The 72,089-nt window shown below is 32.7% G+C and overlaps 6 protein-coding genes across 7 annotated transcripts; 2 read left to right on the forward strand and 4 right to left on the reverse strand.

Annotated features, from left to right (window-relative positions):
- The first annotated feature begins 5,956 nt into the window (after positions 1-5,956).
- Positions 5,957-8,444, forward strand: LOC132030766 (transmembrane 9 superfamily member 11-like). The gene has a single exon (XM_059420507.1). The coding sequence runs from the start codon at positions 6,211-6,213 to the stop codon at positions 8,182-8,184; it is 1,974 nt and encodes a 657-aa protein (XP_059276490.1). The 5' UTR covers positions 5,957-6,210; the 3' UTR covers positions 8,185-8,444.
- Positions 8,445-11,605: 3,161 nt separating this feature from the next.
- On the forward strand, positions 11,606-19,908 carry LOC132030767 (adenylate kinase 5, chloroplastic). Of its 2 annotated transcripts, none has more exons than XM_059420509.1 (15): positions 11,606-11,888; positions 12,617-12,709; positions 13,541-13,669; positions 13,749-13,883; positions 14,250-14,396; positions 14,837-14,911; positions 14,994-15,087; positions 15,629-15,678; positions 15,808-15,933; positions 16,999-17,034; positions 17,102-17,182; positions 17,455-17,557; positions 18,237-18,316; positions 18,405-18,470; positions 19,812-19,908. In XM_059420509.1, the coding sequence occupies exons 1-15, from the start codon at positions 11,640-11,642 to the stop codon at positions 19,872-19,874; spliced, it is 1,527 nt and encodes a 508-aa protein (XP_059276492.1). In that variant the 5' UTR covers positions 11,606-11,639; the 3' UTR covers positions 19,875-19,908. The 2 variants fall into 2 exon arrangements, with proteins under 2 accessions (XP_059276492.1, XP_059276491.1); XM_059420508.1 differs by having other exon boundaries at positions 11,607-11,888; positions 17,455-17,593.
- A 4,546-nt stretch (positions 19,909-24,454) lies between these two features.
- Positions 24,455-27,930, reverse strand: LOC132030768 (protein NAR1; the record flags this gene model as incomplete). Its single annotated transcript, XM_059420510.1, has 8 exons — positions 24,455-24,865; positions 24,968-25,094; positions 25,998-26,169; positions 26,254-26,303; positions 26,488-26,644; positions 27,206-27,332; positions 27,421-27,607; positions 27,751-27,930. Coding segments are annotated over 8 exons (1,134 nt in total), but the record flags the coding sequence as incomplete, so codon positions are not given.
- A 12,329-nt stretch (positions 27,931-40,259) lies between these two features.
- On the reverse strand, positions 40,260-47,801 carry LOC132030769 (ATPase 9, plasma membrane-type-like). The gene is made up of 14 exons (XM_059420511.1): positions 47,476-47,801; positions 46,681-46,800; positions 46,491-46,589; positions 45,901-46,038; positions 45,049-45,363; positions 44,321-44,647; positions 44,118-44,237; positions 43,712-43,834; positions 43,527-43,631; positions 43,141-43,450; positions 42,036-42,550; positions 41,417-41,590; positions 41,138-41,320; positions 40,260-40,863 (listed from the first exon to the last, which is right to left on the reverse strand). Exons 1-14 carry the CDS (start codon positions 47,524-47,526, stop codon positions 40,666-40,668), a joined length of 2,778 nt encoding a protein of 925 aa, XP_059276494.1. The 5' UTR covers positions 47,527-47,801; the 3' UTR covers positions 40,260-40,665.
- Positions 47,802-52,613: 4,812 nt separating this feature from the next.
- Positions 52,614-54,832, reverse strand: LOC132069512 (large ribosomal subunit protein eL39x). The gene is made up of 3 exons (XM_059462848.1): positions 54,686-54,832; positions 54,494-54,597; positions 52,614-52,814 (listed from the first exon to the last, which is right to left on the reverse strand). Exons 1-3 carry the CDS (start codon positions 54,686-54,688, stop codon positions 52,766-52,768), a joined length of 156 nt encoding a protein of 51 aa, XP_059318831.1. The 5' UTR covers positions 54,689-54,832; the 3' UTR covers positions 52,614-52,765.
- Positions 54,833-56,074: 1,242 nt separating this feature from the next.
- Positions 56,075-58,870, reverse strand: LOC132030770 (PHD finger-like domain-containing protein 5A). Its single transcript, XM_059420512.1, has 2 exons — positions 58,766-58,870; positions 56,075-56,713 (listed from the first exon to the last, which is right to left on the reverse strand). Exon 2 carries the CDS (start codon positions 56,688-56,690, stop codon positions 56,358-56,360), a length of 333 nt encoding a protein of 110 aa, XP_059276495.1. The 5' UTR covers positions 56,691-56,713; positions 58,766-58,870; the 3' UTR covers positions 56,075-56,357.
- Positions 58,871-72,089: the final 13,219 nt, after the last annotated feature.

Below are 72,089 nucleotides of genomic sequence, written 5' to 3' on the forward strand. Positions count from 1 at the left end.
TTTATTTGGATTCAAATTTTTAAAGAGAAAATGTATAGCATGACACATAGGCAAACCTCACATAGAAAATGAAGAACAAGTTAAGCGATATGTAAGATAAGACATAAGAAAAAAAAATATTGTTTATATGTAGTTAAAATTATTTTTTATGAATATATAGCATATACTGAACCAACTTCCTTTGACTTCTTCGTGTGTTTACTTTTTAATATTTTGATAAGCTGGTTATGAGGCGGGCAATGAATAAATTCATGAGATCTACTGGATCAAAGCGCACAATGCATGCATATTGTTATAAACTTGGATCGTGATAAATGATAATTTAGCAACTAAGAGAATATGATAAGTAACATAAAGATGATGCCCCTATCACCGACCAAAGTATAAGGAAATGGAATTAATGGGAGATAGATAGTACAGTGTACTTAAAATTCATGACCCACACAATGCATCCCATAAGAGAAACACGCATTGGACTTGTCCATTAATGCAAGTAACATCATTTTCTGGGCAAAGATTCAAGTCATTTACTTAATAGGCATTTGGATATAGATCGGGTGATACTTGGGAAAAAACAAGTATTAAAGTTGACGTTGAAAAATGGCATTTGAAAATTGAAGATGTGTCTGAACATGCATTTAGAAAAATTAAAGTTTATGAGCTGGAAAAATTTCACTTGAAAAAACTGATTTAATTTGAAAAATGCATCTTCAAGAACTAACCTAAAGGCTATTTCTAATGTACAAACAAACAATGTTTTGAAAATACAGAAAAAAAGTTATGTCCAAACGAGCCTAATAAGCACTAGAGAAAAAGAAAATCTAAGAAAAATTGGTACCATTTACTACTAATTTAGCTTTCCCTCAAGTTGGAATTAGTCCCCATATTATCGCACCTAATGGACCTAAATATCATTGACCTTGTTATGAGAAAGATGTAAAAAAAATTAAACCTCGTCGTCTTTGTGTTTCATTTATCTTGCAAGTTTCAATCTTTTAGGTGCCAAAAGAGATATTACTATTTAAAAAGTTATCGTGAGAAATAGATTGAATTCACACGCACATTTAGTCTTTTGGACTTCTTTTTCAGTCTTGCTCCACTCAAAAAAATTATAGTATATGCTTTCACGTCACTAGTGTTGGATGTTGCAATTTTCTAGAGTACTAAATAGTTGTTTAGTTGTATGTGAAGTCTAATATTTGATTTACTAGAGGGTTCAGTTTCGTAGTTGTAGTAAAAAAATAATCCTTTAATTGTAGTAGGAGTGTGATTACCTGTTTCCTTTCTTTTCTTACAAACGAATGTAAGGTTTCATATTACTTCGAAAATCAAATTTAATAACTTTGTAAGGTTTATAAAAAATTATCTTAAAGTATCTTAACCCGAAAATTGGCATACCGTCGTATTACTGGACTAATAAAATTGTACGGCAAGTCCGCAGTGAATAAAATCTCGTTAAAAAATACTAGAAAAATTTGATTGCCATTGAATTGCTCTGATGCATCTGTTCTAATACACAACTTAAATATAGTCTTTTGGCCCAAAAGACTTCACTATTTTTGGGATTTGCTTGTCAAGAATTGTAACTCAAGTAATGACATTAACATAGTTTTTGCAAATAATAAACTTAGATTTCTGTTGGAACAACTAAGCTAAAACAAAGCTACCGGGAGTAAAATAGGGTCGTTGATTTGCTAGCGAAGGAGGGAGCCATGAAGAAGCTTTTTGGAAGAGTGAAGATTATATTGCGCCATTCATCGATGTTTATTCTTTGAAGTGTTTTGGACCGGTAATGACGTCTTAGGAATCTACTAACATGAGCGTTTGTGCCTTTTTGAAACAACAACATTAATGGGGTTAACCCAAAAACAATTTGGGACTCGTTCCCTCCTTAGTCTGTAATAGCTTGTTTAAACTATGTTAAGCATCTTGATTTACCAAAAAAAAAAAAAAAAAAAAGAACTTAGCATTTGAAGTATACTTGTAAAATATTTTTAAAAAACTTGTTTGAGAAATATTTAAGTGAAAATAATAATAATAATAATAATAATCGCATTTTAGAATTGATATTCACATTTAACAACTCGGACTGATAAATGGCACAACTGTGACTCATAAATCACATTTGACAATTGCGTCTTATAAATTGCATTTGGCAACTAACTTATAATGCGCTTTTGAAAGCTGTTACTTATGAATCACATTTGATAACTACGACTTATATTCTTGTAATTAATTGTGATTTTCAATCGCAAATCTTTTAACGTTTTTTCCATGTAAAATTCATTCGAAAAAACTTGCTGAAAGTTATCGTGATACGTTAGTGGTTTAATTAGAGATGGACGACCCCCTGCCAATAGTGATCGAAATACACCTTCTTTTGAGTTTTAAAAATACTTTTAAAGCAAATTTTAGTCAACAACACAAGACGCAAATTATTCCATCATTTTTCCAAATAAGAAGATGATTTTCTCCTTGATTCATTTGAATTTCATGTTAACTCGAACATAATCTTATTGTTGGTAAAAGTGTTGGCGAATGACTTGTCATGCTTTTTGGTTGATTCTTGTGTTATATGTTCAACCGCCTACAACTCTTTTTGTGGGTCAAATAACTAAACATTCTCTATTTGTCTATGTGTAGATTGATCACATTCTCTATTTGTCTATGTGTAGATTGATCACATTCTCTATTTGTCTATGTGTAGATTGATAGAAACCTTCTTTAGTAATTGTATTTGTGAGAAGTAGTTGACGTCCGACGCACAGGATGGTTCGGACACTACCGTGATAAAAACGAAAAAAAATAAAAAAAAATGATTTGTCAAGTTTTTTTTTTTTTTTGTCAAGTATACTTCTTACTAAACTAGTTTATTTATCGCTAATGCATCTAATTTGGTAAACTGTGAACTGCTTTTTTTTTTACCGGGGACAATGATACTTGGGAACTGTGTTATTATCAAGTTGCCCATGTTATGAAAGTTTGAGCCCGTTTGGATTGGCTTATAAACAAAAACATTTACAGAACTATAAGTTTAAAAAAAAATAAGTTGGGGTAGTCCAACATTTTTTTTTTTATGTTTTAATTTGCTTTAGATAAACTAAGTTAAATGGGTCAATTATTTTTTTGAGCTTATTTTAAGCACAAAATGACTTTAAAATTTATTGTGAAATTAAACACTCAAAAAAGTGAAAACAGCTTATAAGCCAACTTATAAGCCAATCCAAACGGGCTCTTTATGTTGCGCACGGCGTTAGGAGTTGACTTTCTTGAAATTATGAATAAGGAAAACCCTTGGACCCCCAAAAAAAAAACAAAAGAATTAAGAGAACCTTAATGTAAAAGTTAATCATCCACGAATTTATAGATTTTAAATTATAATTCAATCTTTTATTTATTAGATTTTGAATATATATATATATATATATATATATATATATATATATATATATATACTTTTTTCTATAAATACAAAATTTGAGTTAAAATTACTAAATTCTGCCGAATTTGTAATTTCTATTATAGTTATGCCCCTACCTACACTCCTTCCAAATACACATTTAAAATGTTATAAGGTATTTGAGAAAGAGTGTACTTATGTTATCTTACAAGTTAAAGACTTTTAGGTTCTAAAATTTAATTGTTACGTTGGATATCAAAATGTTAATCCATCCATTTAAATTTGTGTTTTATTTTTTTCACTTTATTCAAAAAACACTTCATCTTTATATATCTAGTTAGCTTTTAATTTTTAATATTCTTAGTTTACCTTTATCAACGCTTCCTTTAAAATCACAATATTCAAAAAGAATATTAAATCACAATATTCAAAGTTCTCTTTTTTACACTCTTAAAATGAAACGGGGCGAGTATATGTCTATGTTAATAGAGGAGAGCAACTTAGAAACTAATTAAAGAAAATAACATTCAGTTTAATTTGCATTTTAACCATCTAAGTTAGTTTTTATTAACGTTAAATGCCAAATAACTATGAAAAAATCTGCTCATTACTTTTTTTTTTCTTTTTGTTATGTTGGAAATTAAACCACATGGGCTAGATTGCTAGATATCAAAGATAAATTGCATTTGTAGTAAAGCAAATTCTTACTCTTTAAGCAAATTATATTTCTTTACTGATTTTGGTAAGATTTCTTCATCCAAGCTTTCTATACTGTATCGTGCTTCTTAAGTTTTAAAAAGCTCTTTTCTTGAACAAAAAAAAAAGGTTTATTCATCCTAATTCTAAAAGATATAAAGTTCATTCTCATTAGACATTTTTATTTTTCATATCTCCAATCGCAGGCCTCCTACAATTTCTTGGTTAAGTTTAAATCAAGAAGTTATGACTTATATAGAACTATGCCTTTTTATAATGGTGCAATTTGTCAGAATATTTTTTTTGTTATTACCATGAAATGTTGTTATAGAGAATATATAATATATTATAATTTGAAAATCGATTGCAAAGAAAACATGATTGTTATGATAAAATGTTGTTAGAAAGAATTACTGTTGTAGAGAAATTTGGTTGTAGTTCATCTAGAACTTATTTTGGATTGATGCGTCATTATAGTATATCTCCAATCGCAGGCCTCTTTCATACTAAAAAAATATATACATCAATTATTATACTGTATAAACAATTCATGGTAGGACATTCACGTCCTACGTGTCAATAAAAAAGCTTTCTTTATCTATTCTTATAATATAATATAATAATTCTCACAATCATTGGTAACTTAGATGATTATTTGGCAATTAATTATATTTAGGCTTTATATATATAGATCCAATTAGTTGCAGGCCATTTACGTGACAAGCATGAAAAAGCAAAGGGGCATTTTGCAAGCTGTAAAATATACCCTTTTAGATTTTAGGCAACTCTACCTATATATAAAAACATAGATCTAGGTGATGGGTGATGTATGGCAATAACTTTGATTTTAAATTAGGTACGGAATATGCAACTAGAGTATGGCCAGAAAAAAATATAGTTTTTCTCTCGCATGGCAATGAATCTTTAAAGATAAAGAAATGTCTTATAATACGTTGTACAAATAAATTTTCTAATTGCATCTTGTAGTTAAAGTTCTGAACATTGACATTTGACAGACAATAACAACTTTTAAGAGTTATAGACTAATAAAAATGAAAGCAATTCATGCAAAAAATGAAACTATATGTTTCTTTTTGGCCAAAAAAAAATAAAATAAAAATCGCATAGACATCTTTTCCAAAAATAAAAATGAGAGTACACCAACAAAAATTTAATTTTGAATGGGTTAAAATCGGGAAGAGCTTTAATTTTTATCATACGGAATAGTACAATAATATCAAAAGAAAATTCCGCCTGCAAGGAAGGAGTTTGAGTTTGATTATACCTAGTCTTTGCCAAAATCAGACAAATAAATTAGAGGACGAGCTTCTTTTATCGTCAAAAATGCTAATACATCGAAGGGGGTGGAAAAGGATTTATGAATAGTGAAGAAGAGGAAATATCATCCAAAATAGTGAGATACCATATTAGAAATGTAAAGTCACATTCAATATATGCGATTTGTAAGTAGTAATTGCAATTTGCAAGTGACATCTCGTACATGTAAGTCGTATTCAAAAAGTGAATTGCAAGTCGTATTAATTCTCGAATGTGATTTATACACCACATTCACTAGGTGATTTATAAGTGGCAAAACGCTTACATGTAAATCACATTCTGTAAAATACCTTTTGCAATTCACATCAGTAACTACGATTTGTGAGTAGCGTTCACGAAATACAGTTTATTCCTTGTATATACATGTATTTTTTGGAGAGAAAAAAATCCCAAAAAGAAACAATTTAAATACCACAATTGGTGAGGGACATATAAGTCAATTTAATGAAGGTCCTAAATGCTAGTCAAGATCTCCCACCGACGAAGTAAAGCAACATAATTATGTATATATAAATTCCCTAAGTCATATAGACTGTATAATATTTCCACCACCTTTGTTTTAGATCTTCCTCAGTTCAAATGTTACTCTCATCTCCATTTTAACGCCTATTATTCCATCAGAGGTGAGCAAGATCTTATATATTTCATTATTCTTGTTTCAAATATTAATCAGATCTGATATAACTTTCATTTCATACATAGATCTTGATATTTATTGAAACCCCATTGAAAAAAATTTGATCTTTCATATAGATCTGAGCAAAGAAGTGGTAAAAATGGGATCTTTTGATAAATTCAAGATTTGGGTATTGTTTATCTGTTTGATATCTGAATTGTGTCATGGATTTTATTTGCCTGGTAGTTATCCACATAAATATGGGGTTGGTGATTTCTTGAATGTTAAGGTAAATTCATTGACTTCAATTGATACTGAATTGCCTTATAGTTATTATAGTTTGCCTTTTTGTAAGCCTAATGAGGGTGTTAAGGACAGTGCTGAAAATCTAGGTGAACTCCTTATGGGTGATAGGATTGAGAATTCACCTTATAGGTTTAAGATGTATACAAATGAGACTGAAGTTTTCTTGTGTCAAACAAAACCTTTGTCTGGTGAGGAATTTAAGCTTTTAAAAGAGAGGATTGATGAGATGTATCAGGTTAATTTGATTCTTGATAATCTGCCCGCGATTCGTTATACCAAGAAGGAGAATTACTTCTTGCGATGGACGGGTTATCCGGTTGGGATTAAAGTCCAAGATGCATACTATGTGTTTAATCATTTGAAGTTTACGGTTCTTGTTCATAAATTTGAAGAGACCAATGTGGCTCGTGTGATGGGTACTGGGGATGGATCGGAAGTGATCTCAACCGTTGGAAGTACTGGATCTGAGACACCTGGATATATGGTTGTTGGATTTGAGGTCGTACCTTGTAGTATCCAGCATACCCCTGATTCGTTAAAGAACCTTAAAATGTACAATAAGCTCCCGTCTCCAATTAAGTGTGACCCCACAACCGTGTCCATGGCTATTAAAGAAAATGAGCCCCTGGCTTTTAGTTATGAGGTGAACTTTGTGGAGAGTGACATCAAGTGGCCATCGAGATGGGATGCTTATTTGAAAATGGAAGGTGCAAAAGTTCATTGGTTTTCGATCCTCAATTCCCTTATGGTGATTACTTTCTTGGCTGGTATTGTCCTCGTGATCTTTTTGAGAACAGTCCGGAGGGATCTGGCGAGGTATGATGAGCTCGACAAAGAAGCTCAGGCTCAGATGAACGAGGAGTTATCCGGGTGGAAACTTGTCGTTGGTGATGTTTTCCGTGCCCCTAGTAACCCTGGCCTTCTGTGCGCGATGGTTGGGGACGGAGTTCAAATCTTGGGGATGGGTGTAGTGACTATTATGTTTGCTGCCCTTGGATTTATGTCCCCAGCATCTCGAGGAACGTTGATAACAGGTATGCTATTCTTTTACATGATTCTTGGTGTTGCAGCTGGCTATGTTTCCGTTCGTCTCTGGAGGACGATCTTCTGTGGGGACCACAAAGGCTGGGTTTCCGTCGCGTGGAAGGCTGCTTGTTTCTTCCCTGGAATTGCTTTTACTATTCTGACCATATTGAACTTCTTGTTATGGGGTAGTCACAGCACTGGAGCTATTCCGTTTTCTCTATTTGTCGTGCTCATTTTACTTTGGTTCTGTATCTCCGTCCCCCTAACCCTAATTGGTGGCTATCTCGGGGCAAAGGCACCTCATATTGAATATCCAGTCCGAACCAACCAAATCCCACGTGAAATTCCAGCACAAAAATACCCATCTTGGCTTTTGGTTCTAGGTGCAGGCACTTTACCTTTCGGTACTCTTTTCATTGAGCTCTTTTTTATCATGTCGAGTCTATGGATGGGTCGTGTGTACTACGTCTTCGGGTTCCTCCTCATTGTTATGATTCTCCTTGTCGTCGTTTGTGCTGAGGTGTCTCTTGTTTTGACATACATGCATCTGTGTGTGGAGGACTGGAAATGGTGGTGGAAGTCTTTCTTTGCTTCAGGTTCTGTCGCGATATACATTTTCATGTACTCTATCAACTATCTAATATTCGACCTCAAGAGTTTAAGCGGTCCTGTTTCCGCCACCCTTTACCTCGGATATTCCCTCTTCATGGTCTTGGCGATTATGTTTGCAACAGGCACAGTCGGGTTCCTTTCCTCTTTCTGGTTTGTACATTATTTGTTCTCATCAGTGAAGCTGGATTGAAGAAGTCAAGAAGCAAACCAACCAACCATTGAAGATCAGAGTGGCAGATGTCAAAAGCATTCTATTTTACTTTTATTGTCATTTTGTAGGGTATTTGGAAGAGAGAGAACAATAAACTCCTAAAGTTTTGTTAAATTCTTTATAGAAGAAGTCATTGCATGCTAGTGAAGTAAAGTTTCATCAGTTGGTAGGATGAACATCATATGTCTTTATCATTTCTCTAGATTTCTATTAATAGTGATGGATCTGTTTATCTTTGACAGGCTCTTCTCATAATATTAATGATTCTTGTACCTATGTTTAATTTTGTTGTTTGTTTTGTTCACCCTTTGTTGTGTTGCATTTTGTGATCTTCCCCTTCAGTATGTGTTTCTCGCATAGCCAGGATCCGATTTCGAGTTGCGATGTTTAATTTTGTTATTCGTTTGGTTTAGTCCTTGTTATGTTGCATTTTGTGATCTTCTGGTTCAGTCTGCATTTTTCAGATAGTCGGGACCCGATTCCGAGTTGTATCTATGGGTTGTAAATATTGCTAGAAATCAACTATTAACTGGTGGAGAGATGTTGCCATTTTATGTGGATGGAACAAGGGATTGAACCTCTTGCCAATTTCTTGTAGTTACTGCTCTCCCCTCCTTTAATAATGCACTTTATACGATGCGAATTCGGATTAATTGTGCTAGTGAATATTATATTTGGAATTGTTAAAACCAAAATAAAAAAAGATATTGTCCCTAGTTTTCTTTATATGAAAGAGCTTATTTTGATGAATTATTCAATGATTAAAAAAGAATTAGCATCATATCGAACGAACAATTTGGTACATTGTGATTGAGAATATAAACTTATTTTACCCAATCTGTAGCCTTAGTTATAAAATCTTAGAGCCATGGTTTCTCTATCAGCATGTTGCACTTCAGGATTGCCTTGCCTTGGCATCATTTAGGCTGATAAAAGGGGGGCGGGTTTAGATTGAATTTAAGCGGATTAAAATGGGTCAGTTGCACGATTACCCTTCAAAGGCACTGGTTTTTTATTTTTACCCTTTGCCTAACATTCGAGGTTCTGGGTTCGAAACCGGCTCAATCAAATCTATCTTAAGGTAGAGTTTGAACCTTATGAGACATGGTTTGGGCAAAAGTCTGTCTTAAGGCAGGGGTTTGTAGCAAAATTAAGCTTATTCTAGTAAAAGTTAGGCTTTAAGACAGAGATTTGTCTTAAGGCATACTTTTGCCCAAATTATGCCTTATAAGGCTCTGGCTTGCGAATTTGTTTTTTAATTTTTGACCGAACGGAGGTTCGAACCCAGAATCCATGGATTTTTAGGTGAAGGGCAAAAATTAAAGACCAATAATTTGAGGGACAAAAATTAAAGATCAGTGCCTTTGAAGGACATTCCGCGCAAAAAAATTAATTAAAATTTAAAATAGGCTGAGTTAATAAATGGATGAGCCAATAATTTGTTCAAAAGTTATTTGAGATTTGGAGCTAGTGGGCTAATCAATGGGGTCATAGCCCCATTCGTTTAATGTTTATTTAACTTTTACTTTTTGTTGTTTTCTTATAATTTGTTCAAGTATCTGATAAATTTTTAAAAGTATTTGACGAGGATTCTCATGCGTCAATTTGATTTATATATTCGCTCAAACTTTTAGATTGGCTTGAATTAGGGGGTTAAAATTAACTAAGTTAATAAATGGGCGGGTAAATGATCCTCCCAAATTTAAACGGATTGTATGCATCATCTTTTCATTCTTCATTAGTGAGTTATTGATCCATTTGCGAACAATCCATCTTCAAATTAAGGTAAGCAAGCAATTTTTTTTATTTAAAGAGTATTTATATGTAATCTAGGGGATAGGTAGGTCTCAGATTTGAGTCCTCGAAATGAAAACTTCATTATTTCCTTGTATTCATCATTTAACCTTTTCAATTAATGAAAATATTCATTATATTTGTATGGTTGTAACAATTTTAGTATTGTAAATCTCCTCTCCAAATTTTCAAGTTATTTTATTAAATGTTCAATAATAGAACTTTATCTAATATTTTTATAACTTTGAATTAAACTACTAATTTAATTATATTAGTCAATAAAGTTTTTGACAAGAAGAACCAGATGACTAACATTTTGTTAACTTGAAAGAACTATTACCTATATAAATAAATATTGCTAATAGATGTATGTTGTAAAGCTTACATCAAACTAGCTTGCGTTAGTAGAACTGTTTTATAATATAATGTTGATTAGTTATCATTTTAATTAATAATATGGAGAGGGAAAAGAGAACGTTAACATCAAGGCCTAGGTCTCACACAACCTCCGACAAATGCAACTCTAGCGAGTAATGGAACCACCTGAGAACTATGGAGAATGTGTTTTTCATAAATTATGTTGATTTTAAAGGTATTTTCCAAACTGCTTTAAAATTAACATAATGTTGAACAAGAATTAAATTGAGTAACAAAAAAAAACAACAACCAGCGCACAGATCTCCACTACAAATATAAACCCTTTAAGGTCTTTTTGTTGCGTCCATGGAACTCATCCAACATTCATCCTGAACACTGTCATAAACCCTACAAAGAAATTGTCAGATGTTTCTTAATCAAAGCAAGACAATAACAAGTTAAAACACGAGTTTTGAAATTAAGAAAGTTTTATCTCCAACTATTAATGTCAAGGGCATAGATACCATGGAATAGATATAAATCCGATAAAGTGTTCTATTAATTTGCTCAGTCGGCAAAAAATCAAGTCCAACTTGAATCGTTGCAACACGGCTTTCTACAAAGCCAACACTCTCCTTTAGTCTTCTCAATTGAACAAACTTGTACAAATATCTGCTCCCCATGTACAACCACCTGCATCAATAATGAACGAGCGTATCCCAATAATTTTTTTTTTTTTTTTTTTGGTAAGAAGCTTTCAAGAACAAGTTCAAGAATTGAAACTATCATATTTGCTAGTACTAGATATCTTTTTCGAAATGCTTAATCGTATTGCTCAGATTTATGCTATTATCTACTCTTTTTTTTTTTTTTTTTCTAAACAGCTTTATCATGCTTTTAATAGTACTTTTGATTGTTTATATTGACTTGAATTACTTGTTCTTGTGAGGTTCTACCGGAGACCTCTCCAACTTATTGTTAAGACACGTTTTGCGCAGTATCAATTAAGAAATCCTTACAACTCACTAGAATTTTGCTTCCAATTCTAACAAAAAAAAAATGTTATTACTGCATCTTTTTTTCTTTAACGTGGCCAAAACTTAAACGGTGGCACCCGAAAATCCTATTTGCGCAAATCACACCTAACTTATTATTCTTAAGGCCCATTTTAAAAGCGGGGCAAGCCCAAATGGATTTTTGTGGTTGGCAGTTAATCTCGTTAATATCTACCATTGTCAGGTTACTCTTCTTTCCCTCTTTTTTTCTTTTTTTCTTCCATTGCAATGATAGCTTCAGTCACTATGAATTTTCCTTTCATTTCTACTCATAATAATTATCACAATCTTTCTTCAAACCCAAAATTTTCTCCTATTTGTACAAATAATTCTTTTTCTTCATCATCAGTACGTTTAATATGGCCAATTTCTTCGAATTCACTCCATTTATCATCATCAAGTGTTTACTCGAAGCAACTAACCGCGTCTCGCAATGTCAATCGAGGGATCCATTTGAGGAAAAAACATAAAATCAAGGTTAGCATGTATAAATAGTGATGAGTTTAAGTTATATACACCCCCAGTGTAAAAATGATTTACGCGATTGGTAATTTGTCTTATTTTTAAGTTTACAAATCCGACATTTTAAGGAGGTTTAGTTGTAGATATTTTTTCAGTGATAGTATATAACTTAAACTCAATTGTTGTTATATCTCCCTTCATCTCAATTTACGTGGCACCTTTCGGATTTCGAGGTCCAAACAAATCTTTATTTTGATCGTCCTTTTTTCGTATCTCGTTTAAATATTTTGAATTGTCAGTTATTGTGACTTGTAAGTACTTTTTATGTAGTTTCTTAAATTTTATTTCAAAAAACTTACAGATTTCATGCCTGAATTCACAGACAAAATTAACCAGTTTGACTCTCGAAATTTGAATAAATTGGGACAGAGGGAGTACATACATTTCTGAAGGGTTTCTAGGGTGAAATTTCTGGAAGTAAATTTTGTGAAATTTAATATGTTTTGGTTTACTTTACTATAGAATTAAATTTATGGAAGTATTTTTTTTGTGTGTGTGTTGTTTCGAATTAATTTTTTTCCATTTACTCCTACTAGCTAATGAAAACTAAAATTAAGATTTTTAGGAAGTTTGAAAGTTAACCCATGTTGGTTTATTTTACTATGGACTTACTTGATTTCCATTCATTTACTGGTTAAAAATTTACAAAAATAAATAAATTAAGTTTTTGTTTCTATTTCCAGGTGATATGTGGTAGAAGTGAGCCTTTAAAGGTGATGATATCAGGTGCCCCTGCATCTGGTAAAGGGACTCAATGTGAATTGATTGTACAAAAGGTCCGTCTTTTTTCTACCTGTTTGATGGTCAGAATTATCTATTAGCAGCTTATTTTCCCGACCCGAACTAGTTCAGGATTGAGGCATAGTTGATTGATTGTTCATGGCGTTGTGTTACATATCAATGGCCGTGCCCCATTGGTGGATATACTTAACCAATTAAGTTGTCCAACTTTTTCAGTTATGCCGATAATTTTATGCATGCATTTCCATTGTATTTTTCAAACCTGTTTTGATAACACATTTCTTTAGCCGAGTGTCTTATCGGAAACAACCTCTCTACCTCCACAAGGTAGGGGTAAGGTCTGCGTACACTCTACCCTTCCCTGACCCCTCTTGTGGGACCACACTGGGTATGTTGGTGTATTAATGTATTTCCATTACATGCCAAATGTATGTTATTTGTTCTCCATGACCAGCGAGGGACATAGTGGGATGGATGAGATCCCTCTTTCCTTAACTAGAGGTCTCGGGAGAAATCTCTAGTAGGGAGCACTTCTCCCTTCATTGGCCTTGCGCGATCAACAACAACAACAACAACATACCCAGTGAAATCCCACAACTTGGGGTCTAGGGAGGGTAGGGTGTACCCAAACCTTGGGAGGTAGAGGGGTTGTTTCCGGAAGACCCTTGGCTCAAGAGAAAGCATGACAAAAAAGGCCAGATAAGGACCTTCATTGACCTGGCGCAATGTGAATTGGAAGTAGTCAGGCCATTGGGTTCCGAATCGTGTGTGTCTATACTTGTTGATCTAAACAAAATTTGTGAATGTGAATGTTGGCTAATTTAAAATCTCACCTCGAATGATATTTTTATCATGGTCTCTTTCAGTTTGGGCTGGTGCATATATCAACTGGTGATCTTCTACGAGCTGAATTATCAGCTGGCACAGATATTGGAAATAAAGCCAAGGAGTACATGAACTCTGGTCGCCTGGTTCCTGATGAGATTGTAACAGCTGTATGAGATCATTCAAATGTCTTAGTATTGTAATGAATAACTCTCTTTTTATGATATTTAAAGTTGAATTCTGTTGCAGATGGTGACAGCACGATTATCAAGGGAAGATGCAAAAGAAAAAGGGTGGCTTCTGGACGGGTATCCACGAACGCTGGCCCAAGCAGAAACTCTGGAAAAGTTGAATATTAGACCGGATATCTATATCGTGCTTGATGTACGTCCACCCCACCACTACATAAGCTGCATTTTCTTTCCCATTTTCAATGATATGCTCTTTTGGTCAATTTCTTTTTTTTTGTCACTTGTACTTTAATGTTTAACCATAACAGAATTTGAAATATCTTCGGAGAATCCCTATAAGAGGACAAGTTCGACATACAAGTGCATAGATGATGAAACTAAATATACAGCTCATTAAAACAAAGTATGCAAATGCATTCTCCTAATTGAAATTTCAAACGTTTTGTGTCTCTTTTTGCAATTCTAACAAATATATTTAAGGTCCAGTTGATGACCTCTTGCAACATCGATCTGTTGATTTATATTCGATGTTTTACAGAAAAAGGCCTTTATTTTACAGGTTCCTGATGGGATTCTTATTGACAGATGTGTTGGTCGAAGGCTAGATCCTCTCACAGGAAAGATATACCATGTTACTAATTTCCCTCCAGAGACCAAGGACATCAAAGCGAGGCTCATAACTCGTCCTGATGACACAGAGGAAAAGGTAATTTTAATCCCATAACCCCCACCCCATTGTTTGTCTTTCTTTAGTTTACTAGTGGTCAATGAAGTGGGAGGAGAACCATGAGGTCTTAGGTTTAAATCCCAGCGGAAGAGACAAAAAATACTAGTGATTTCTTCTCATCCGTCTAAGCTTTGGTGGACAAAGTAAGCAGGTATCGCGTGAAATTAGTTGAGGTGCGCGCAAGCAAGCTGGCTCGGACACCACTATTATAAAAAATAAATAAATATATATTTACTAGATGAATACTTGATACTAAGACATGCTTATAAAAATCATTATTGTGTTTATCATATTCAAGACACCATAATATAGACTAATCCTATTGTCCATCTTGGAGATACCTAGAAACGTTGAAGCATCTAATATATCCGAAACTCTACAGTTTAAGTGTTTAAACAGGTGTGCTAAATGTGTTTCAGGTGAAATCACGTCTACAAATATACAAGCAAAATGCTGAAGCAATATTACCAGTGTACTCAAATATAATGAATAAGGTAGATTTGACATTTACTCCTTATAAATTTTAAATTCTAGACCTTTTTCGAGTAATTTGTATTTATGAGCTGTGACATACAGGTTGATGGGAACCGCGGTAAAGATGCAGTATTTGCAGAAATTGACTCATTATTGTCACGAGTGCCGAAAGAGGAACAAGATGCCGGAAAATTAGGTGTGGATTTTTTGTTTCTTTATAAATATCTCTGTTTAGGTTCTTTATATTCTCTGGAGAACTATATATATTAACTATTCCTGTTGACTTCGTCAGCATATAAATCTATAAGAGAGGCAAAGATAGAGCCTTTGCAGCTTTTATGTTTGCACTTTATAGTATGTGGGTATATTTTAAAGCATTTCGCGGGTGCAATCAGAGAAGAAACTAAAGCATCCATATGTTAAACCTAGTGTATAATTCCAATTTTTCCTTTTTCTTCGTTTACAATACGCTTAATATACTTCTTTTTTGAGGAAATATTGCATCTCGAATTTCCCGACCGTTCTGTATATTTAGGTATTTCCTTCAAGTTCATTCATTTTCTTTTTTTCCCCAAAAGCAAATACGAAATAGATGTTCCATTCAACAACAAAAAAGACCTTTTGCAGGACATCTTTTTTGTTTTTCTTATTAACTACTGACCAACCAAATTAGCAGTCATCACTTAGCTCAAAGATAATTTGGACCCTTGAAACTTTAATCTAATTTTTGTTTGCAGAAAAAACAGCAATTATCAGCAAGCAAGCTGATATAGCATCTTTGAACAAGGTAATCATCTGCTATTGTAAATTACAGACGTAAATTCCCCCTTTTTTTTTTTTTTTTTTTTAAGGAGAGTTGCACAGAAAGAAACATGATTGGTTTTTAGCTTTGACCATTTTGCTTAAATCTTTATAGGACTGGAGAGGAATACCAACTAGACTGAATAATATTCCTCACTCAAGAGAAATTAGGGAATATTTCTATACTGATGTGCTTCAGGCTACTCAAAGAGCTGTCAATGACGGGAAAACTCGATTAAAGGTATACGCTCCGATCCCCACATGGTGGGATTATACTGGGCTTGTTGTTGTTGTTGTTGTTGTTGCTCCGATTCTAAAGTAATTCAGATAAGGTTGGACAGAGTAGTTTAAGCTATTTCATAATATAATCTTGATTAAACATCGTCGTAATTAAGACATTTCCTTTTGCTACCATTTTTATAAATGGCAAACTTTGCCGCCATTTTGATTGAGAAGTCACCTTTTCGTGGTGGAAATAGATACAAGATATTATTTGCTATTGTGTGTGAAATACCATTGTCCTATTGAGCCACGATATGAATACTTGAGTGAATTACTGATGAGTATCTATGAAGAAAACTTACTTGTAATGATACTTTAAATTTGTTGACAGGGAGAGATTCACTAGATTATTTTCTCCTTGAAGTTCATATGTGCTGGGATGTCACTGAAGATATCTTTTATATTGTGTTTCTAAAAATTTATGCTTTTGCGAGAAGGGATAGCTAAATATTGTAAACACTTATCAATAGATGCGATAAATATTAGTTGAAAGAGTTCCAATGAACAACTCTACCTATTTGTAGGAAATATGCCATATTCTGGTGTCCACTTAACTCAAACCATGGAAAGGAGACCTTTTCTTAATTTTGAGAAAAGAAAAAGAGAAACCTTCCAGCCCACTGGAGTATTTTTTAGGTATAAAAAGCATGAAAATAGCTAGCTCAAAAGATGAATCTTGTCAAGTTCTATTTAATAATATCCTGTAAATTTATAATATGGATTACTCACAATATATGCTATTCAATATCTTGAGAAATTGTACTTAATCGCATATGTAAAGCGTGTTTCTGCAGCTGTGCCATGGTCAGAATTTGGAACTTAATTTGCTTTTTAGTTTTTTGGAAAGAAAGATGGGAATTATGTGGCGAAACGTTGAAGAACAAAAGAAACTAAGCCATGCATTTATTTATGCCGGAGAAATAGCTTTATTCTTCATTAGAACCTACAAGTAGTCCAGGCCTTTTTCTCATCTAAATTAGCTTAAATCCATGTTAAATTAATACCTTTATATTTAAATTGACAGATAGAAATCAGTATCCCGGAGCTGAATCCTTCAACGGTGAGAAAACATTTTTTAACTATATGCCCATAGTTTATTTAGGTTTGACAGTATCTTAATTCCACAGGATGTTTATCGAATAGGTACTCTAATGGAACTCATCCGGGTACTTGCTCTTTCATTTGCTGACGATGGAAAGCGTGTCAAGGTATGTCTCTGATGGTTATTCTTTCCTTTCATGATTAATCCACTACAAAAAAAAAAAAAAAAAAAAAAAATGGAATTAGCTAGAACTTTGTTGCTAAATTTCGTAGCTAACATAATTTTTATGATAATCCGTCTCTAAATAGAATTAGTGATGGATTTTTCTGGTTGGATATGGATTTTTCACTCGCTAATTCCTGTTTTTTTTAGTGGTGATCTATTATCTTTAAAGTACGGCAAATTATACATATTTATTTCTTCAGATCTCATTCGTAGGTTTGTATCCAAGGGTCTATGGGGGATGGTGCACTTGCAGGGATGCCATTGCAGCTTAAAGGAAGTCGACAAATATTAGAGTACATGGATTGGGGTGATTATGGTGCTTTGGGTACCTTTGTCAATATTGGTTCTATAGGTATTAAAGACAAAAATTGCATTCGATGAGTTTCTCTTCCCATCCAATATCATGTTTTTAGAAGCATAGTTCAACTATAAATGGTCCTTTAAGACATAATATGTAGACAAATCTATCCATGCACGCGCAACATTTCTCTTTGTGGTGAGAGATTTATTTCAGAATGTTGTTGGAGTATTGCTGATTGTAGAAACTTCTTAGCTTTATAAGGGCCTGTTTGGACATTAATCTTTTCTATTTTTTCCAAAAATAAGAGTTCAAAACAGCATTGGTTAATGCGTAGGATTATTTTTTGTTGAGTTTCAAGTTTGCAAAAGTAGTTTTGACCATTTTTTCAAGTGATTCTTTTTCATACATAAAATTTCTTATCTTTTTCAATTTAAATGTATGTCCAAACACAAATTCAACTTCCAAATACCCTTTTTCAACCTTTTCAAATACAATTTTTTTTTTTTCAAATGTCACATTTTTTATGTCCAGATACCTACTAAATGTTTCTGTAGAGTGATTACTCTTTTCTTTGTTGTGTAAGTCTACACATGCTCAAACGAATGCTTAACCTTCAAATTTTTCAATTCAAATTGGTTCTTTCATTATTTCTTGGTCAACTCCATATTTACTAAAAAAAATTGTCTGTTTTCAGGTGGTAAGGAGGTTGACAAACAAGATGACTTGTTCATTCTAGTGGCTCCCCAGAATGCCGTCGGAAATTGCATCATAGATGTGATTCACTATGAGCCAGCTGCTGTATATTCCTCATATTACTCTTATTCAGATTATTATATTCCTTTTCTCCCACTGAATAATGCAGGATATGAGAGCTATGACTGATGCAGCCGGTAACCGACCAGTTATTCTTGTCAATCCAAAACTAAAGGTTAGGATCTTAATACCTTGTTAACGAATGTGACTTGTTTTTAAATAAAATACAGCTCGTGACCTCATGAATCTCAATCACAGTAGCAAAAGTTGCTTGAACAATAAATTACTAATGTCCCTTCCAGTGCTTAGTATCTCTTACCAAGGTGAAGCTTGTGGTTGAAGATACATATTGAACGGTACTAGTAATTCTTAATTTCTGTATGTAGTTTATCATGAAACATGTTCTGATTCTGGATATTCATTCCTTTCGAGGAACTCATACTTTTGTTAGCTAGTATTCCTAAGATTATGAAACTGGTGAACAAGTATACAACACGAACGGGGTGAGCACCTAATAATTTAGTTGCACCAGATGCTGTTAAAGTTCATTGAAACATCTATCTTGGTCAATTTTTCACAGTTCTTTATTTTAAATTAAGAACTGATTCTTGCTCATTACTATACGTACTTTAATTATTCTTTTATTTATCCGACAAGATTTTAATTTAAAAAGAAAATGAAGAAATCATACAACTCTTTGTTTATGCCTTAGGAGACAGATGTGAGCAATGTTTTCTAATTCTGAGCAATGTTTTCTAATTCTTACATTCAAACCCGTGAATCAAATATGTGATTCGATGATTCTGGACTGTTCATTTTCCACCGTGCAAATGGAAAGGTCATCATTTTTGGAAAGGGGTAACCCCTTTTAATCTCTAAAAATACACAGTACTGTATAGCAGTGTCAAAAACTTATATGCAACATCTCATACCCAAGCTCATCTGTGATCTGTCCATGTAACATAGATAGTGTTCCACATGCATATATGCAAATGCGCATCAGACAAGCTTGGACATATTATACAAATGCATCCATTAGAAAAGTGAATATTCATTTTCTCCTATATTCTCTATTTCATTAAAACTCATGCATCAAGGATATCAGATTTTTTGATGAGTACTGATAGTTTCAGATAGTTCAGTATTGTTGATGCTGGAAATTTCTAAAATTTGACACCTATGCAAATCAAGCCTTGACATTTGTGTTGAAGCCTCTAATGTTTACCATTATCTACTAAGATGCTGAATACCAACTCAAATTATCTAAGTATTATCCATTTATTCGTCTTACTATTTATAATGATTTTTCTCTTTCATAGAAAACTAAGAGTAAATAGAGGCACTAGAAAATGCAGTTAAATAAATTTTGTTTGGTCTTCCATTGTATATAGCTTAGACTCCACTTTTCCTTTCACTGATTTAGTTTCAGAATTATACTGAAAATTCATAATCTTGTTTTGATTCCTCGATGAAGAAATGATCACAAATGGCTTGACACTGATCACAAATTGTGCAGGATTTACCAGGTTCGAGTGGTATCATGCAAGTAAGTAGTAACCATCGAGTCATATATTGGTGAAAGTTATAGGAAACTCCGTCCTACTTTTTGATTAGGCTTAAGTAACTAAAACGCCCCCGAACTTGGCACGAATTGCAACTTTCGTCCCCAAACTATTACTGCACTTTAAGACACCCCTGACTCTGGCAAAATGGGTTTTAATTAATCCCCGAGCTGCCACATGGCATAGTGAGTGTAGTCACACGCCAAGAGGCGCGTGACAAGTGCCACATCGCATTAAAACGGTAAAATTTCAATTTTGACATTTCCCTTTACATTTCCTTCAATTCCAACGGCTAAACATCAGACCTTCTTCTTATTTAACCCTCCCCCATTAAAATACACCATAACTTGAATTTCAAGCTTTTTGTTCTCCTTTTTTATGATTGAAGTCCCATCGTATTACATCACGAACTTCACCGTTTCTTAGTGTCAAACAAGAAATTGATTAGGTTGAAGCCTTCATACACACAATTTCATTAGGATATCGAGGTACATTAATCGTTCTTTAAAATGCCATAAAAAATGTTAATAGAACGAAATACGACTATCCTTGTGGTGTAAGCACGTTTCATTGTACGACTTCCATTACATTTGTTCTTTAGGAAGTATAGAGGAGTAGATTCATTTCTCCTCCTTTGACCAACGCTAATCTAATAAATAATTAACTTTCAGTAGGGAAGGAGCCCAAACAATAAGCATTCAAGGATATACGGCTAACTCACGCATTTTCATATTTTCTTTTGTTATTTCCTCTATCGGTGATGCTTTCCTTTCCATAACGGAATATAGAGTACTAGATTTTTTTCGAATGCTGAGCTATTAAATTCAAGTAACCATAAAACTTTGCGTCCGCAACGGTGAAATGTTTGTAGTAATTAAGTTATATCCCAAAATAAATTAACAAATCAATATTAGCGTTAAATTGTGGATCCTCGTATATATACTTCAAAACCTAACAATAAATTGTTCGAATTAAGCGAATAGTAGTTAGTATCTCACGTTAATGACAATGGGTTCGTGCTTCCGTGGTGTTTAACAATTAACATCTTTATACAATGCAACCCATAATTAGTTTGGAATGACAAATACATATATATGCTTATAGCAAAGTCTGCCCATAAGGCATAAGTATACCCCGTACGTAAAGTTTGATAATTCGTTAACAAATTTATCTTAATGCATACTTTTAATGTAGCAAACTTGTATCTTTCTTACACTTGGCACAATAACGTGAAGGAATTATCAAAGTTATCTTGGGACGCATAACTAAACATAACTAAAAATGCTTTCCCGTGACTTTTAGTTAAACACAACTAAAAGTCTCCGCGGATCCCGCATAACTAAATATAACTAAAAGTCCGCCTCCAAAGATATTCAAATTTTGCATTTCTAAGAAAGTATGCCTCGATCGAGCTTGCATTTTAATCTTCTTACGTATATTGTTCCAACTCACATGCTTAATCTCGGTTTACAAATTAACAACAATTAACATAAGTATGAATTCACAGACAAGCAACCCAAGCGATATGTCCAACTTAACGGAATATAGTACTAGATTTTTCGAATCGAGCTATTAAATTTAAAGTAACCATAAAACTTTGCGTCCATGACGAGAGTTTGTGGTAATTAAGTTATATCCCAAAGAAATTAACAAATCAATATTCGCATTCGTGTGGATCCTCGTATATATACTTCAAAACCTAACAATAAATTGTTCGAATTAAGCGAATAGTAGTTAGTATCTCACGTTAATGACAATGGGTTCGTGCCTCTCGTGGTGTTTAACAATTAACATCTCGCTATACAATGCAACCCATAATTAGTTTGGAATGACAAATACATATATATGCTTCAAGACAAAGTCCGCATAAGGTATAAGTATGCCCCCATCGGCATAAGTTTGATAATTCGTTAACAAATTTATGCCGACGGGGGCATACTTTTAATGGGCAAACTTGTATGCCGGACCCGGCATAACTTTGTGAAGGAATTATCAAAGTTATGCGGACTCCGCATAACTAAACATAACTAAAAGTCCGCCCTCCGTGACTTTTAGTTAAACACAACTAAAAGTTCTGCGGATCCGGATAAAACTTGCGTCCATGACAAACAGTTTGTGGTAATTAAGTTATATCCCAAAGAGTTGGAGTGGTCAAAAACATTGAAGATTTGTCTATGTATTAGTGTTCTATGTAATTTTATGTTTTTTTCTTGGTTCTCGTAGTAGTACTAATTAGGTTGAAGTGAAGTTGTACTTAGATGATTAACAATGGTTGTAGTACTAATTAGGTTGAAGTGAAGTTCTATTTAGATGATTCACAATGTAATCTAATTTTGGTTAGCATATTGAATATGATTATGATGACTTTGTGAAGCAATACGTTATACCATCTGGTTAGTAATGGTTAGCCTATTCAACATGTTAACACTAACAAACATTCAATGGAAAATCGGAGAGTTTTTGAAATAGCAACTACCAAATGCAAATCTAGACAATAAGCATTTAATTTGAATGCAAACGGGTCGGGTTACACACTTCTAATTTATTATGTGTTATTTTAATATATTACACGTTAAAAACTTAAAATAACTTAAAATAACCATTTTCCTTTAATATATTCCTTCCCAAAAAAAAAGCAAAATTTGGCATTAATTAAAACCCATTTTGCCAAGTCTATTTGGGTCTTAAAAAAAGTGCATGCCATAGTTTGGTGTACGAAAGTTAAAAGAAGCCATTTCGGCTTTAGTTACTTAAGCATTTTGATTATTATATTTTTAGGAACAAAATGAAGATTTTTCTCTTTGATCTGGTCAAGACAATGGGGTAGCAAGTAAGAGTACCGGCAATTTATCTCCATAGTTTGAAATGACAACTTACCAATTCCGACTACTTTTCTATTAGTTATACTAATATTATTTTGTATTGATTGTTTGGTTTGTTGTATTAAAATTAACATGTTTTTTAAATTTTTTAAGAAAAAGTGGTTTATTTACAAAAATATGCTCCACCTTATTTAGTAGAAAAAGATTTTTGAGGATCCGACTATTTTTGTCATTTTCATTATTTTAAGATACAAAGCATACATAGTTCATTTTATTCCACTCATGATCAAGAAGAAGAAGTGATAATTTGTCAAGAGACAGAAATTTTTATCTCATCCTAGAATTAGTGACCAACAAGGGATATGATCACATACTAAATGTTTTTTGGTTTAGAATCTCTTATCCATCATAAATTAAGTTAAAAAATGTATCTTATCACTTTCATTTTCATAGGACATGACCCGAAAAATAAATATTAATATATATCTAATTGTTTTATCCTTGGAAAACAAATCTAGCAAGGAAGCACTGAGGTCAAAGTTTTGGAATCCAAAAATGCATTCTATTATTGAAGTAAAAAATGGACAGGTATTCTGGATCTTCTCACAAAATACACTTTTCAGTAGTTCAGTGAATCAAAACAATTCTTTCCTGAACATGTACTCATTATTATACCTACCAACGATCACCACTTTACCCTTCAGTTTCTTCAGATATGATAATCCCAGAAAATGTACAGTGATTGAAGAAACCTAAGGTTCTTTCAAGTTTCAACTTTCAAATGCAATTTTGTGTGAGATTTATCTCAATCCCTAAGCTCTATATTTACTCTTTTGTACGTTAAGAAGATATTGGTCGGTACTAATATTTGATATGAGAGCTTCAGCTCGTCTGCAAACATCAAAATGAAAAGTTTATTGCCTAGCTTAATATTACCAAAAGGCTATATACCTTCTCAAAGAAAAATATTACAAAAGGCCAACAAGACTCTTTAACATGTATGTGCTTGTTGCGCCATAATGGAAAGCAGAACTAAGAAAGGCAGCCTATGAAAACAAATACGATTACACTAAGACTGGTGATATTATTTACCATCGGCATAAAAAAAACCTGCTATCTTTTTAAAAAGTACAACATTTTAATTATATAATAAATAAGATTGACTTTGGGATTGACATCAATACCAAATATCCAACATATGAAATAATGTTAGCATTATGATTTTGTGTAAACTCAACACAAGTACAAACACAATATATTTACAGTATGGGGTGAAAGTGTGAAACACGTCCCCTGCCATGAATAAATTGTGGTGCATGGCCTCTAGACCAAAAAAAGCATGGCTGAATATCCATGATCAAGATTCACCGTCTTATTAATGGTCTTGCAGAAAAACACCAGAGTTATACAAGAGGAACCTAGCCAACCGGTTAAAAGCTGATATTTTGCATTTTTCACCAGTTCTGCAACTGTGAAGTGATACTTTTCACTACAGGATGATATTCAGTATAAATCAAGAACCTGAACTTTGCATTCTGAACCAGCAATTTTTTCAAGTCTCAGAATATAGGCTCTTTATGATGGATTAAAGGATGCTTAATGATAATAACTTGAATCATTAACAAAGAGAAAAAAGCAGAGGCATTTTTCATAAGATGAAAGTCTAAGTTTTATCAAATAGTTCTCACGCTAATCATGCTTTGTAAATTAATTCATGCATTTTCTTTCATTTGGGGCTTCTTGAGATGAATGTTCATAAACTTCATCTTGTAAAGAAGGAGAAAATATATAAGCCAAAACAAGCACGTCTGTCTAACAGGAAGAAAAAAGGCACAGTCGGGGAAACACTCAAATAAATCAGCACAAAAGAGAACTTCCATTTCATGTTTGACTACTAGGGAGTAGTCAGAGATGAATCTCCCAAGCTCTGCAATTCAAGTTACACATAGTATAGTTCCTTGACTTGGCACAAATACAAGCAAAGCCTTCAAGCTGGAGAGGATATTTCTAGAGTCTAAGATGGTTGTAATATGACACTGCGCCAATCATCAACTAGCTATACAAGCCAAAGAATCCAATTATGACATGACTTACATTTTCTACATAAGCCGTCTCCAACAGCTGAATCAACTCTTTACCAGACTGCCCAGGTTGTGGCTTTATTTGTCCGCCACCATTTAAGCATCCTATAATCAAGAGGGAGGCAATTAAAGCCAAACAAACCGTTAAAATTGATGCAAGAAGGTTCAGAGTTATTATTCACAAAATAGAAAGATCTCGAATATGACCTGAAGGGCATGCCATGATCTCCAAGAAATGGTAGTCACACTTCCCCATTTTCAATTTCCTAACAACATTCTGCAGGTTGCGGAAACCGTAACATAATGCAAATTTCAGGACAGATTTATCATTCACCTGGGTCATAGACATCTTGTCAGTGGCTGTCAATGGAGAACTACTCTTGTGGCAATTGCTAAAAACTTTCAACTACATACATATAGTTAAAGCCCTAATTATCTTAGTTCTGTCTTGGGAAGCTGGGAGTAAGATTAGATAACAATCAATTAGCAAGGAATTGGGTTTAATAAGGGATTATATAACTCAATTGATAGAATCAAGCTAGGAATAGCTAGATTCTTACTTGGGTGTTCATTCATTAGAACTTAAAAGCATTCTATTAGGTTTGGGAGGGACTTAACTGGGGTACGCCCATTACTTTTAGGAGAAATTATTGGGTAAATTATAACTAAACCATAATCAACAAACCGAGCGATTAAACAAGATAAGAGATCCCCATTAGCTAAAGCAAATAAACTAGGGGCTACAACCGGAGTGCCTTTTATCACTTTGATTTAAACTCTTGTTAGTTATTTGGATGATTTCAATTCCATTGCTATTTTTAGTTAAATTCAAAACCAAACAAATATTGCAGTTGGACTTCAACTGAAGATCTTTTCTCACTAACAAGTAATCAGCCAGACACTTCATATTAAAATACTTATATACTAAAATAAGATAGAATCCGATTATATTTGCAATCGACTGCTTAGCCTTTGACGACTTGAGTTGAGCTATAACACCCGCCACCAAGAACAATAAAGCTTGACACGAGCCATCAAATTAGCGGCTCCACAAAAATGACAAAAACCAAATCATATCCTTTTTAACAGATAGAAACTCTTAAACAATGGATGCAATTGTCTACTCAAAAGAAGATATCATGCCAGCCTACAGGCACTTAATTCAATAAAGATTATAGGGGCATGTTCAAACATTCTATAAAATCATGCTAGCAGGACAAAACTGAAGCGAACTTACTTCTAGGCTCACTTCTTGGAAATCAGAGTTCCTTATGGTCTTGAATGCTATAGGGCCTTTAACTTCCTGATCTAAAAGCACTTTAGCAACATGACGGTAAATGGTCTCTGCATATCCTCCAGAGCTTCCGTGAACCCCATAAAGATGGCCTTCCTCATCGATATTTGCAAACCTATAGAGAACATATAAGCACTCAATTGTAAAGATTTGAATCAAGAAATGGAAGTATCACGGTAAGGTGTATAAAAGTGCTTACAGTTTATCTAGGGGTGACTCTTCCATGGATTTAAAATCAACTGCTTTTAACTACATCAAAGAGGAGAGAGTTTGACTATGAGTAAACAACAATGCACCCTTTTTAAAGAACAAATCCTTAAAAGGGTGAAACAAAAGATCGAAAAGGAGAACAATTGCAAGTATCCAAATGCAAGCTCTCTCACATTATTGCTCTGTGCATAAGGGATACTGAGAAGCAGAAAACTTTAGTTACCTGTATCAAATCCAAAACCTCTCCTGTTGTTAGAACTGAATCAACCTCCGTAATTTTTTCACTATCTGTGTCTACTTGAAACACAAAGTCCTCACGAGCAGCCTCGAGCTTCTTGTCATAACATGGCATTACAGTCACATGGTATACATCCTCTGGTCTGTTCACAGAACAAAAGAAAGATCTATCGGTCAACCAGTGACTCTGATCAGATCCAAAAACTAACAGCTCGATTTTAGGAACAATATAAAACCTTTTAACTTTTTACCAACATACATCAAAATCATACATGCTGAAATATCAATCTGCCAGCAATTGATTTGCTTCGTAAATGAATAAAGGAAAGGTTTTTCTAAAAATTGTATGTAGGATGCATAAAATGGATGGGAAGAACAGCAGGCAGAAAAAGGTGATTGCTTAGCACATATTTGCAATACAGCAACATTTTTTTTGAAATGGTAAGTTTGTATTTATAACAGCACTAAGAATGTGCAGGAAATTTTGCAATACAGCAACTTATGACTGAATGTGCAGGAAATTTTGCAATACAGCAATTTATGACTGAATGTGCAGGAAATTTTGCAATACAGCAACTTATGACTGATTCTTCTAAAAGGTAGACATGTAAAGTCCAAGCATTACAACCAACAACACCAGAAATGAAAGATTACAGTTTACAGCTGATGCGTAGTGCTTAAAAGACGAGATGACAACAAACTACCTTACACTTAGCATTTGGCATATATAATTCTTGACAACTGTTCCAATAGTTTGTTGGGGGCTCTTGACTGAAGAAATGTATGGAAGAATGTAAGAACCAAGGGTCTTTTCAGCATAGCATATCCAACCTGTAATTTCAACGCCAGTAGAGTTAGAACATATCGTAGAACATCAAGTAAGATATTATTAAGATAAACAAGTAAATGAAGCCATTACCTGGACATGCGGAAGAAATCATAGGCAAAGGTGGCTTCGACTCCCCACTACTTGTACCTTGGGATTGTTTATATCTCACCATAAACTCGTTACAAGATTCTATTAGGGTCAAGTCTCTACTGCAGCTGGTATCAAATATAGCTTTCACACCCAGAGACTTAAATAGTGTTGTGAGCTTCCTGAAGACCTGACATAAGAAGTACAGGCTCATATTATTTTCAAACAAATGCAAATGCAAAAAGATGGAAGAGTTACAGCGGTCATATCAGGTGAGAAGATATGCTGCAAAAAGTGAAACTATAAAATGAAAATACCAACATCAAAACCAACCTGAAGTGAAGAAAGTCCATAATGAACAGCGAGAGAGGCCCTGGACTGGGGAGAGATAGAGACAATAACTGTCCTTCCCTTTTCCAAATTGGAAAGGAACTCATCCAAACTCTGCTTCTCAAGCATGACTGTTTCTGCTGACGTAATGCACCCACTGCAATTAGGATCAAGCTTAGTTGCTCACCGATGTTAAATCTTATATAGAGAGATAGGTATTTTTGCTTTTAATAGACCAAGCAAGAAAATTCAAATACAAAATAACGATTAAATAAAAGTAGTGATTATCAAGTAATAATTTTCTGAGTTACTTTATTTTATTTTATTTTTAAATATAACGAAACATTTTTCTGAGTAACTTATAGACTGGACTAACAGCAACAAGGAGCAGCGTCTGAGCCTTAATTTAGAAATGTAGCCCAAAATTCCTTATTACCAAAATAATGGAAAGGTTGGAGTTATTTGAATCATCATAGTTGATTTATAGTTAGGTACTTGGGGCCATTGTTGTTAATATATATATATATATTAAGCCTCTGAGGCTTGGTGAAGGACAAGTTGTACACTTCGTCTCACTTAGCCGGCTCTTAGTGTAGGCATCAAAGTGCTAAGACGTGTGTGTTTTCGCTGATGGACTGTTTTTAAAAAGCACAATACTAGCAATAAATATAGTTGACAAAATGATACCTTGATTGTTAAGAAACCGTGGTTGAACTTTGGCGATTAAGAACAAGAAACTAGAAATTTAGTATAAGAAAACTGGACATTAAAATATAATTCAATATTTTATTCTAAATCAGATATAAAAATTGCTTTAGATAGCAAGTTTTTTTTGTTTTTTTTTTTGTTTTAATTAAATCACAAGTGTGTCATTTTTAACTGCATATATATAGCTTAATTATTGCTTACATTCTTCTGTCCAAATAATTATTCTTTGTGTTTATAGTTAAATTTTCTTAAGAATAACAGTTATTTTTATATTTTTCGATTAGCTCTTTTACAACTTTATCCCCCAACTTAACAGTTGCGATAAATGTGCATAAAGAAACTATGTTTGTTAGTCTTAATGAAATTTGCTTTTATACTATTCTGGTTAGTTAAATTTGCTTGAATGAAAGAAAAAGAAAATACAGTGACTGTGTGACAATCCCAAATGATTAATTGGGATTTAATTATTTACAATTGCACATATTATTTTAATCCTACTCAAAAGTTTTCAAATTTATTAGGAACACACTGTGTAATTGGATTAAAGAATACATTAATTTTAAAAATGGTTTAACTATTACATTGTTTTGTTAATCATCTCCTACTTATTATATCTCATTTGTTTCTAATGTTATTAAAATTGATTGCCTCCTCCATCACCCGCAAGAACATTTTCATGTTTAAAAGTCTCTTGCCTACATTTTTTCTTAATTACAGTTTTTTTGATTGTTTTATGCTACATTTTTTTACCCTGGATGACAAATTTGTTCATTATAAATAAAAAAACGTTAATTATTACTCTATAAAGGACTCCTAGTTGTTTTTACTGACGTGTGATGATTAACAAATATCGACATTGGAGAACATGATATACACTACCTATCTAGATTTAATACAAAGAACCAAACATCAGTTAAATAAATACAATAGTCCTATTTTATTCACCAAATTAAACATAGGGAGATGCTTTTGATTTTTCCTATTTGTTGCCATAGGTTTCATTATGCTTGTATTAGGCCATGGCTAGAAGAAAATAGGACGTGTCCCTTGTGTCGGACTCGTGTTTGTGTCGTGCCATCGTCATATTCTCGGACTGATGATTTAAGGCACTGAATAATCATCGAGACTTACAGTCTACTGATACTGATTGAAATTTTCAGTATCCAATAGGATAACGAGTTTTTTTTTTTTTTTTTTTGGGCACGAGATATTGTTGTTCTGGCCAAATCTCAGTACGTAGAATTCAACTTTCCTTTCCTTTTTATGTAATATTGAGAGAAAAGTGTTATATAAAAATTTGGATACTGAGAAGTCATAATATATTTATGGTGTTGTCTATTTGTGGGTTTTGATGTGAAGCGTGGGTGTTTGAAGTTTAATACTGTATCAAAAATTATTTAAAACTCATTCAACTAATAACATTAGGGACGTAAGATCAATCATCTCTTGGTTTTTGGATCCATTGAAATTAAAGCTAAATCAAGTGATCAAGATTTTAGTCTCATTGGCATATCCTAAAGAGTATATATATTTCCTGTTATTGTAGTTAAAGAGAGATTATATGCTCAAAGCTCCAGCTTTTTTTTTCTGTTGATCCTTTAGAAAAACATTAACTACATCAGTTATAGCAACAGTATAATACTAAGTAGGAGCATCTATTCTTCAATATCATCAAAACTAATTGCAGCCCTAAGAAATACAAGTCAAATTTAGGCAAAATACATGTTTTTTTAACCATAAAGGTTTGACTTTTCCCCAAATCCTGCAAGTCTAAATTCAAATAAGCATGAACAAAATTCCAAAGCCTTTTTTCTCAATTATTTGATAATTATTGATATCAATTTTAGTATTTGGATTAGTGTTGGTATGGATCCTTTTTGTCTGAGAGAAAAATGGATAATTTTCCAATCAAAATACTTTCTATCTTAATTTTTCCGCATGAAATCTCTATTAAATCAAAAGAATTACATTACATAGAGAATTTCCACTAGAAAATTTTTCAGTGGAAAAATAATGATTTTTTAGTAGTAGTTTCATGGCGCGGTATCTCATTTGTCTCTATTATAGAAGTTGAAGCAACTCATTAATCTTTTAAATGCTACTTTTCTCACAAGAACTCAGTTGAGAAGGCTTGTAGCTTTTGAGTTTTGATGCAAATGCAATAAGTGTTCATGTTTTTTTTTTTTTTTTTCTCTTCCTTTGCATACTTCGGGAGTTATTCATGCTGGCAGAGGCGGATTGAGCTTATGTCCCCAGTGTATTTTTACACGACAGAAATATATATACATATATATAATATATGTGTGTGAGAGAGAAAACTATTACAGTTATTGTTACTTCTAGAATAACGATAACCTAATAAAATTCAGATTTTTTTTTTCACGTTAGAAAAGAAGTATATATAGAAAGTCGTTCAACTGTGTGATTGCGTGCACGCGTGTGTAATTTGGGAATGAATTTTGACTTGGTGGCTCTACACAACCTAGACACGTGAGAAAAAAATGACCAGAAATAAAGAAAAAGCAGACAAGACATAAAGAAAAAACAGACAAGAAATAAAGAAATAAATATTGGATATAAAGACTAGATGTAAAGTGAATCACAATAAACAGACGAAAATGAAGGACTCTATCCCGACAAGTATACGGTCCAAGCACCCGACAAAAAAATTTCGAAAATGTTTCTAAGTATATATGTGTGCAGATAGAGAGATCCATGACATATTGTGTGACCTGGTAAACAAGTAGATAGAAGATATTTTGTTATTAGACTGTTAGAATAAACTTTCTTTGTTATATCACAACTTGAGAGAGTAAAATTACATCCCTATTTTAAATGAGCTATTAAGATTATTTTTTCAATAAAAAGTACTGAAAATTCAGACGAAATCCAAACTCAATGCCCATTTAAGCTACTGGGTTTCACTATATTTATATATTTGTTGATTTTAAACACATATAAAAGGTCTGGGCTAAATTTGAACATTGTGGATTGTTCAATATATTCATTAAAAGAAAGGATTTTATGACTTTATCCTAAAATAAACAGCCACGATAATGAAACTATTTTTTTAAGTCTTAATGAAATTTTAAGGTATATATATACTCCCTAATTTAAATTTAAATGAAGAAACAAAGTAGTTTATTCTCCGTGACAAACCCAAATGAATGAATTTGGATTTAATTAGGACATGGGTTAACTAATCCTACTCCTAAAAAGTTTCTAAAATTATTTCCCACACAAATTAGGATTAAGAATATGAATATTCCAAAAAGGGGTTTACTCCGATTCCTATAAGGTTTTTAAAATCAACAAACTTATATTATTATAAATATACGCAAACCCTTGATGCCTTCATTCTTTAACTCATCACCAGCAAAAAAAAAAATGTCAAGTCTCTCAGTTTATGCTTATTTCTATATTGCAGTGTTCATTTTGATTGTTTTAATATTTTTCTACAAATTGATGACAATTTTGTTGCATTATAAAGTGCCACCGCTTAAGTTCAACAATATTCAACATCACGGTACGAACAATATCTCTATTAAATATGGCTTCTCGTTATATTGGACATCGAGACGTTCTTTATTTTTCCTATTTGTTGCCATAGGTTTCATTATGCTTGTATTAGGCCATGGCTAGAAAATAACAGGACATGTCCCTTATGTCGTACTTGTGTTTGTGTCGTGCCATTGTCATATTCTGGGACTAATGATTTAAGGCTCTAAATATAGATTGCCGAGACTTACACGGTCTAGTGATATTGATTGAAATTTTCACTTAATAGGATTAAGAGTATTTTTTTTTTTTTGGATTTAAGATATTGTTATGTCGAAATCTAGTAGAATTGAACTTTCTTTTTCCCTGTAAATATTGAGAAAAAAGTTATATTATGTACTGGATACTGAAAAATCATAATATATTTATCGTATTGTCTATTAGTTGATCTCGCACCTATTTTTAAAATTCTTTTTCTCTTTAGTAATGTCGCAAAATGGAGATATTGTAGTGTTAGACCAGAATTATGTACCCATTTTGTATGAGCTATTAAGATTTTTTTCCCCGATAAAAAGTAGTGAGAAATTCAAATGAAATGCGAACTATTCTGTTATGTAATACTTGGATTCACAATATTATATATAACATTTAGTGGTTTTTCACCACATAAAATAATATTCATTCGATTTTGCCAGTACCATATCAAGAGTGTTCAATATTTTAAAGAAAAGGATCTTACGACTTTATCCTAAAATAAACAGCCACGATAAACACAACATTTTTTCAAGTCTTAATGAAATTTGAAGGTATTCCCCTAAATCCAGATTTAAATGAAGAAAACAAATAGTTTATTTTACGTGACAATCCCAAATAATTAATTGGGATTATGACATCCATTCCTTAATGGGTAAATTAATCCTACTACTAAAAGGTTTCTAAATTTAAAATTTACACAATTTGGATTAAGAATATAATTCTAAAAGCTTTTTTACTTCGAAAATTTATATTATAAATATACGTAAACCCTTGATTGCCTTCTTTAACGCATCAACAGCAAAAAAAATGACAAGTCTCTTACCTACTGATTATTTCTATATTAGTTATATTTTGATCTTTTAAAATATTTTACAAATGGATGACACTTGTTACATTAAATTTAACATAACAATATAGGATTAAGAATAAACTACTAATTAAGTTTATTCGATGGATTTATATATATATATATATATATATATATAACATATATATATATATATTTTAAAAATGTTTGAAAAACATTGTATTTAAAGAAATATAATTTGATCCTCGATGCCACACTAATTTGTGTCAATTGCCAAAAGTATATTTTTTTACATTTTTTAATATTAAATATATTTTGTAAAAAACAGTGATATGATAAATTTTATATAATTTACGATTTTTTTTTTTTAAACATGATATTTGTTTTGTCCTAAATTATATATTAACTTCTTTTTTTTCATAATATTTAGACAAAAGTTATATATATTGGATAAAAAAATAAGTTAGCTGAGAATTCAAAGACATTCAAATGTTTTGTTATTTTATCAATTCACATATAAAAATTCTTTTTCAATTTGGATCATCGCACAATGGACTTAATCTCAAAAAATTAAAATTAAAATTTTCTTTATTGATTTATTTTTTTCCTAAAAAATCTTTAAACTAAGAAAAATGTTTTTCGCATAAATGTTTTATTTTTGATTATTTTTGCCATAGGTTTTTTTATGTATTGTTAGAAGAATAAAGAACTGTTGAGTCATGCCATCGTTTAAAAAATATCAACTATGAATTTTTAATAATCACTGAAAGTGACACTAGTATTTAGTATATTAAAATAGTAATTTTTTTTTTTGTTTTTTCCGAATGAGACAAACACTTTAATTAGCAAATAAGAGAAATATCTATATCTATACTATTTTAAAAGCATGAATATAAATATCGGTTACGATCAAAATATCTTTAAAGTATTGATCGACTTTTATATCCTTCAAAATTTTCCTTAAATAAATAATTCTATTCAACGTTGGATATAATTGTCATATTAAGGACTAATTAGAACTTTGAATTCAATCATAACGACACTATAACGAAGAAAAGATTCATATCAGTAAAGGAACCTTTTTAGGACTCTCAAATCAAGTAGGGTTGACTTTATATTAACTAATCGAATTTGAAAAATCATTGTTTAGGTTGGTACGTATAGAATTTGGTCATAATAATTGTACTAAATCCAAAGGAAGGAGCAAATTAGTTAGTTACATAATTAGAAGTAAAATTTAGGTTAAAAAAGGAATTAAAAAAAATACGAATTAGAATTCTCTGTTTAATGATTTTTATAAATACCTTTCTTTGAATTCAGTTTACTTTTATAAATATCCTTACTAATATATTCTTTATATAGTGAATTTTATAAATATTTCTTTAATTAGCATAATATTTGTTGTTAGAGCATCAAACAAGTTCAATGACAAACACAAAATCTACAAAGTTGATATGTTTCATGGCTTCAAATTGCTACAAAGAAATAAAATAAGGAGATAAACATAATTCATAAATCACAAATGATTAGTGTTAAGAAGAGAAATATGGGTAAAGGTCTACGTAATTAATCCATTATATTTAATATATTTTGTCGAGCTAACTAGCTATTTAGAGTGTCATGACATATTTTCCGTATAAAATATAAGAATTCGGAGAATTACATTTTAGTTAACTTGGCCAAAATTGAATGACTTTTACGTAAAAAATAAAATAGAAAATAATTTTTGTGTGATAAACTTTAGTTAAATTGGATGATTTTTATGTAACAAAAAATAAAAAAACGAAAGGTGGCATGTGTAATAAACTTTAGTTAAATTGGATGATTTTTATGTATGAATTGATCCATATCGCTTCTTTTTACTAATTTATTCACAAAAAAGCATTTTTTGTGTATAAACTTTAAGTTTGATGACTTTTATGTACAAAAATAAATAAAAGACTTTTGTATGATAAAATCAAATTGGATGACTATTAGGATGATCATTAGGATATAATTAGTGGGAATCATATGGATATGCTTAAATAAATAAGAGAGAAGAAGAAAAAAAAAGATTGTTTATCTAAAATTGATTGATTCTCTTTTGCATGTCAATATATATAAAATTTTATGTTGAAAGAAAATAAAATACTTGAAATTGTTTCTATGTATAAGCAGTTCATCATAAAAGCCGGTGATGGGAGGACTTGTTTTTTATTTATTATTATTAAATATTATATCTTACTTTTGTGATCAACTTAATTTTTGTAGAAATAAATAACTAAATATTCTTAATTGAATAATACTTTAATTTTGTTTAGTAATGATATTAAACACTTTTATATTTGTAAATGACGATAAATAAATATATGATCACTCAATTTCTAATATTGGATTATCTTAGTCGTAACACGTTTCTAATATGTAAAAAGAACGAAAATAATACCGTGAACATCTTTTTCGAAATATTAAGTGGATATAATCTTATACCATAGTAAAAATTTTGTAGCTCATAATTCAATGTATATAATTACAAATAATTATCTAATATTTTTTTAAGTGATTGAGGTTGTCAAAATAACGTTAGTTATTATAAAAGCATGAATATAAATTTTGGTTGACGTTTTATTGATTTTTTATCCTTATATTTTAATTAATAATCCTATTCCTATTAAACTTCCTAACAGCCGAGTTTTGTACCGTTACAAACTAATACTAATCCTTCTTACTAACTATTACAACTAATTATTAATCCTTTTTTGTTGTTGTTGAAAACTAATTACTAATCTTTTCTATTGAAATACCTAACAGCCGAATTTTTTATATTCCTACTAATCCTTTTTTTTTGGCTGAAAATTAATTAGTAATTCTTAACAGCCGAAAAAAAAAAAAAAACAACAACTACCTAACAGAATGGCTATTACTACAACGTAACTATTTGATCCCCTTTCCTTTTTCCATTTGAATTGTACTCTCAATTTAATTTGATATGGGTGCTAAATACTTCTATAAAAAAAAATCATTGCTTCAAATTCTCCAAAATATCCTTTAAATATTAAAAGCATAAATATAAATATTGGTTGACCAAAATATCCTTTAAATATTGAATGACTTTTATGCCCTTTTACATTAGTCTTGATAAAAGTTTGTAGGTTATATTGGTAAAAAGAACATAAAATAGAGTTCTAACAAATTACTACTTCCAGAGGAAATAGACTTTTTATTGGAAGGTTGGCTGTCATCACTTGGATCTCCTGGGGAGTGTTTCCTTTAGTTTATTAGGTTTTCTCTAATTTATTATTCTTAATTTTTTTTAACAAAACAAATGCTAATCTGATAATTGAAAAATAAAATAATCAAAGGAAATACACTAAAGTAAAATAAGGTAATATTTTGTAACCCTTAATAAGCAATAAAACTGATTCAAAATTCAAACTATTATAGAAGTGTTCATACAGAAATAAACACAAATTTTTCCTATTTAAGATTGGTTTTACCGCCTATAATAATAGACAAACATTGTTAAAAAAAAATCGATAAAACAGAGACAATTTTTGCATTTGGGTTAGGAAAGTGAAGAGGAGGCTAAAAATTTGAACCAAGCAAGTTACTATTTTTTTCTCCTTTTTCGTCACAGTGAATTAGATTTTTTTTTTTTTTTAATAAAGTGAGCAATGGTAAACGTAAATGAAAGTTAGGTAGTAATATTAATATTAAAAAGAAATCTGCTAACACCATAAGTCGGCGAGAAAAGGAAAAAAATAGATGCGAGTACTAAGCCTTAAGAAGATCGACCTCAAAACCTCACACACATAAAACATTTAATTTCGGGCTCAAAACCACCACACCCACGAATGACTTGGGTTTTTCAACTGATCAAGACTGCAGTTGGTTATCAAAAACTCATACACTTAAAAGCTTTTGCAATCAGTTCTTATAATAATTAGCAAAGGTTTGCATATGTTGTAATTTTTTCTCATGTTATCCGTCGTGCAGATGCAATTAACCAAATGATATAAGTTTTGAAGGCTAAAAAAAAATTGTGTTATAAATTTTAAGTTAGATGACTTTTATATAACAAAAAAATAACTTTTTAATGATATTTTAATATAATAAAATCACCACAATTAGGTTACTCTTGCGGGAATCAATGTGGATATGCTTAAACAAAATAGGAGGATGAAAAAAAAAAAAAAAAAAAAAAAAAAGAGTAGCTACCTTAATATTGATTGATTATCTTTTGTCAGTTGATAAATATAAAATGTTATGTTGAAAGAAAATAAAATAACTGAAATCGTTCTTCATTTAAACATTTCATTATGACAACTACCAGGAAGTTAGAAAAAATTTTGGCAGTGGGAGGACATGATTTTCTTTTTAAAAAAAATATATTATATCTTACTTCTGTAATCAGCCTAATTTTTAAAATAAATAATTATATATTCTTAAAACTAAGATATTTGTATAGTTTAATTTTGTTTAGTAACGAGTTCAACATATTTGTAAATGATATATATATATATATATATATATATATGTGGTCACTTGATCTCTAATATTGAGTTCTCTCAATCGTAACACGTTTTTTTTATGTCAAGAACATTATTTTCAAAGAAATATTAAGTGATATAATCTTATACTATGGTAACATTTTTGTACCTCATTAAATAAATGTATTTAATTATAAATAATATTATCTAATATTTTTTCGTAGATTGAAAGGAAATAACGCAATCGTAATGGAGCTAAATTGTAGTTTTTTATACCTTTAATGCTTTAATCCTATTTCTTTTTTTGACATTAAAAACCTAAACGAACTAAATTTATTCCTACTTGAACCAAGTCACTTTATTTTGTTAATAATTAATTTATTCAAGTCAATATGAAATCACTGGTTCACACAATTACCTTATTTTTATGTTAGATTTTAGATCATGGATAATCTGGATTACATGGGTTTAGGGACCTGAGGAGCCACTTTCCAAAAATATTATTTTAATGGAAAGTATTAAGTGGATACGATCGAACAATATTTTTATACCTTATAAAATAAATAATATGTAATTTCAAATAATATTACCTAACATTTGAGAGATTGACAAGGGATAACGCGCAAGGCACGTTCATAAAGACTAGTATATATATATATATATATATATCGTATTGTATATTTGTAGGTTTTGATGTAAGCAATTTATTGAATGTGTATTTCTATTTCATTCTTCTCTCTTCCTTTACATGCATGTGAACTTAATATTGATGATATCTAATTATTGTTAGGATTTAAGTATATATCGACAAAGTGTACATCACATTCTTCAAGAGAATATTCTATTGACCGTGTATGATAATTAAAACCATTAGAAATTATAAGATTATCAGTTGGTTCAATGATCATATCTGATATGCATCATTAGCGTGAAGACCACCACATACGTATTCATCTAATCGGATCACTAATGTCCTAACTAATGATCCTATAATCAAGAAGAATTTTAGATTAAGTTATAAGAGACATGACTCTCATTATAATGATAAGTTTCAAAACTTAATCAAGGACCTAATCATATTAATCAAGTAATTGATAACATATAACTATGATTAATTAATGTCAGACGTTATATATTTATATAATGTTCATATAGCATGTTCAAATAATCATATGTGAGATTGCGTCCAGGGCATATATATCAACTATATATATCCCTGACAATTTCAAGTTCAATACTGTATCGAAAATGACTTAAAACTTCGCAACTAATAATATTAGGGACGTAAGTATCAAAGCTATTAATCATGATATATATATCTTCATATATATATAATATTGGTTTGTCAATGCATCAAAACTGTAAAAGAATACTGATATATATATATATATATATATCCTAAAAGGTTTCCTAATTTTACATCTCATCAATTTTATAATTAATCCTAATCCGAACAGGACTTAATTAATTAGGACATGTACTTCTTAAACGAGCCTGTTACTCTGAATCCTATTAGGTTTATAAATGCAAGAACTTAAACATATAAAACCTTATGTTGCCTTCTGATTATTCCAACTTCAAATTAAATCCTTTGCCTAATACTACGAGATCTATCACCAGGCAAAAGTTTTTATCATCTAAATCATTACACTGTGTTGAAATTATTCGAGTTCTTTAATAGTTTTTTGTGCATATTTATAATCCGCGTAGAAAACAATAGATGCCAAATCTCCCTGATTATGTCTTCTTGATTTTCTTTGCCATTTTTCCAGTGCTATTTACTTTGATCGTAGAAATCATATGGAAGTGTTTTTATGAAGATCCGCAACCACATACGATTGATGTCTTAGAAATAACCCGACCTCATGATGACATGGCAACAACAAGAGCTCGTAATGTGACAATAGAAAGAGCTCGAGCTATGGAAGTAGTCATAGATATTCCTGATGATTCAAAAATTAAAGGCACTAACAGCGACTGTTGTATCTGTTTAGGAGAATTTGAAAAACAAGACGACGATACATGTGAACTTATACTTTCTGCTTGTTGTCATAGGTTTCATGCCGCTTGTATTATTCCTTGGTTACTAGCAAAAAACAAGATGTGCCCCTTATGTCGCACTTGCATTAGTACTATCGTGACATATGCTCGGGTTGAAGATTTAATTAAGTCACTCAACAGCCATCAAGGTTTACGGTATAGTGATACAGACAAGATAATTTATGTAACAAGTGATAAGGGTTCAACTATTACCTTCTCCATTCAAGAGAATCCCCTTGTGTAATAGGAATAAATGTGTTACACAATTGGTACGCTCAATGTAATTATTTCAATATAGCAACTAGCAATCGGTACTCTTCTTTATTTTTTTCTTTGGGCATGGGATATATTTTGTTCCCTTACAAATCTAATTAATTAGTAGAACTCATTTTATTTTTTTCTGTAATATTGAGAGAAAAGTCATGATATGTTTATTGTATTGTCAATTTGCTTTATCTCGTATTTTACTCTCATGTTGGATTGATAACTCAAAGATAGAAATATAGTATTCAGTAGTAATATTTATAGTTTAGTTAGTTTTGAAGAGCTCCAAACTAAACTTCTTTGTTGTTTCTTCTTTGTTGTTATCGTCTTCAGAGCTTCAGGTCTGAAATTGTAATTTAACAAAACCTAACTTCATATTCGAATGTTTGAAGTTTGGAAAACGAAAATTTAAATTCAAACTCGATTTGTATCTCTTTTCTCTTTAGTCTTATGATTTATAAGAGCAAATCTCTCAAAAATTATGCTTTTCCTTTTAGACATATTTTAGGAAAAAACAAATACATTAATAAATAAATATTTACAGAAAATAACATAAATGATAATGTTATTCGATAGTTTTGATACGCAGCTAGCCTTTGTACTTCACCAATATAGGAACTCATCCAACATTGATAACATCATGTACATTTTTATGGAAAAAAATAGCTGCAAAACTGCCCTTAGCCAAAAAAAAAAAAAAAGAGAAAAAGTTCATCTTTCTCCCATAATTGATTGCATAAGCTTAAAAAATATAGTGTTATTGGATCCTTTCAATATTCGATCCCTTTAGCTTAAACTATAAAATTCAACATGTCCCTTTGACAGTGAAAAATTCCCTCAATCCGTGACATGGTTCTTGAAGAATCGAGTAATTATTTATGGCTCGTGTGTAATTTTTGCAACTTCAGCACGACGTTTAGCCTGTTCAGCAATCTCGTTCAACTCCCGGTAGTTCTTGTCATGGAATAAGCCATTGCTTTCTGCAGTCTGAAGACCGTGAAGTGTACGTTGAGCCACAGCCCATTGTGCTTCTCTTTCGCCTTTTCCATAGTCCTTCTTTGTTGTGAAGGCGGTCTAATAATTTTTCCAAGAAACAAAGATAAAGCATCATTCAAAAATGAAACTTGAAAAAAAGAAAAGAAATTGATATAGATAGTCGTCTACCAAAATAATAGCCAACAAATGTATACTTTTTTTATATTAACGTATAATATACATCAAATATACATTTTCTATACATTATAATGTATATTTATTGTATAGTTGGCTAGAAAATGTAATTATTTCTGACCGACAGGCCAGGAGTGTAGTTCACAAAACGTGATGGCGATAAGCTTTGTTTGTTTACCTTATTCTGGATCATTGATTCCCAGGCCTCGCCACTCAACGCGTAACGACTAATGAATTTAAGAATATCAAGAGGGATATAAGTAATAATTGTGTAGACCCATATGATTGCTGCCCATCCCCAACCAATTCCATTGATCCTAGCAAAGTCCCAATGCGCGTAAACAGTAATTAGTGTAGCCACCTGAGTAGAAAAAACAGGATCTTGATTAGTAAGAATATATGTATACAAAGTTGTGAAAATTGAAAATGATCATTCAAGTTTTTTTCCAGGACTTACAAATTGGGCTAGAAAGAAAGCAATGACAAGCCAGATACCGGGACGTTCCATAAACGACCAGCTTCTTGATCTCGTCACAAAGATGAGAGCCTGACTGATAATACTCACTTGAAGGTATATAGCAGCTGTAAGTTCATAGTGGTTACCCCTGATTGATTTAACACCGAACTTGTCCTGCAGATACACGAGATAAATTTGTGTTATCGAGTTACAATAGTACGTTTTATTTTCGTTCAGAGAGAGTGTTGGGTACGTAACACCAACGTCCTGCCTATGGCAAGGCCCAGCTGATGGCAGGCCGGGATGGCTCGGTTTGGAGTCATGATCGAACGTGGCACTTGCTTGATGGAATTAGTTAAAGAAATAAAGTTTCACCCTTACAATATATATCACTACTAAAAAAATCAGGAATTAGCGATGGAAAAATTCTGTAGCTAAATAGCAACATCTGCCGCTAATTCTATTTAGAGGATTTCCAAAAAAAATTGTTAGCTGCGAGCAATTTTAGCTACCAATTAGCGACAAAGTTCGTAGCTAACTCCAATTTTTTTGTAAACTTTTTGCATGATGGTAAGTGTTAGTTCCTAAGGGAGGAAAGATTGGAAGGGAAAGAACTTACTGTAAAGAAATCAGTAGAAGCTGCAAGATAGAAGAACAGAACAGTCATGAGAGCTTGATAAGTTCCGAGGACGATTCCAGTGGCAAAGATCTCGTTGAGCTTCCACGAGTCGGGCAAAGGAGATGGCTTGACCCTGTCCTTAGATATAGTCATGATGGTTCCATCATTGAGGATGGCAATGATGAGGACCATGAAAGGCGGGAAGTCGAATTCCCAAATAAGAGCAATGAGCATGAAACCCATAACGACACGGATCGTGATTGAGACTGCATAAATAGTATAGTTCTTCATCCTTTGGAAAATGGCTCTGCTTGTCAACACAGCACTTATAATGACACCGAGACCTGGTTCGGTCAAAACGATATCAGATGCACCCCGAGCTGCATCTGTTGCATCAGCAACTGCAATACCAATGTCTGCCTTCTTCAGTGCTGGTGCATCATTCACACCATCTCCAGTCATACCACAAATGTGCTTTCTTTCTTGCAACTTCTTCACAATCTCATACTTGTGTTCTTCAAAAACAAATCAAATATATCCTTGTGTTAGTCCTAGTTCTAATAGTTTCTTGACTGAACGTGTTACGAAGGAAATAAAGATTTCTAAACGTGCCATGACAGTGTTGAAGGTTGAGACTATAACATCATGTCATTAAGGGTAATATAGAAAGTTTAAAGTGTTTCTAATATAGAAAGGTCTGATTTTTTCTCGGAACAAACTAAAAGCCAGAGAGTTTCACATTTCACATAAAATGAAACAGAAGGTACTACAATCAGACCTCTCTATAGCAACATCTCACTATAACGGCCAAGTTCTTCTTTTGGAACCAATTTTTCATGTTGTGTTATATTATATGTTCTCTATAATAGCATTTTGATATATATGCTAAAAAAATATAAACGACAGAAGGTATATGTTCATTATAATAGAAGGTACTACTGTCAGACCTCTGTATAATAGTTGTCCTCTATAATACTAACATTTCACTATAACATCCAAGTTTTTTTGGAACTGATTTTTTCATGTTATATTATATTATATGTTCTCTGTAATAACATTTCAATATAGCAACTAAAACTTATAAACGGCGCTTTAAATATTTTACCTGGGAAGACTCCTGCAAAGCCATCAGCCTGTTCAATGAGCTCCTCAATAGGAATTTGCGCAATGGTCTCATCCTTGTGGTCACCAAGAAGAGCTGAAGATGGATACATGTTGGTTCCCATACCGAGCCTACGACCAGTTTCCTTACCGATAGCAAGTTGGTCACCGGTGATCATCTTAACATTAACACCAAGCTCGAGAGCCTTGCGAATTGTCTCTGCACTGTCGTGCCTTGGTGGATCAAATAGAGGTAAAAGCCCCACGAATTCCCAAGGCGAACCAGCACTTTCCTTGTCTTTCTCTGGCACAGTCTGCATAAAAATTATCATACATAGGGATACCTTGCACTAACTCAAACAAAGTTATCAAACATTATGTTTGCTTTACCTGTCTTGCAACACCCAAAGAACGAAGACCACGATTGGCAAAGTTGTCGATGATATCATGAGCTTTCTTTAAGACATCTCCCCTAAGCTCACAAAGCTCAATAATCTAGCAAAAGATTCTGCTAGATTAGACACTAAATGTTGAAATTAAGTATATGAAATTGAAGGATAAAAGAGATATCTTACTTGCTCGGGAGCACCTTTGCTAGCCCTGTGCCAGTTTCCACCGTCATCGATATAGGTGATTGCAGTGCGCTTATCAACCGGATTGAATGGAAAGAAATGAACCTCTTCGATGCCTGCTCTTGCCTGCAATATCAAAAGTACTTAAGGTCATCTAATATCACTACTAAAAAACTGGAATTAGCGATGGACAAATTCTGTCACTAAATAGCAAAAGCCGTCGCTAATCCTATTTAGCGATAGATTATCATAAAAGTATGTTAGCTAAGAGTTATTTGGCGGCAGATCGGTGACGAAGTTCATAGCTAATTCCAGTTTTCTTTAGTGAATTTACCTATAGAGAATAAATCTTGTTCTAATGAGAAAACATAACAAACGAAATAAAAGAATTACTATTATTTCACATTACCTGTTTGGGATCACCCAAATTGTTAACAATACAAGCATCAATAGCATCCTGGTTTTCTACCCTGGAAGCTCTAGCAGCAAGTAACATAAGGGTATCCTTGTCTACATTCTTAGGGAATACCTACAACCACGAAGAAAAGTTGTTATGTTACGATAGGAATTTTCATAACAAAAAAGGGTATTATTTTTGTCTTGATTACGAACCTCAATCAAGTTTTTGTCAACAGTAAGCTTGTTAAGCGTGAGGGTACCGGTCTTGTCACTGCAGAGGACATCCATACCAGCCATTTCCTCGATAGCAGTCATCCTCTTAGTGATAGCACCTTGTTGGGACAACCGATGAGATCCAATAGCCATGGTAACAGACAAGACTGTTGGCATGGCAATTGGGATACCTCCAATAAGCAACACCAACAAATTGTCAATTCCATCTCTATATTTTCGCTTTTGAATCGGCCACATCACCACAATCTCAATCACTATTCCCACAAGAATTGAGCAGATACAAAAGTTTCCAATAGCAGTCAACACCTGATCATTCATATAACCACAACAAACTTTAGAAATAATAACAAGATTCATTCTTCTTTGCATATGCTATTTTGGAACAAATCTTTAACTTTTAGATATACAATCAGACCTCTCTATAATAACCATCCTCTATAACATTTCACTATAACAACCATGTTATTATATGTATCGGAACAACAACCTTGCTATATAGAGGTTTGCCTGTAGTACTTATCAAGATCCATTACGTGTCCAAGGACTTATGTTCTTCTTTCAATATATGTTATTTTGGAACAAATCTTTTTAGTTCTTAAGAAGAAACAGTTCGAGAAAAATGAAACTCAGATCCCAAATCTTAGTGTATTCAAAATAAAAGTTTAACTTAAATCGTAGAAAAGTCAGTCACTATTTTTTTTTTTCACCTTTTGGAAATGACCAACTTGGTTTGTGCTATCAACAAGATGTGCAGCCTTTCCAAAGAAAGTATGAACACCAGTAGCAATGACAACAGCCTCGATTTCGCCTTGCTTGACAGTGGAACCAGAGAAAACTTGATCACCGGGTTGTTTTGTGACCGGTAAGGACTCACCGGTAAGTGCAGCCTGATCAATCTTGAGGGGATCACCCTCAAGAAGACGAGCATCGGCTGGGACAATGTCACCCAGCTTAACACTAACCAGATCACCTGGTACCAGGAGTGAAGCTTCCTCCTCAGACCATTTTCCATCTCTCAATACCTGAAAACCACATTCTCAAGATTATCATCCATTTCTAGAGAAATAATTGTTTGAAAGAATGTGAATAACAACTTAAAAGCGAAAAAAAAAAAAATCTCTCATTGGTTAAAGACAACTTTTTCCTCCACTTTATAAAAAAGTCGTACGTTAACGGTTTGGCTCCCCAGCGCGCTGCTCTTAGTTTATAATAGAAGAGTGAATTGAATCCTCAGGGTACATACCACTATTGAAAAAGTATACTAAGGACAATGTCCAAAACACGCCTCAAGATTCAACTTTTATTGTGATTCTCCAACAATAATAAACCAAAAAACATGAATGGTACTTATAGGGGTACCATTCATGATCGTCCATTTCACATGGAGAAATAATCACCAAAATCCAGAGGGGTGTTGAATTGTGTGAGCATCTCATTTAAAATTGTGGACCTGATTCATTTTTTTATGGACCAAGAATGCCCGATACTATGTTAAAGTATATAACTATCTCATGTAAAAGCTTAAGTTGTTAGAAAGAGCACAATAATTATAGGGGTACCTTAGTTTTGGGAGCAAGATTAGCCATAAGGGCAGCAGCAGCATTTCCAGCATTGTTCTCTTCAATGAAACTGATAGTAGAGTTGATAATAAGCAAGACCATAATACCTACAAAGTCTGGCCAATCCGGTGGCTTGCCCTGCATTTTTCGAAGATTTCACCTTGGATTAATTTGTTTTACTTGATCATAAACATGAACAAAGAGAGGGATTAAGGGTGTGTTTGGTATGACGAAAGCCATTTTCTAGTTTTTTCCGGGAGATGACTTATTTTCTTGAAATAATCTTGCTGAAAAACATTTTCCAATGTATGATTGGAGAACAGAAAAAACTACAATATTAGCAAATCGGGTAGAGTGATATGTAGTATAAAAAATTGGCAATAACGTCTAAGGGACGGTTAATGCAATGATATGAAGTTAAGAGTTGATATAGTTGTAAAGGAAAATGACTTCCTCCCACAAGTGACTGAAGTCATTTTACCCCTTTTGGTCGAAAATATTCTCTGACGACCAAACAGCTGCAAAGACTTATTTTCTTAAAAAACATTTTCCAAAAAATACTTTCGGGTATATTTGGAATCTTTTATTACCCCTCCATTTGCTAGAACAATGGACATGATAGCAGCAGCTTCCATGACCCATGAGAGAGGATTCCACATAAACCCCAAGAACTTAAGGACCTTGTTCTCCTGTAATAATAATAAACATCAACACAAATTTTTAGTGTTTATTCATGTTCTTTTTCTAAATAGAAACTAGTAAAATAAATTAAAAAATCACCTTTTTCTCTTCAAGTTTGTTGGGGCCAAAAATTTGAAGCCTGTTTTGGCCTTCTGCATTTGTCAAACCCTCTTTGCTGCATTTTAGTATCTGGAAGACTTCTTCCACCGGAATGTTTTCCTGCAATATCATTTTCAACTATTAAGATCACAAGAAAAAATTACATTTTTTTTTTGTCATTTTTATTTCTTATCTTGCATAATACATCACTAATTTCAACCAAATTAAGACCAAAAAAATAATCATATCCTATATTCAGTGTTTTAACATTTTGTTCCTGTCATCAAAGAATTAGTTGCATGCATAATTTGGTCTCCACGATATATACTAGAGGTGCACCCATGATCTAAAGTTAGTAAGTTCATAATGAGTGTGATTTATACATATAATTCCTAAATTCTTTCTGTATATGTTCAATTAAATCCACACAACACGTCATAATAATTGTTTGCCAATGACCACATGCAATCAGTGGCACAGGGAGGATTTTCATCAATAGGGTTCATCATTTTCTACATATACATAGAAAATTGACCTTATATATATAGTATGATTTTCCAGGAGAAAAAAAAAAAAGGTACGAATGAAACCCTTTCTGCCCCTGCACGCAATGCATTATGTAATCAACAGATTTAACGAATCCATCAATCATTTTTACACAAGTATTGATATATATCTACACGATAGTTACTAAAATCTCAACAAATATTATAATTTGATCTCATGGAATCAAATTTAAATTCTGAATCCGGCCTACCATGAGACGGAGGAGAGGAGAGCGGAGAATATACTTACAAGATCAACTGTCTCATTCTTAAGCTCTTCTAAGGATAAATTAGACGCCATGATGATTATACACTAGAAAAAGAGGGACTTAAGAGAGAAACCAATAATAAAAAGTGAGTTTTCAACAAGGAAGAAGAAGGAAGAATGAAGAGAAGATCAAATTTGTTGTGTTAATATTAATATCACTCTCTATCTTCTCCCTCATCTATGCTCACTTTCTTGAAAACAACACAAATTAATCCTCTTTTTCACTCCCTCTTTTGAAATCAGCCCATATAATTATATGTTAACACTTACTATTAATTTTGAAATTAAATTAGAGGGGCAGGCTTGCTACTTTTTTGTGATCCCTCAAACACCCGTTTATAACTAAACACCTTAGGTTAACTTTGAGATAAACCTATAAAAAAGGAGAAACCATGAGAATTGCGACACATTCTCTTCATTCTATAAATGTCCGAATGTTTTGTTTTGCTTAACCTAAAAAGATGCAAAACCATACAATATTTAGATCTCTTCTTTCCTTTTTTTTCTCCGATCCTGTTGAATATCTTTACAAATTTTGTTTTTTCGTCATTGTGTATCCTACCATAGTGTCTATAGTTTTGTTTCAAATATTTTTTTGTTATAACACATAGATAGACACTTTAACTTGACATCGACAGGCACATAAACACCCTAACTTTGAGAATGCATGCACATCTAAACACCTCAACTTGATTTAAGTTGGCCCTTATAAATACCCCAACTTTGAGAATGCACATCTAGACACCTCAACTTGATTTAAGTTGGTCCTCGTAAACACCCCAACTTTAAAAATTAATGCACACTAGACACGGCTAAATTTAAGTTGTCTAGATGTGATTTTCAAAGTTGGGGTGTTTACGGGGTCATCTTAAACCAAGTTGAGATGTCTAGATGTACATTTTTAAAGTTGGGGGTGGTTACTTGTCAGTTGAGGCCAAGTTAAGGTGTTTATCTAGGTATTATGCCTATTATTTTTCTTTCATATTAAGTGATTTCTCTTTTTAAGTGATCACACTATTAAATAAACTATTATTCTAAAATTAACTAATCTTATCTAGAAGCATGAGAAAACACATCATATACTTCAATTTTTATAGGAGATCTAGTAGTATATTATTCATGTCTTCTTATCCGTAGTTACATCTATCCGATAGAATTGCAGGAATCGTAGAAATAGAAATAGAGTAATGAAATAGTCTTTATTATACTTTTGCTGACTCTTGTCTATACAACGTTTTCTCTTTTAATTTGTTTAGGAAAAAATTAACTAAGTAGCAAAGTGTTGGCGAAGTGGATAAAATTGCCAAATATTCGTCTAATTCACTCAGCTAAAAATAGATTGAATAATGATGTACCAAACTGGATCAAATATGAATCAATCCATGTTACAACAACAACATACCGAGTGTAGTCTATAAGTGAGATCTGGGCAGGGTAGCATGTACGTACGGAGACCCTTACCCTACACTTTTGTGGGATAGAGAGGTTGCTTTCGATAGACCCTCGGCTCGAAAGAGAAGAAAAAAACTCTTAGATGCATCTGCTGGGAGAAATTATTCATTCAATAAAGATTTGAAAGAAATTCATTCATCAAGACGTTTTGATAATAGGTTGTGCTTGAGAAAATGATTCATTCAATAAAGAAGCACAGCCATATTTTTAACAAAAAAGCTCTTGAGTGATATTATTTTCTTTACCAAATTACCACTCGTCCGAGTCCAATAATTTTTTTATAAATTTGAATTCTGGTCTCCCTTGATTTTCACCCACTTCATGGATCATTAGACTACACCTTTTCATATTGATAGGACTTTTGACTCGAGAATATATGTTAGTTTATTTTAAGTATTTTTTCATATGTTTTGTTAAGTGATTTGTTTTGTGAAGTGACAAGTATTTTAATACACTTTTGTTCTAAAATTTGTTCTTATTCTAGAATCTTTATATTCACCTCTTGTTATCTGCAGATACATCAATCCAGATAGAGTACCTTACAGGACTAGTGCACTATTTATTAACACCATGGAAACTCATGTTTTGATAATTTCTTTCAAATCTATTGTATTGCTAGTTAAGTTTTACTAATTAATAATAACAAGATATTTTTATTTTCTTCATCTCCAATTAAAGTATTAGAAATAAATAAACTAAAAATACACTAATCATTCCTTCGCCGGTCCAAAAAAAAACATGCAACTACCATCATGCCAGTTAAGTTACATGTTAATTCCATTATTATTTCTTTCCTATTGCGAAGAAATAGAATAATTAGGAATGAAGCTTGAAATACTCATTGATCAAATAATAAAGTAATTGAATAGTCTTATGATTCTTGTGTCGACTCTATTCAATACAACTTGTTCTCTATTTTTTAAGGAAAATAAAATAACAAAGTAGCAAAGTGTTGGTAAAGTGGATAAATTTGTCAAGTATCCGTGTAATTCGCATAGTTTGGATCATTTTATTTGAACTGAACCAGTATATGGATAAGTTCATATTATCCGCAAGACTAGGTTGTGATTCTAAAATCCGGAAAATGAGTCTCTGACTAAGTTCAACATCTCCTAACAATGACAATGTTCAAGAAGCAAGCATAGTATGGATATCTATATTATCCGTCTCTCAACCCATTTTCTATCCATGCTAAATATGAACGGGTTATGACCATTAGCTTGGGAGTGAAAATGGGAAAATAAAAACCGACTTCTAACAAATTGCTCACTTTTTCGGCTCTTGAGGCTAGTTGCTTTGAGGGGGGTTCAAAGAAAACCAACAAACTTCATCAAACTAATTCCAAAGAATCGGGAGGGCTTCGTATCTGTCAACTCGAACAAAGCAATTGTTTTCTCTCCATGACCTCTCTTAGAGACAGGAGATCCATATGCCAAATTGGATATGTAATTAGTGAAATAATTATTGGAGACCAGACTAATCTTCCCAAAGAGCTCACATCGACGAAAAGATCTAACACGTCAAAATAATCTAATTGTAAAAAAGGAATTGAATAGTGCTTTGATTTGATTTCTAATTGTAAAAAAGGAATTGAATAGTGCTTTGATTTGATTTGAGTTATTTCGCATTGGGAAGAAAAACGACTAAACTTAATTTGGTTTAGTTTTAACTAGAAACATTAAACCGAAATCAAAACAAACAGACATTATATGTGTAGTATTTGTAAATAATTAGTAAACTTTATCATAATCTCTGTTCAAAACATGTTATTTCATGTTTGGACTTGCAATAGTAAACTGTGTTCGTTTTCATCATCTCTTATTAAAGAGTTCTCATCTGTTTACTGCTCATTAGTCACGTCCAGGCCGAAAGAACCATATGACTGATATGAGTAATGGACGATATTGTTTTATGGCTATCTTTATTCTGAGGAATTTCAGAATATTTAGACCTAACTGATTTCACAAACTTAATATTGACTAACCAAATCATAGCTCATGTAGAAGCCTAGGCAACATGGCAGAAAAATAACATTTTTAAAAAACTTCGTACTGGAAAGAAAAGTCGATCATGACAACCCTTTAGAAATTCAGATGTCAGCACAATCTAATGTACCACTCCTTGCCTCAAAACTCTTCCAATGTAAAGAAAATAGAGAATGAGGGGTATATTCTAAACTATACAAAAAGATAGCATCCTCTTATAATGTACAGACAAATGCATACATCAACTGCTAATAGAATACAGTTGAAAACTCCTCTAGCCGGCTAGCCCTCACAAACGATGAGAGCTCATCCTCACCCTGGCCTAACCTTGGGTAGTCTCTATCAAGAATATAGTTGTAAATGTGCAGTCCATGTTTATGAATAATTGCTGTAAACAAATTTACTCAACATGCACATGCACATGCCACAGACCACTAAAGTGCAGTAATCAGTGTTCCAATAATTCCAGATCAACAATCTTAACAAAACAAGCTTTTAGTCAGATACTTTAGGAATCAGAAATTCCCAAGTTAAGTTTCTGGTGAAATACACTTCGATGCCACTGAAATGGACAGTACCTAATATACCGGAAAGTTAAATCAATCATCCACAAAATACGTGCTAGGTACCAGGGATGTGTCACATAGGCGAGGTTAAAAAGCCCAGTATGACACGGTAGCCGATGAAGGGACAGCCTCAGTACGGAAATAAAAGGCCAAAGGATAAAAGGTTACCTAAGCAATCTGGCCCTCGATAACAAGCTGACGCCACAACATCAGAGATAGGCCAGTATTGGCAAGAATACGGTCCCTACTATGACACGATAGCCAGAAAAGAAGCTTTCATTGGCTATTTCCAAGTATAACTCACTCACTTCTTAGGAGGAAACATATTCTCTAAATAGAAGTAACTAGAGCATAAAACATATACAATGTTTTGTTCTTTCATTTGTGTTTCCTCTTAAGAAGTGAGACAGTTAATCCTTGGTGACAACTCATTTTTTTAACAAGCTGTTGCATCAATAGTTGACAAGCTCCAACGTCAACCACCTGCCCCCGCCCCCAAGACACTTTACTTTCCCCTGCATATCGCGTGAGGTGTGTAAAAGCAAGTTAGTGCTCTGAGGTGTGTAAAAGCAAGTTAGTACTACTAGAAGCCTCTCTTTTTCTCTATGTATAAACACCTAGCCTTGTCTTGTCCCAGAACTCCTTTTGAGCAGACTCTACATTTCTCCAAGTTGTCTTCTCCTTTTCTTACCTTGTCCCCAAGAAGTGATAGAGCAAATTTGTTCCACAAACTACCTTTAGGCTTCAAATTTGGCTACCACTATACTGATAAGTTCAGCCCTCTCAATGTATACCACAATGCAACTCAAACCATGGTTGAACTTAAAGTGAATCTAATTAAGATCCACCAGAAACTATCTAGAACTTCTCCCTTGCATTTCTTCGCCATTGAGTTCATCATTATATCTCCTTGATGATTTTTTCCTTTATTTTCATGTCTTGTCAATCGTGCTTTCCTTCTATATAGAAATGTTCTTAAAAAATCCTAGGCAAATTCAGTGTTAAGCCAAGTACAGAGGAAAAATTTACTTCTAAACAGAACATCTAATTTCACAAACAGATTACTCAATGCATTGACATAAACCAACAAATACTACTGTCAGTTGGCTGGATCGAATTAAACGGAATAACATCTCAATATATAAACTTTGCTGAAATCAAACCACAATCTGTTTTCTCACAGAATAAGCTCCTATCGAACTGGAAAAAAGAAACATAATCCGAGAAGTTTTTCCATACAAAACTTGAATAAAACATGAGTCTTCCACCTTAAAACCCTAGCTTGGTTCTACGCCAGTGCCTGCGCTTAGCATTGTACCTAAAACACAATTAAAAAAAAACTTCATTAGCCCAATCAACATAATAGAAGCAAATAAAATCACGAAAAAGACAAATAAAACTAGGGATCTTTACAAATATATGCAACCCAACATAATATATTACACCTACATACCCAATTTTTTAGTTTAAATTCATATAATCAATTATTATTTTCGCAGCAGTGCTTATACACACGGTATACAACATTATACAAACATTATAGGACATTAAGAGCCTGTTTGGATGGGCTTAAAAAAAAACCTTATAAGTATTTTCAAATAAGCCGTTTATAATAGTAAGCCAAACGAATTAATTTTTGGGCTTATTTTAAGGAAAAATGGCTTTAAGACCAGTCAAACACTCAAAAAAACTAAAAACTGCTTATAGGAAAAATTCGCAAATTGCCCTGAGCTAAATTTTGCCGGATAAATATTCCCTTATCAAAAATAGACATAGCAGGCAAGTTTAAATTTCCCATATAATTACCAAAGTTATGCCGGACCGATACTTATTTATCAAAAATATACAGCTTTCTTTGATAATTCATTCAAAAGTTTATGCCGGATCCTTCATAAAAGTTTGCCCATTAAAAGTATGCCCCCACCGGCATATTTGTGAAGGAATTACAATATTATACAACATTATACCTGTAAGGGAAAAGCAAAGTTATACATAAAGTTTGCCATATCAACCATTGTTATCAAAGGTGCATACTTATGTGAATAAAAGGTGTTTATACACAAAAATGTGTAATTCTTAACAAGTGTATGTTGTTGGCGGCAACAAATTTAAACTCAAATTATAGGCTTTTAAAATTTAAATTGCGTGGAGTTCGAAATATGGGTGTTAAAAAAAAATTTAAACATTTCAAATTTTAAAGACCACATAATTTGTATAAGCAACTTATAAGCCAATCCAAACGGGCTCTAAACAATGTAAGCACCTTGTATAAAAGAGTATAAGAAGCGTTTAAGGAAAATCTACAAAAAAAAACTGAGCTAAACCGGATAAATATTCTTATCAAAAATAGACATAGAGCGTTTTTTCCCATATAATAATAGGAAATTTTCAAAAATATACAGCTTTCGAAAATTGTTACACCACATAGCCCAATATACAATATTATACAACATTATACCTGTGGGAAAAGCATTATACATAATGTTTCAACCTTGTATAGTGCATACTAGTGAATAAAAGGTGTTTATACACAAATATGAGCTAAATCTGGTAACAAACTCAAATTATAGGCTACATTGCGTAAATATTTTCAAAAATAGACTTGGAGCATAATTTTCCTAATAATTTTCACTAGCGAAGAGCATGCATAATTTTCATTAGTGAAATCAATAAAATAACTAAAAAAAACAATTAGTGATTATGCATAATTTTCATTATTGAAATCAACATAAAACACAAACAAAATAATATCACAAAAAACTACTACTAGTAAATATGAATAATTTTCATTAGCCCAATCAACATAAATCAGAAGCAAATAATTTCACGACTCAAGCAAATAAAATCACGAAAAGCAATTAGTGATTAAAAAAAAAAATGAAATTTCATTAGCTCAATCAACACAAATCAGAAACAAATAAAATCACGAAAGTGAATATGAATAATTTTCATAAGCTCAATCAACATAAATAAAAAAAAAAATCAAAATATAAGTACCTGATAGTGTTATCAGTCCTCATACGAATCCAGTAAGGAATTGGCCTGTTTTGCCTTTGTTTCTTCGCTAACTTCTTCTTTATCATAAATGTCTTATGAGAAGGCTACAAAAAACATAAAATTAATTCAATTAAATCAGTTTTTAACCATTTACGAGCTTATAATATGTAAGTAATTTGAATAGAAACTCACCATTTTCACAATTGGAGATCTCCTTTCGGCGATGAGCTCTGTTGTTGATTGAAACCCTAAGGACTAACAAAAACCCTAGTTTTTGGTTGTATATAATGAATACGATGTAATATGAGGCCCACTGGGTTGGCATTCTAGTTTGGCCCAACATTTTATCAGGCCACTATTTAGATTATATCCCTATTTCTAAAAGTTGTCCAAATATAGCCTTTCAAAATTAACCTTCAGAACAATATTAATATTTGTTCCTATATATTTATCTGTGCTAGCTACTGCTTCCTTTTCTCAGACTGCTCTATTATGACTTGTTCGCTTTCTTTAGTTTCATTTTCATTTTGTTTTGAACTGCTTGTGCTTATCTGACCTTTTCTTATGTTTTCTCTTTGTAGCCGAGGTCTTTCTGAAAACGATCTTCCGAGATAGGGGTAAAGTCTGCGTACACTTTACCCTCCCTAGACCCCACATTGTGGGATTTCACTGGGTATGTTATTGTTTTGTCGTTGTACTGACATAACATTTGAGCGTCATTTGCACTTTTGTGCCTATTTTGTGCTGGTCTTTAATTTTTTTCTCCTCAATTGCAAATCACTTCTTTGCGGGACATAAATTTATGTTTTTGTATTATAATATTCCACAAATTATGTCCCGTTCCCTTAAAGAACTCGTGTCCCGCTAGGTTAAGTTTGATTTTGAAGGACAAAAATTTAAAGATCCTCCATTTGAAGGACCAAAAATAAAGACTAGCCCACTTGAAGGACAAACCATGCAATTTCTTCATGCAAGGCTGATTTACGCCGGTGGCCACTTATTAGGCCGATTTTGTACATGGTACTAAAAGTTGTGTGTATATTGTCCTTGAGAAACTAGCCTTCCGATCAACATGACACTCATCAAATTTTTGCTCGTGTATTGCTCAACCTTACAAACAAAAGGTTAGACTATAATAGCTTTCGAAATTTCATGATGTGTCTTAACATTTTTTCATAGAATTTTCAATTTACTCAAAAGGAATCTTTTGTCTAAAAGGTTCATAAATTAAAACACAAATAAAAAGATGATCATTTGGTACGTTGCATGATTACCTTTGACCACCTAAAAGCATTTTTCTTATGTATTTGGCCTGAAGATTTGTATCTCATTTACTTTGACATGTTAAATGGTTTGTACTGAGGAAATTATTAAATCTTAGCACAATTGCCCAATTATTAGTTGAAGCTATTCTTTAGCGGCTGTTCATCTTCCACTGCCTGAGGTCGCTGGTCTATTCGTTAGATCTTCAAGAAGTCTGAAGATGGAGCGATATCAAGTCGTGTGACGTTCTTCATGCAACTTCCTATTACAAATCCCATCAACTTAAATAGCTTGCTTCAACTAAAGTACCAAGAGAAGTACAGAAAACAATCATCATAGAAAGGCATGGAAAGTTAAAAAGGAGAAACTGAAGTAAAACCTTCAGGCTCGATAAGGATCTAACAGCCAATTAATGTTGGCATTTTGTCGTGTGTCCTTAACACAATACAAAATTACAATGGGTTACACTTCTGATACCAGTATGTCATATCGCTAAGATCCAACGAAACCTAGCAGAAAGTTACATGGTCTACACTTGTAAGACTTGGTACAAAACTCTAGTAGTGAACTCCACCAAAGGGTAGAAGCACAATCCGAACCCTCATCTCTTCTTGAAACCATATTTTTTACGTTCATAAAACAGATCGGTCTTGGCACTACCCAGATTGACTATCTTTGGACAACCGTCCCTGTCTTTCTCCTGCTGAGTACATTCCTTGCAATAGTAAGCATCAGAAATACCAACACCTCCACAGATGACACAACGCCCTTGAAAGGATCCATAGTTGCATTCATCACAAACTCGGACAAGTGTGCAAGGACGGACGTATGAATCACAAATCACACACTTTCCATCACATTTCTCACAAAGTCGTCCAATAGCTATTCCTGGCTGCTTCCGGCACATGATCAAATCAGGATGATGCTTGGCCATATTTCTCGCGGTGAGGTCTTAACCTGGAAAAGAAGAAATGAAGCAAGAGTCATTAGCAGACAGCAGAAACAAGGTAAAATAATAAACTTGAATCCATATAATTACGTTGATTGTAGCAGAAAGCATAATATAAATAGGACAAGAAGTATAATACACCAATGTAATCACACAGAATTGGTATGTGATAAAATAATATGTTAAAAATTGATAGTCTGCCAAGTATTATCACCCTAACGTGCAATGAGCGCTTCAGATAAGAAGGAAAATGAAGAAAATAGCATCAGTTACAGAATTGTCCAAAACAACTTGATTTCCATCGGTTCTGACACTTCCTAGATGAAGATTGAACTAGCTCTACCGCTACCCCTAGCCCTACCACTACCCCTTGCTCCCGCTCTTTTCCCCTGATAAGGGTTCGCCAAACATTATGGAAAATGGTATAGACCATGGTTAAATTTGAGTTCCCCAAAGTGTTTTTTTTTTATTTTTTTATTTAAAGGGTAAAGACAATGTACAATCAACTTTTCCCTTCTCAAATTTTAGATCTTCTCGACCTACCAAAGTAAAAAAGAAAAGAAAGATAAATTGGACCCTCACGGAAATTTTCAGAAATTGTGCGCGCTTATGTAATGCAGTTGCTGGTGACATCATGCACCTCTGATTCTAATTCTCTCCACAGAGAGTGACTGATATCTACATCACCTATACCAGAAATTTATTTGGTTAAACCCGTTAATAGTAATATTTCATGTTTGTTAATATAAGAGCTTTATAAACACTAGTACACTTGCAAAGATCTCAGCTGCACTGCTGCACTATCTTACATTTTATTTCGCAGGCAAAAAGATCTGATGAATAGGAGAATACCACAAAGGCGCAGAGAAGCAAGAAGCTCAAGTTATTTTGAGTTGTGAACCTACACTTCAACTCATTTCATACAGTTGGATTTTTAGAGAATCACTCACTTTTTCAATAATGAAACTATTGCCTTCTAGTCTGCAGGATAAGAAGTCCATATACTTGCTGCATTAGTCTTAATAGTTAATCTTCTCAATTTTGAACGTATAAGCATCCATCCCCTGATTCCCTTTTTCCTTGTACAGGCTAATTGCATACATATTGCCTAAGATGATCTTGATCATTATTAAATGTATACAATCATTGAACTTTGATAAGTTGCTTAATAAAGTGAAGACTGGGTTCAGATCCTAACAAAAGTCAAAAGGTGGTTTCTTCTCTGAGTCACCTTATACTTGTACTGGTGGGAGGTCGCAGGTGCCCAATGGAATAGTCAAGGTACGAGCAAACTAACTAGGACTGTACAACTATCAAATAGAAATAAGAAAATTAAACTTTAATAAGTTTATTCGGCTCTTCCACCAGCACACGACTAAGTTACTACTCCTATCAGTTATCAAGAAACGCCCGAGTTCGACATATAGCGCACACACTGATTATCATGCGAATGAATCTTCTCTTTTCTTTTATTTTTTTTTTCTTTTTTTGTGAGAAGGCCTTTAAGTATCTTTCTTTGTTTGTTTATGAAGTGTTATATACATTATAAAAATCAAATGCTTTACTATTTACTGTTGAGGTTAACAGGGACATCCTTATTTCTGCTACTGCAACAAAGTTAACTGGCATAATACTGTGAACTCAATCCATCTCCAAAAAAAATGTTCTGAACTCAATTACTTACATCTAAACCTAAAACTAAAGGTTATCAAGAGTCAAAAAAAAAAAATTATTTACAACATAAAACATAACAAAACATTCTGAGCCGTGTTAGAAAATTAATATTTTTTCCCCTTCATAGCACAATCTCGCAAAACTAATGACTAATTCAACCAGTATAAAATTAAGTAATAAGTTGAATCCAAACACAATATCAAACAAAACATGATTAAATTAGCTATTAGCAACAGCAAAAACTCAACCAGTACGAAATTAAGTAATTAGTTGAATTCAAACACAAAACAAATACAGCTGTTGAAATTCAACCCGATACATAATTAAGTAATTAGTTGATAAAACAAACGCAATTAAGAACAATGTAAGAGCAGGTAAAGCAAAACCTGATTCGAAGAAGGAAGTTTCTAGAACCGAAGGAAGGACAAAAATTGGGCTGAGAGGAGTATTGGAAATGACCCGACAAAATATTAAGGCCGGTGTCTTTTTATAGTATGGGTCAGAGGGCGGTGCGCTAAGCCCATTTGCACTTTTGGCCCTATTTTGTGTTGGTCGTTAATTTTTTTTTTTTTCGCGGGTTATCCTTCATTTGGGGTGGTCTTTAATTTTTGTCTTTAAATTAGTGGTCTTTAAGTTTTGTCCTTCGCTTAATAGTTTGAAGTTGTGGGTTCGACCCTCAGCTCAGTAAAAAAGAAAAAAATTAAAGACCACTCCCAGCGAAGGACAATCCTGCAAATTGTCCATTAATGTTTGTCCTTCAAATGGGCTGGTCTTTAATTTTTGGAATAATTACTTGGTATAGCTACCTCTAAGAGGTAATTATTGATAATAACTACCTTTTAATTTATTTATATTTAGTAGCTACAATGATTTAATAAATTATCATTCGTAGCTATACCAAAATATATCAAGCGGTCGTGGCTGGAATGGTTATTGGGTGTGGGCTCTGCCCCTGCCCATCCAGGTTCGAACCCAGCTAACCACATTAGTTTTCTTACATATTTTTTCTAGCTTCTTATCCTTATATCTGAGTATATTTCGTCATATGGATTTGGCTCATATTGTATCACATATGTATTTGGCTTCTTGTCTTGTATCTGAATGTATATGAGACTTATGATATACATTCAAATATAGTGAATACATTCAATTTCGCAACTCGAAAATGCCTAATGTAGCAACGAATTGTAAATATGAAAAGGGTAGTTATGGATGGTTAATTGCTCCTAAAAGGTAGTTATTTATGTAAGTTGCCCTTAATTTTTTTCCCTTCAAAATCGAACTTATGCCTAGAAAGGCATAAGTTATGCTTCATCTATCCGTGAGTTTGCCCGCACCCTTAAAGAACTTATGCCTAGTAAGACATAAGTTTGATTTTGAAGGAAAGAGATTAAAGACCAGCCCATTTGAAGGCCAAAAGTTAAGGACCAGTACATTTGAAGGACAAACCGTGCAATTACTCCATCCTTAATGGATTTGGGCTACTTGTATTAGCTTATTACATAAGGACCAGTACTCTGCCTCGTGAATTTTTTTTTAATTTTTGACTGAGGTGGGTTCGAACTCGGAATTCATGAATTTTTAAGTGAAGGGTAAAAATTAAGGACCAACAATTTGAGGGGCAAAAATTAAAGACCAGTGCCTTTAAAGGACAATCCGCGCAAAAAAATGATTATACAGGGGCCAAGGGAAGAAGAAATTAGGGAGGAGATTATAAGGTGGAAATCGAACCCTCACCAACAAGATAAAGTTCAGGTAGTTAACCAACTGAGCTACTAAGATCCCTGGTCCTTATTGGGGTGATTTGTACATAATGGATATTTTTGTGCTGCAATTTAAATATCGTTTCCAGTTTTGATACTTGTGTGGAAATAATTTATTTTTATGCTAGATATGGTAAAGTTATGTCGGCAATTGTGACATGTAAGTTATGACAAATCGGTACGATTTCATATTATACTCAACCTAGTTGTTCTGTTGGATTACTCATAAGTCACATTGGATCGTTGTGATCTCGAAGCTACAAACAATGAAATAAAAAAATATTTTAAAAATTGTGTCTCCCAAATCATGACAGATCGATATGACTTCATGCTATATTCAACCTAGTAGGCTTGTTGGATTACTCACAAATTAAACTAGATCTCATGGTTTCACAACTACAATAAAAGAAGTATGTGACATAAGTCATTCCAAACAAGTATGAGGTATGACTTCATGTTATATTCAACCAAGTTGTCCTTTTGAATTACTCATAAATCATACTAGATCGTCATGAATTCAAATATACGAAGGGGAAAATGTATTTCCAATTATAACGAGTGCAGTAGATTTATTTAAAGTATTATTTTTTCAGATACCATAATGAAAGAGGACTGCTTAAACTTTAGAGGATTATTTTCTCAGATATCATTAGTGAAATAGATTTATTTAAAGATTTTTTCTGAAATTTAAATATATGCAACCTAACTGTCATGATTGAATCACTAGCTTATGTTGCAATTTCATATAGTATATCATTTGTCTTGCCATAAAATCAAACATATATATTTTTGCAACGAATAAAAAAATAAATTGGGACAAAAGATGAATACTAATCCCATAGGGGATGCCCTGAGCAATTGTTTTTTGACACACTCAGTAGTTAAAATTCTTGATTAGTCTAATCTATGAACTCTAACACAAGATAGCCCAAACATCATCGGTTTTTTTTTTTTTTTTTTTTTTTTTTTTAAAAAAATTCAGCTTCAAGTATAGTCAAATCCAATAGAAAAAAGAACAAAGAAGTATATCCAAATCCCACAAAAAATTCTTCAGATCTGTTGAATTATAAATGGCTTAATTAGATTAAATCCTAATTCTAAATCTTGAATCCACCATCATCTGTGGACTGTAGGGCTGGGCATAAACATCGAAAACCAAAAAACCAGACCGAACCGAATTAATTCGGTTTTTCGGTTCGATTTCGGTTTTTTTTATAACAAATTCGATGTTTGGTTCCGGGTCAACGGTTCTTCGGTATTTCGGTTTAACCGATTTTTTTTTTTTTTTTGAAGATTTACTACATGAATACAATTTTTTTGGGGAAAAAAAACATAAGTAGACAATAATATTATAATAGTTACATACTCTTAGCAACTAAATGTTATTAAACATTACATGGCAGGTTAAGTGTTTTATAGTAAATCAAATTGCTATATATAAGGAAACCCTTCGTACGTGAATAACTCCAATACCCATTTGTTGTTCGTAGTATAAATCGCTTTTATACAATTTCATACTTCCTCCTTATTCTGCAAAGATTTTTTTCCAAAGTGCTTTTTTCTTACTTTTTCTACTTCCTCCTTATTCTCAACTTCTTTCATTGTTCCATAAAAAATAAAATTTCAGTTTTCATTTAACACTACGGATATTGAACACAAGTATAATAATAATTTGAGTGTTGATTTTTATTATATATAGTATAATAAAAATGTTATACATAGAATAATATTTATATAATTTATTTCACCTATTATAATAAATTAGATATAACTCACATAATTTGATTATACACTATATAAAATTTTATATACCTCGTATGATTCTATTATACGTTGTATAATACATTATATTTTGTATATAGAAGATATTATCTTGTATGTGTGGATGATCACTATGGTTGGATTCTTAAGTCATCAAACCTTCAAACATTTAGTCTAGCGTAAACCTCTGTAACTCGAAGCAATCAAGAAGGAAAAATGGAAATAAATGGAGAGATGTGTAATTGCTAAAAAAAAAAACGAATTAGAAAAACTGAAACCGAACCGAACCGAACTTTGAAAAAACCGAACCGAACCGAATCAATTCGGTGTCCATTTTCAAAAAATCGAAACCGAAAAACCGAACTGAACTTTGAAAAAACCGAATGCCCACCCCTAGACTGGACTGTGGTTAAAAAAAATGCGAACTTATTTATTGATCGTCTAGTAATGACAGAGTAACGTGATACTCTTAACTTTCTACAGCAATTTTTATTAAAATTGATTAGTTTAATTAGCTTTTACACAAACAATTAAAAAAAAAAAATTACATCTCAAGACACCTAGAAAATCATTAGATGTATCTATCAGCAAAAAGTAAGATGCCATGTTAAAATATATTAATAATAAAAATTCTTTTCACCGTAAAATCCATTTTTTTTAATCATAAGGCACAATTAAAATTTATTAAATAGGATAACATCCATACATCATTCACAGCCACGATTATAAGATTATATCGATCAGAACGATTACAAGGGTGCATTGAAGGAAAATAAATAGATAACTTAACTTTAGAATGATAATTTGGAAGTAGCAAATAACCAAACTACAATTCATGAATGGACATGAGTGAAATCAAATTATGAGAATGAAGGTGTGACCCAAGTAGGCGGGCAGATACGATTTAGTGATAATCTAGGATAGAAAGATTCAATTTTTCCATCTTCAAGATTGTACGACCACCGCCACCTTTAACGAAGTTAAATTCCTCAACCCAATCATCCGTAAAATATATGTGATTAGGCTTGACTCCTATAAACTTAGAAGAGTCAATAGGACTTGCTCCATTATGGCCCACAAAAATTGTTGAATTTCCCATAATCTCCTTCAATTAACGTTTTATTACATTCAGTTCAAATACCTTAAATTTAAAAGTATCATAACCATCTCCTTCGTAATTAGGGTTGGCAAATCGGGTAACAAGTAATAGCTTACCGTATAACTCAACCAGATAGAACTTAACTGAGGATTGACAAAAAATATCATCTTTAAGCCTAACAAGCAAGTATGGCTTAACAATTTGTTGAGTAACACTAGGCCCTGCAACATCAAAAACCCAGACATCTCCAGGCCGAAGGATAGCATAAAACTGACCCTTGTAATAATTCATAGTAGCAACTCCACCTGGACAGAATTTTCTAATGTCAATACTAGTCCAATTGTGGTATCCAGGTCGCCAAAATGCCAAATGAATACTATATGTAAAATAGGAAATCACCACTACATAATCTGATGTGAGAGAAGGATTGGCTGATAAGACAACTTTATCAATGCAACGAAAGATCTCTCCTTCAGGTAATATTAATTCTGGGAGACCCTCTAAATCCGCTAAGGCTTTACGTGGAGGAAGTTGAATTTGTTTACGGGAGAAAGGATGCAATAAGTTAAACTCTGCATTGCATGTCACGGTGAATAACCACCCCTCTGATAGATAACATGCTCGCCCTCTAGCTTCTGGGAGAAATACGAGTGAAACTTTTTCCTTGGAAAGAGAGTAAAATTCTCAATAATTATCATCTTCATCCGCCAGCATTAGCAACGGAACTTGGGGTGAAAGCACATCAAAATTATCCTTAGCGGCAGCAGTTCGCCATGAGGTGCAAACAGCACCAAAAGCAATGTAATCTTTGATCACTTTAATACGCTTTGCAATCTCAGCAATGACATCGTGCCCAGTTCTCCATAGATGGAAGGCCACTCGGTTTAGAAACAGTATGGGGATATTCATGTAGGCGTGTAACAACTAAGGACAGTGTGTTCCTTTATTGACAAGGATTTGGATTATCATGACCCAAAAGAAAAATTACGTGTGACAGCCCAAGATTTTTTAACTTAAATGGGCAATTCTTGCCCTTCTTTTGGGGTGGTCTTTAAATTTTGCCCCTCATATTTGAAATCTTTAAAATTTGCCCTTCGGCTAACACTCATAGGTTCCAGGTTCGAACCCACTTACGTGCAAAATTTTAAAAAAAATTCGCAAAGGCAAGTTTAAATTTCGCTTATGCGGACCAAGATACTTTTGTTAAAGAATTACCAAGTTATCTGGGACCGCATACTTATGCCTTATGGGCGATTTGGCGTAAGTATGCGATTAAAGATAACTTTGATAATTCCTTCACAAAGTTATGCGGTCCGATAAAAGTTTGCCCATTAAAAGTATGCACCCACCGGCATAACTTTGTGAAGAATTATCAAAGTTATGCGGACTCGGCATACTTATGCCTTATGGCGATTTGGCATAAGTGCCGGTCCGCATAACTTTGATAATTCATTCACAAAGTTACGGTCCCCGCATAAAAGTTTGCCCATTAAAAGTATGCCCCCACCGGCATAACTTTGTGAAGGAATTATCAAAGTTTTACGGATCTCGTGATACTTATGCCAAGTCCGCCCATAAGGCATGTGTATGCGGGGTCCGCATAAAATTTGTAATTCCTTAACAAAAAAATATGCTTGGGATCCGTATACACGCGACTCAAATCTTGTCTTGCGATTTTTTTTTAATTTTTGCACGAGCGGGTGTTCGAACTCGTAACTCGCGCGAAAGCTCAAAGTTGCAACGCGAAGGGCAAAATTAAAGACCAACAATATGAGGGGCATAATTTAAAGACCCAAATATGAGGAAATAAAATTTAAAGACCAATTCTAAAAGAAGGGCACTCCGCGCAAAAAAATGAACTTAAATCGTAGAACTAGTTCTTGTTCATTTGGACTTTAAAAATGGTGGCCCAAAGGTCTTAGCCCACACCGTAAAATTCAAAAAATTTCCTTGAAAATAAAATAATTATCCGTTCATACTTTTTTTTACTTTTCATGTCCCTAAAACTATTTATCCGAAATGCCTTCAAAATTATAGTACCAACATGATATATAAATATACTGAGATGGTATAATGCTTATTTATTCAAAAGACACATTTAAAAAAAAAAAAAAAAAAAAAAAACTCTGTGATGCCATCATCTTATATACATATATTGTGAGGGTATCATGGAGGTTTCTTCAGTCCTTCAATGAGACACTCCTCAGTCTTTCGTGATACCATTGTGGTACATAAATAAACTGAGATGGTATCATGAGCGACTGTTTCAGTCCTTCTCTTGATCCTCCATGATATATAAATATATTGTGATGGAATTATGGAGAAAAGGTTTTGGGCCGGGGGATACTTGGGTAAATATTTTCGGCCAATTAAATAAGAAGCGAAATTAATATAGAAGAGGACATGAACGGGTAAATATTTACATTTTAAGAGTATTTTACGTTGTTTTCCCAGATTTTTTGAGTTTCCAGATTCAATGGGATTTGTTTTAAATTTGTCAGTTGTCACATGTCAACAATAAAATAAGAAATAAAACAAAAGGTACTTTTGGAAGGACCAAACAAAATCCATTGCAACTGTTATGTTATTATTATATTGCCATTACAACTGTTATGTTATTATTATACAATATAATATAACTTACAACTAGTCTGTTACAGCTCGTATCAGATTTAAGGAAATATTAAACAATTTATTCCAGCAAGGAGTTCATAGTTTTTCACATGGACATCCATTAAATTTTGTAAACAAAGTTATCCATGATGCTGTATTAATTGCGTTCTGTTAAAAAAGCACTTTTGAGATAGAGTGGCATAGTTAATATAAGAAAATTTTCTGTCATATAACTAAGAGTAGGAAATTAATAGGAGTCATATTTTCATATATGTTATAAAATAAGAGCATGACAATAAAATAAAGGAGCAAGAACACAGATAGAGAGAGAGGGGAACAGAAAATACTAAGTCATCTTTCATTCTTTTTAGGTGTATTTCTCATCTATTACATAGGGCTATTTATAAGCCCTTTACATGGTGTTGTCACTTGGAGGAAGAAGTTTCCTACAGTGGAGTGGAAATGACCCCACATGGGTATCCACTTGTTTATTCATAACACTCCCCCTTGGATGTCCATGTAAAATAAAAATTCTAGTGAACGAAAGGTATTCACAATTATTTACAATACGCATTGCTTGCTGCCTCATTAAAAACCTTACCAGGAAAACCCAGTGGGACAAAACCTTGGGTAAGGAAAAAAGAGTGCAATGCGTATCTTACGCCCCCTGATAAGAGCATCATTTTGTATCTCGGTGAGGGCATATTTCAATCATGCGGATCAATTTCTTGAATATTAATGTTGGCAACCCCTTAGTAAATAAATCCGCTAAATTATCACTTTGACCGAATTTGTTGAGCAACAATTTCACCATTCTGTTGAAGATTATGTGTGAAAAAGAATTTGGTGAAATGTGTTTGTTCTGTCTCCATCAGCCTTAGCTTTCAATATTGTTGGAATCTTTGTCTTCAAGCAGAGACCACAGTTCCTTCCTAAATGTGTTGAGTTATTGGTATCAACCGTACACATTCTCCGCTTCCATCAAAGTCACTAGAATTTTTGAGTGACTTGCCCAATTAGCAATCATTAATTGCCATATAGAATAACATAACATGGGAGACACCCACGTGCAAATGAGTAATTGTCTGATATCTCACAGACCTCATGTAGATCATACAAATATCCTGCATTTGTATAACTAAAAAGATCTTGACAATATTTGTTAGAATAACCAAAATCATATCAATATTTGATTTCCTTTACATATATTTGCGTAGGAGTTTATTTTGCCTGCGCATTAATAGAATATGTTATTTCATAATCATAGTCCTAGCAAGATATATAAGTGCACCTATTGCACTAAAGAATATTCCATCATTTTCATGAGGTCCAAATAGATCTTTATTTATACAAGTGAGTTCACAACCATTGGGGTATTCAATGGAATCACCTTTTCTATGTGTAACTTGACTGATAAACAAATATTCTATTTGTCAAATGATTGATTTGTAGGCCAAAAAGAAATTGTCTTTTCAAAGTCATTCATCTTAAATCCTTCAGTAGAAAATCTACTGCTTTTGGAAACTCTTAAGAATTCCAATAATATCCCAGTCATACACAATAATCATAACAACTTTAGATCCATACCTCTTTATAGAAACACAAGGCAATTATACCATATACGTGCTGATTTATTTTTCAATCCTTATAAGGACTTACGAAACTTTATCGAACCAGTTTCCCGAGAACTATTTTATGCTTCATGCACTTTGAATCCTTCAGGAATTTTCATAAAGATTTTGTTGTCTAGCTAACAATATTAATAGTGACAACAATTCGTTATATGCATATCGAGTTTTCATGTATTATCAGACTAATAAGATCTCTGAAAGTGATTGCATCCACCACAAGAGAATATGTCTCCATATAATCAATGCCAGGCCTTTGCGAAAAGAAAACCTTAATGCCATAAGTCGTGATTATATCTAACGACTTTATTTTCTTCGTCTCATTTCCGTAATATATATAATGTACCCCACTGGCTTTCAACTTTCAGGTGTTTGGACTACAAGTCCACAAGCTTCACATTTTTATTTTTATGTGAAGTCACTAATACTCGATTGCACCTTTGATTTTGGCCAATCATTTCTTCATCTGTATCATGACAGATTTAAACTTCAAGAATATCATCATAATATCGAGCGCTATATCATATATGTCGGCGACGATCTTTTGGATCAGTTCCATAGACGTAATTTATTGAGATCTCTTTATATTCATAAATTTCAAGTACACAACCTTTTTCAAGGTTTGATGAAGTGTTATGTCTTGGGGCTCTTCTAGAGCACTTGCCTTCTTATTATGACCATCATAATAATTTGCTTCTCTCCTTTCAAGGATTTTTATCTTTGGAACCGATCGGTCTACCATGCTTCAGGCATGCCGTAGACGCTGTCCTTCAGGGACTTTAATTCTAAATGGAGCATTTGTAGCTGGCATATAATATTCTTTTGGGTCAGTTAAATGCGTCTGACATTTGACTGGAATTATCCTTTTGAATAAGGATTATGCTAATGATAATTTAATCCACATAATATATTTTCCAACTACTTATCATTCCCCCCCCCCCCCCCGATGCTAGTAAGACTAACATATATCCCCAACCTTCTTTGGGGATCCATCTTTGTGCGTTGTGGTAGTGCAATTGAATTTATTACCGCACATTTAAATGTTTCTAGATGGATATTATTTGGTTCCTGACCCTAAACCAATCGTGATGGGGGACTTATTATTACTTGATTGGCTTGATGCATACAAACGTTGCTACATGCTAAATAGCATATCCCATACCAAATTGGGAGTTTTATTCTCATACTCAATGGTTCAGCTATCATTGGAGGCATACAATTTCTACTAAACCAACTATGGATATAAACTAGCATTATTAACATAATTGTATTGTTTGAAACCATGCTCTTAATTTATCAATTTGACCAAACTACCTTGCAAAAATCAAATGGCAAGTAGATACCACACGCACATGTGACCAAATCATAGATGCCTCTATTAAAATCACATAATAGTAAATGATCTACATGGCAGGTGACTGAGCTTATGTATATATATCACCTTTTATACGTTCCAAATCTTTTGGGATCCTGATCCCAACCTTAGCTGGTCTAATAATAGATTTATGATCATAAGCAGCACAAGAGAATTTCTTGAAGAATCTTTTATTTCTTCTATATAGAACCACGTGAATTCTTAATTATTTTTGCATTATATTTAAACCGGGATGGTCAACCGGTCATGCCAACTGATGTTTATTTCAACAAACTTCTAGTTTACTATTGTATGTGATTCCGTCATCATACTCATATTATGTGTAGTACAAGCAGGAGGGAAGCAAAGTAATTCATATTTATATTTCTTACCCGCTATGACTGTAGTAATGCGAAGATATTAAATCTTTCATTAATTTATAGTCTCATTAAGAATGCCCAGTTTGGCGAATATCTTTAAAACTCAATAAGTTTCTTTGAGACTTACTACAGTATAATGTTTTCTTGACAATCAATTTAATTCCTCCAATGTAATAATAAATTAGCTCTTTCGGAGTTGCCAATTAATTGTGTACTACCACACATTTCATAACATCATCCGTATGATGAACATCCTTTTAAAAGATAAAATTATATCATTTGGATCATGATCAAAAATTATTTTAGGCAAGAACCGTTTCTTGCTTTAACCTTTTTCCTTAAATAATCATCATCGGCAAGGTGATCAATGACCACTTATATCACAATATCGATTTCTCTCAAACCTCCCCATGAGGTGATGTGGTATAGTATAACCATACATAAGCATGTATTTATGCATATATATTATCACATCTTGCCACATTCACTTTAAAGAATGAGCCAGCAATCAAGGTGCTTATCACGAGTTATATTTTTTTTTCAAGGAATGAACTATAATTCTTTGTATGTGCTTCATAAATGTTCATTATAAGTTCCTTGTCATGCCTTGAAATTTATTATATTTATATGATCCACCTCAACATCATTTTAAAAGGTCAAGTACGTCTCTACTTTGTATTCCTTTATTTTGATGGAGGATTTATAAAATCTATTAAATTAGGTCGCACAACAACTGCATGCTCAATGACCTTTCATATCACATTGATGATAAAATTATCTTCACCTTTTGAAGGACCATTTTGAGAACCCACAATGTTCTTCCCTTTTATAATTATCATAATGATGACTATTATTATTTTGTCCTTTATCACGCCCACGTTTATTCATATAGCCACAACAAATATTTTGTCATCTTTCAGACTTATCATATACTGCTACCACATTCACTTCAGGGAATGGAGCAAAGTCGATGACGAGGGCTTCACAATTTTATCAAGAGCATATTAATTTGCTCAGTCATCATCATATCATCAATATCGTGCACTGGGACTTAAACCCAATGTCTTATTCGTATAAAGGCGTTTTAAGCCATAATGCGATAGGACTTGAACCCAACTTTTTATATTATCATCATAGTGCACCGGGACTCAAACTCGACTCTTTTAAATAAAGTACCACTTTATGCTTTTACGCATAACCAAATTAAGTTTTACCAAGACATGAAATATACCAATTCTTGTGGTTGAACATTTCTTGTAACCTGTATTACAATTCAAAGTGGACCATAAAGTCAAGTCATAATATCTCTTGAATTTTTCATATTGCTCTTCAGGAGCAATTTTGTGACATGATATAAATAATAGTTCTCATATACATATCTTCAATTGTAGCCACAACAGACCTATGGAAATATTACCACTTCTGGTGGTTACAAGCATAATTAAATTTAGTAATAACTAGGCTTAGAAAATACTACCACGTACAGTGGTCATATATTTCCTTCTGCAAACTCTATGGGAGTTTAATTGTATCTTTTATGAAAAAATACACTCTATATGTATACATAGTAAAACGATGAAGAGTGCAGAGAAAGCCAACTTGCATGTATAAAGCTACAAACCTCATAAAGAAGTGTGAACATACTTTCGGACAATGAATGAGGTTAACAATAATACTTTGTGTCAGCTCGTAGCAGATATTTGGTCAAACCGCCTCTAATACTGCAAAACTGAATTTCAAACAAACCAAATTCAATACTTACCTGTTTCTTAATATTAACCCATAAAAATGTATACCCGCTATAGGAAAAAGATTATTGTTCTTCACACCAAGAGCCCTTATATAGCTTGGTGAAAAAGCTCCTTTACTGATAACTTGTACTTTCTTCGTAACAGAAAGATGTATATCTGCCATCTCTTTTTTTTCCATAGCTTTGTAATTATACTAAACAATTAAAAATTGATCAAAGATATTCATTCTTACCTTCTCTTTAAATTACTTCCTAAAGCTGAAATTAAATCAAAGTAAATGCTCAAAATGGTAAAATCTCGTGCTGATAACGTGTTATAAAATAAAAGCATGATAATAAAATAAAGGAGCAAGAACACAGAAAGAGAGAGAGGGGAACAGAAAATACTAAGTCATCTTTCATTCTTTTTAGGTGTATTTCTCATCTATTACATAGGGCTATTTATAAGCCCTTTACATGGTGTTGTTACTTGGAAGAAGAAGTTTCCTACAGCGGAAATGACCCCACATGGGCATCCGCTTGTTTATTCATAACAATATATTATTATTGTCGGATTAGTATATGAAAATTTATATAAAATGAGTGTTAGAAGATGAAAGCCACTATAAGACATTGAAATTTGAAAAGAGATTTGTAGAACTTTTTCCCAAAAATTTCACTAGTATGTAATTTTTGCCGGAGTTTCAAAAATATGTGGAAAGGGATTTACATGTGTTCTAAGTTAATTGAGATAACAGACATGGATGATGATGTTAGCTTAAATCGCAATTTAAAAATTGAAATTTAATAAAATCAATAGAGTGACGTGTAAATTGCATTTTAGACACGTAACTTCAGAACGCTACTTGCAAATCGAATTTCGAGAATGCAACTTATAACTCACGTTTCTTAAAGCAATTTACAAGTCATATTCTTAAAATGTGATTTACAAGTCGGGTTTCTAAAATGCAGTTTACAAGGGTATATGTATGATAATTATAGATTAATCTTGATGCTAAATATTGATAAGTACAAATTTTAACAATTGCCTTCACAGTGTCATCCACAACATACCAAATTATGTCACTATAAAACTTTAGCTGAGATTTGAATCTTTTTCATAATGACACAATGAGGATGGATCAAGTTAGTGGTGATAATGAATACGATTCTTAAAATTGGTGCACATGGTTGACCAATAGAATATTATTAAATTAATTAAATAAAAGTTCATGGTACCATATTATATTATATAGTTAAAAAAGCAGAGTCCGGAGCCAAAAGGGTATAAAAATACACGATATAAACCAAAAGGGGGCGGCCAAAAATTTACATACCAAAAGGGGTATAACGTGGGCTGATCCACGTTATACCCCAATTTTA

This window comes from Lycium ferocissimum, chromosome 9, assembly GCF_029784015.1.
Source record: "Lycium ferocissimum isolate CSIRO_LF1 chromosome 9, AGI_CSIRO_Lferr_CH_V1, whole genome shotgun sequence".
In the NCBI taxonomy this organism is placed as follows: Eukaryota; Viridiplantae; Streptophyta; class Magnoliopsida; order Solanales; family Solanaceae; genus Lycium; species Lycium ferocissimum.

Excerpts from the sequence above, each read along its gene's own strand:
- LOC132030766 (XM_059420507.1), top strand. The coding sequence starts at position 6,211 with ATGGGATCTTTTGATAAATTCAAGATTTGGGTATTGTTTATCTGTTTG.
- LOC132030767 (XM_059420508.1), top strand. The coding sequence starts at position 11,640 with ATGATAGCTTCAGTCACTATGAATTTTCCTTTCATTTCTACTCATAAT. Across the intron at positions 14,397-14,836 it reads CTGATGACACAGAGGAAAAG|GTGAAATCACGTCTACAAAT; the intron begins GTAATTTTAATC and ends AATGTGTTTCAG. Across the intron at positions 15,088-15,628 it reads ACAAGATGCCGGAAAATTAG|AAAAAACAGCAATTATCAGC; the intron begins GTGTGGATTTTT and ends TTTTGTTTGCAG.
- LOC132030769 (XM_059420511.1), bottom strand. The coding sequence starts at position 47,526 with ATGGCGTCTAATTTATCCTTAGAAGAGCTTAAGAATGAGACAGTTGAT. Across the intron at positions 46,801-47,475 it reads AGAATGAGACAGTTGATCTT|GAAAACATTCCGGTGGAAGA; the intron begins GTAAGTATATTC and ends ATGATATTGCAG. Across the intron at positions 46,590-46,680 it reads ACAAACTTGAAGAGAAAAAG|GAGAACAAGGTCCTTAAGTT; the intron begins GTGATTTTTTAA and ends TTATTATTACAG.
- LOC132069512 (XM_059462848.1), bottom strand. Across the intron at positions 52,815-54,493 it reads AGGACTGATAACACTATCAG|GTACAATGCTAAGCGCAGGC; the intron begins GTACTTATATTT and ends ATTGTGTTTTAG.
- LOC132030770 (XM_059420512.1), bottom strand. The coding sequence starts at position 56,690 with ATGGCCAAGCATCATCCTGATTTGATCATGTGCCGGAAGCAGCCAGGA.